This window comes from Trachypithecus francoisi, unplaced genomic scaffold, assembly GCF_009764315.1.
Source record: "Trachypithecus francoisi isolate TF-2019V2 unplaced genomic scaffold, Tfra_2.0 Lachesis_group10, whole genome shotgun sequence".
Taxonomy (NCBI): domain Eukaryota; kingdom Metazoa; phylum Chordata; class Mammalia; order Primates; family Cercopithecidae; genus Trachypithecus; species Trachypithecus francoisi.
The window spans coordinates 85261966-85324864 of NW_022681455.1; the positions used below are offsets into that span (position 1 = coordinate 85261966).

The 62899-nt window shown below is 42.1% G+C and overlaps 3 pseudogenes; 1 reads left to right on the forward strand and 2 right to left on the reverse strand.

Moving 5' to 3' along the window:
• Positions 1–7681: 7681 nt before the first annotated feature.
• LOC117088578 lies at positions 7682–8518 on the reverse strand (annotated as a pseudogene).
• A 16404-nt stretch (positions 8519–24922) lies between these two features.
• Positions 24923–34722, forward strand: LOC117088581 (annotated as a pseudogene).
• A 13861-nt stretch (positions 34723–48583) lies between these two features.
• Positions 48584–53066, reverse strand: LOC117088582 (annotated as a pseudogene).
• Positions 53067–62899: the final 9833 nt, after the last annotated feature.

Here is a 62899-nt window from a genome sequence, read left to right on the forward strand (position 1 = left end):
AAAGCTACAGTAACCAAAACAGCATGGTACTCATACCAAAACAGAGATAGAGACCAATGGAACAGAACAGAGCCCTCAGAAATAATACCACACATCTACAGCCATCTGATCTTTGACAAACCTGACAAAAACAAGAAATGGGGAAAAGATTCCCTGTTTAATAAATGGTGCTGGGAAAATTGGTTAGCCATAAGCAGAAAGCTGAAACTGGATCCTTTCCTTACTCCTTATACGAAAATTAATTCAAGATGGATTAGAGACTTAAATGTTAGACCTAAAACCATAAAAACCCTAGAAGAAAATCTAGGTAATACCATTCAGGACATAGGCATGGGCAAGGACTTCATGTCTAAAACACCAAAAGCAACGGCAACAAAAGCCAAAATTGACAAACGGTTTCTAATTAAACTAAAGAGCATCTGCACAGCAAAAGAAACTACCATCAGAGTGAACAGGCAACCTACAGAATGGGAGAAAATTTTTGCAATCTACTCATATGACAAAGGGCTAATATCCAGAACCTATAAAGAACTCAATCAAATTTACAAGAAAAAAACAAACAACCCCATCAAAAAGTGAGCAAAGGATATGAACAGACACTTCTCAAAAGGAGACATTCATACAGCCAACAAATGAAAAAATGCTCATCATCACTGGTCATCAGAGAAATGCAACTCAAAACCACAATGAGATACCATCTCACACCAGTTAGAATGGCGATCATTAAAAAATCAGGAAACAACAGGTCCTGGAGAGGATGTGGAGAAATAGGAACACTTTTACACTGTTGGTGGGACTGTAAACTAGTTCAGCCATCGTGGAAAACAGTGTGGCGATTCCTCAAGGATCTAGAACTAGAAATACCATTTGACCCAGCCATCCCATTACTGTGGATATACCCAAAGGATTGTAAATCATGCTGCTATAAAGGCACATGCACACGTATGTTTATTGCGGCACTATTCACGATAGCAAAGACTTGGAATCAACCCAAATGTCTATCAGTGACAGACTGGATTAAGAAAATGTGGCACATATACACCGTGGAATACTATGTAGCCATAAAAAAGGATGAGTTCGTGTCCTTTGTAGGGACATGGATGCAGCTGGAAACCATCATTCTCAGCAAACTACTGCAAGAAGAGAAAACCAAATATTGCATGTTCTCACTCATAGGTGGGAATTGAATAATGAGATCACTTGGACACAAGAAGGGGATCATCACACACCAGGTCCTATTGTGGGGAGGGGGTAGGGGCGAGGGATAGCATTAGGAGATATACCTAGTGTAAATGACAAGTTAATGGGTGCAGTACACCAACATGGCACATGTATACATATGTAACAAACCTGCACGTTGTGCACATGTACCCTAAATCTTAAAGTACAATAAAGAAAAAAAAAAAAAGAAAATTATGTTTCTATTTCCACTTTTCCAACTGGTATGTTTGAGTTACCTTTCAGTTGTTTTATGCTTATTTGGGTTTTCTGTTCACTGAGTTATGTCCTCAGATCCTTGGCCCGCTGACGGGCTTTCTCCCACCCTGGAGTTTCCTAGCATGGACACTTTTGCCAGGTGTGGGGTTGCTGCAGCTGTTTCTCTCCCTTTGAGGTTAGAAAACCCAGTTATGTTGCTTTAAGTCAAAAGAGTTGTGCTAGGGTTTCTTGCCCTATACCCTGTCTTTAAAACAGAGAAAATGCAGCTTCCCCATACCCTTTCCCTCTATGTCATGAACAGACCGAGCCCCAGGTAGCTTAGAGGAAATGTCATGCAACCCTCACCATGGAAGATTCTCATTCTGACCTGTGTGTTTTGGAGCAGCCATTTGACATCACAAAGCCTGTGTTTTCTCATTTCTACATTGAGAATGATTTTTGGGAACTCTCTGGGATAGTGCTCTTCATAAAGATTATTAACACAACAGGTGAATGCTGTTGTTCTACAGCTGATACAGTATGATGAAGATGCCTTGAAGTTATTAATGGATTAATTATTCTTTACCTCCACATCAAATTCATCATTGGAAGCCTAAAAAATTCTTCACCATGAACATGTATGTCCTCCCCATGCACAGGTCTCCAAAGGATGGGGACCTCCTGATCTGAGCCACACATTCCAGTCCTCTGGTGTTTCATGGTCTCGTCACTGACTGTGTGTTCCTTCTTTCCCCCACCCACACACACATGCCCACGTACAAATATGAGTCTATCCTGAACCTAGAGATTTGAATGAAGCCAACCCCCCAGCCAGGGACAAGGGAGAAGCTGATGCAGTCCCTGGCAGCAGCCTTCAGGGGTCAAACTATCTTCTTCTTTACCATTTTCCTGAACTTATACCAGGACTTCACCACCACTCCGTTGTTCCCAGACCAGATGTTCAGTAGGCAAGCTTCTGTTTTTTCCAAGGCACAGGGGTGACTCTGCCAGCTACTGTGTTTCAGAATAACAATGCATCTATATTAGCCTCAGTTTCCATCTCTGAAGAGAATTGTACCACGAACCTCATACAGTTTTTGTGAGGAATGAATAACATAAAACATGAAAAGTGGATCCCTAGTGCTTGGCTCGGTGGAAAGGCTGTTGGGCATGCTCTGGTTGTTCATATTTACATATTTTTTCTGTTCTTTCACCCAAGAAGCTTTTTCTCATGTCTCAGTGACTCATGTCCTTCTATAATTGGAAAAGCATATAGAAGACATACCTGTTCTTACGTTTGTAAAGGACAGTTGAGCTTCATTTTAGCTGGACTTTGTCCTTGACCCAGAGAGAATGGATATCCCTGGGTGCTGAGAAAAGTACAGTCAGATATATCTAAAGAGGTGGGAGTTAGGGCTAATGTATTCATCACGTATATATTAAGCACCTTTTCAGACACTTGGCATAATTCAATGAAGAAAGCAGATGACAGTTCCTCGGCCTCAATTTATTTTATGGAGTCAGTCACTGACAGTAGACTTCATAAGCAGGTCATTTTGACAGAATGTGAGACGTGATGCCCTTATGCCCTCCTGTAGGTATGTATGGATACACGTCTCAGCTTCTGATCAGAAAGAAACACCGCAGGACCAAGTATAACCATTTAAATATTTGAATAAATTTGTTTCAAAGTAACATCCCTTCATGATAAAAACTCTCAACAAATTAGGTATAGAATAAATTCACCTGAACCAATTAAAGGCCATGTATTACAAATAAACAGCTAATAATATATTAAATGACACAAAGTTGCAAGCTTTTTCTATAAGACCTGGAACAAACAAGAATACTCACTTTCATCAATCTTATTCAATACAATCCTCTATATCCAAGCCAGAGAAATTAGAGAACAAAATCAAAGGCATACAGATTAGAAAGGAATTTAACTTCTCACTGTTTGCAGACCACATAATTTTATATATGAAACCTTTAGAACTCTACTAAAAAACTGCTAGATCTAATGTAGAAATGTAGTAAACTTGTGAGAGATAAAATCAACATATAAAAGTCAATAGGGTTTTTACACACTAACAAGAAACTATGTAAAAGTATTTGAAAAACAAATCAAGAAAACAATTCTATCTATAATACATATAAAAAGTATATGCAGAAATAAATTGAATCAAAAAGGTAAAATCTGTATGTTAAAAGCTAAAAAAAGCTTTAAAAATTGAGGTCAAAAATTAAATAAAAACAAATGGAAAGATGTCCCTTATTCATGAATTTCTAGAATCAATATTGTTTTAATGTCTATATTACACAAGATAATCTACAGATTTAATATAATTCTTATCAAGATACCAGTGACATACTTTACAGACATAAGATAAAAATTCTATAATTTATATGATGCAAAAAAGGCCTTGAAGAGTCAGGGCAATATCAGCTAAAAAAGAAAAATGTGCAAACATTACATTACTTGACAACAAAACATGGTACAAAGCTATAGTAACCAAAACAGCATGGTATGGGCATAAAAGCAGACACATAGGTTAATGGAGCAAAATAAAAAACTCAGAAATTCATGCATTTACAGCTAATTGATTTTAGATGAAGGTAACAAAAATATACAATAAAGAATGACAGTCTCTTCAATAAATAATGTTGGGAAAGCCGGGTATTCACACAGAGAACAATAAAATAACACCTTCATTTTACACCATATATAAAAATTAACTCATAATTTATTAAAAACTTACATGTAAGACCTGACACTCTGAAACTGCCATTAAAAAAAAAAACATAGGGTAGAAGTCTCATGACATTGGTCTGAGCAATGAGATTTTGAATTTAACCTCAAAATTCCAGGAAGCAAACCTAAAAATAAACAAATAAGATTACTTCTAGGTAACTAGGTCAGGCATGATGGCTCACACCTGTAATCTCAGCACTTTGGGAGGAGGAGGCAGGTGGATCACCTGAGTTCAGAAGTTTGAGACCAGCCTGGCCAACATGGCAAAACTCTGTCTCTACTAAAAAAAATACAAAAATTAACCAGGCATGGTGGTGCATGCCTGTAATCCCAGCTATTGGGGAGGCTAAGGCAGGAGAGTCGCTTGAACCTGGGAGGCAGAGGTTGCAGTGAGCCAAGATTGCGCCACTGCACTCCAGTCTGGACAACAGAGTGAGACTCCATCTCAAAAAATAAATAAATAAATAAATAGAGAGAGAAAGACACACAAATATAAAAAATACTGAAGAATAATTAGCATAGGTAATTGTAGAGAAGTACTAAAAGTATGACAGAAAAGAAATGTATTTAAAAATATCCACTTCTGAGTTGTTTGTAGATGTAGACACCTGACAAAGAGTTGCTCCTACATTACACAAACAAAAAAGCTAGAAAAACTGCAAATGAATGAATGGCTTGTTCTGAACCGTTTAGAGACCTGAAGTCACAGGGAAGACAACAAATCCAACAACAGGGAATGCAGAAGCCTGCAGGTAATGGAGGCCCCAGGCTTTAATGTGCACCTGAAAGACCATGTACACTGGTAAAATTAAACCAAAACTTTTGAAGTAGTACCTGGTGGCTGTCTGTAGGTGGGTGAAGGAGAAGGTGAAACCCTGGAGTCTACAGACATAAGGTTTACACCTTTATTAGAGTGTTTCTAGCAACCCTACAAGGCCTGTCAGGGAGGACGGGGTAGAATCCTGAGAATGCTTCCCCAACAGTGCTGATGGGGAGGGACCACTATCCCACCCACTGCTACAATTCTGGAGACATAGCTTTCCTGTCTCTCCCATAGAATACAAGGCCCAATGTGCAGAGTAAGAGCATCTAAACATGAGCCAGAGGGAACCATGAAAAAACTCACAGCAACTGATGGTGGAGAAACAAGGCCAACATCCACATCTCTGCACAGATGCATCTCCCATAAAGAAACTGAAGCCTAGCCAGGAGCAGGGCTTATGCTTATAATTCCAGCACTCTGAGAGGCCGAGGCAGGCAGATTAATTGAGCCCAGGAGTTCAAGACCAGCAACATGGTGAAACCTTGTCTCTACAAAAAATACAAAAAATAACTGGGCATGGTGGCACATGTCTGTAGTTGCAGCTACTTGGGGGGCTGAGGCGTCAGGATTGCTTAAGCCCAGAAGGTGGAGACTGCAGTAAGCAGAGATTACGCCACTGCACTCCAGCCTGGGCGACAAAGTGAGACCCTGTCTCAAAACAACAAAAACAACAAATAAACTAAACTGTTAATTTACAGGGCACTGTTGCAGACCTACTTCCACTGGGATCTAAAACCATGGACTAGGAGCCTCTCTACTATGGGGGGAGAAACAGAAATGCACCCTTGTCCCTGCATTGCATCTACGGGAGGGGCAGGAACATCTTTAAATGTCAGTCACCACACACCGCAGTTGACAGTGCTGTCTGAGGCTTCCTCAGAACATCAGAGATATCCTCACTCCTTCACCTCCTGTCACCAAGTTAAAAAAACATGGAGTTGGCCGGGCACAGTGGCTCATACCTGTAATCCCAGCACTTTGGTTGGCCTAGGCAGGTGAATCACCTGAGGTCAGGAGTTCAAGACCAGCCTGGCCAACGTGGTGAAACTCCATCTCTACCAAAAATACAAAAATTAGCCGGGCGTGGTGGTGGGTGCCTGTAATCCCAGCTACTCAGGAGGCTGAGGCAGGAGAATCGCTTGAACCTGGGAGGTGGAGGTTGCAGTGAGCCGAGATTATGCCGTTGCACTCCAGCCTGGATAACAAGAGCAAGACTCCATCTCAAAAAAAAAAAAAAAAGAAAAAGAAAGCAGTAAAAATCAGAGTAAAATACAGCTGTGCACGAGACCATCTCTGATAAAAGGCACCAAGGGAAGGCATAGCAAACCTGGGAGATATCAGCAAAGTATCCTGAAAAGGATTTCAATTCCCTGGTGCTCAGAAGGTTATTGCTGCCATAACAAATTTCAATCCCAACCTACTTCTCATCTACATGACCACAGACGCCTACACTAAGATCTATCTGAGGGAAAACTGCTCATCAATAACCTAAAAACTGTTTATACTGTTTCATACAACATATACTACTGCTTTTAACAAAAATTACAAGCCAAGCCATACTATTTTGTTTTAATGTGAGATCTTTATTTGTGTGAGAAGCAAATAAAAAACTGTAAAGGACAGAAGAAAATAAGCCATCAGGTAAAGGGGTCAGAAGAAATTAGGCATCACAAAACTAGGCATATTGGAAATATGTTTAAATTTGTAAGCAAATGGGGGAAAGGGGGTAACAAAATAATCAGAAAATTATAAACTAAACAAGCAAATTTGTAAAAGAGTCAAATAGAAATGGAATAATTTGAATATATATTAATATACAATGTATGAGTTAAATATTAAATTAGACTGAGTTGATGACAAGAGGATTAATGAACTGGATTAGTGAATTGGACTATTGAAAAGAATGAATGTAGCCAAATACAGTAAGAGAAACAAAATAGTAGCAATCTGAATGCAATTATACATGTATAAGTACAGAATGAGAAGGAACAAAGCAAAATTATTTTACTTAAGTCCATACAAATAATAAATCACACTAATAAAATAATTATTTTCAAATTTTGAAAATTAAAAATCAGACATAAACTCATAAATGCAGAAGTGTGCTGTGTCTAAAAGAAAGCAATAAATAAGGATATTTAACAAAATAACAGGCAAACTGCATAACACCAAATAGAATGAAGACAATTAAAAGCCATGAGAAGGAGAGAGAACCTACAAGGTGAGAGTAAAATCTCCACAGCCTCTGCAGACCCAGAAAACTGAGAAATAAATATTAAGAGTTCTGAAAAAAAGTTATTGTTCAACCTATAATTGGATACATAGCTAGCATATTTTTAATAAATAAGGGTAAACTAAATTACCTTAAAAAGTAAAAAAGAGAGAGAGAGAGAAAGAAAGGGAGAGAGATTGTATTTACCAACAGGAGCTTCTTGAGTGTACACTTCAAGAAGATAGAAAAGTTGTCTTATAGAAAAATTAGGGAATCAAAATTAAAGATAAAGAACCTGTAGACACAGGAGACTGTAGGGGTGGACATTGAATTCAAGAAACCACTAAGTCTTTGGCAGCATAGGTTTCAAAAGAATTTAGATAGATTAAAAGTGTCATTAAATTATATATCAAATCATCTATTTCTTGTATAATTTAACTAATGTCAAAATAATCTATTTTTCAGACTATTTTTATAATTAATTTATTAAAAATTTATATTTATATTGCACATTATGCAAAATTTTGATTATTCTTTTATCAGAACTAGTAAGTGTGAAAGGGCTGACAGTGGAATAGAAACTGCCTGCAAGCCTCTGGACACTCACAATGACTGAGTCATAAGCCAATAATAGAGATGAGGAGGATGAGATAATCAGGTCCACCCACTACGTGACCACAAAGCAACTCACCAGCAGCAGGATGGTCTGGGTGGCCCTTTTCTCTGGGGAGGTTCTTGGAGAGAGGTTGGTTCTATGAAGGTATTGGGATGGTCTCTGGTGCCTGGACAAGAGAATTACCATGTATGCACTTGAGAGCAGCATGATTGCTACAAAGAAGACATTCATAAACAGTGGCAGCATGAAAGACAGGCTCTTGATAATGTATCTTATGGAAGAAAGTGAGCTGTATTTACTGATACTTAGCATAACCATGTTGGACCCATTAGAAGAAACCACAGTGGAGGAGAGCAGGTTACTACTGAGAGACAAACTGAGAACCCATAGGAAGAAGGAGTGAAAGATGTAACCTGTGAACTTCTGTTCACTCCTTGCAGACCAGGAGGTGCCAGGGCTGACGGCGACGGCCTGGCTCATGCTCAGGAGGCAGGTGGTGCAGATGGAGAGGCTCCCCATCACCCTGTGCATGTAGAAGAATGCCTTCCACTTGAAGTCTCTCTGAAAATACAGTGACTCAAACAGGTCTGGAGATGCCAAGAAGATCACAATGAGGAGCAACACTAAGTGGACAAGGGCCAGGTAACAGGTGATGAGGTCAGTGGGCTTACGCCTCTGATCCTGAAGGAGGGAGAAGATTCAGAAGAATAGGAGGAAGTTGTTGGCTGTGAGTCCAACACCAGCTTGAAAAAGAAGGGCAATTGTTAGTCGTACCTTAACTGGAACATGGTCATGTTAATGATGAAGAGGAATTATATTTTATGTATCTGAAAAAAAGCAATAGACCTCTTATCATCAATGTGAGTTATTGTATAGTCAAAACTATAAGCAACCTTATCATTTTAATTTTACCCATTTATCTTGATTAACCCTGACTATCTCATATAAAATTTTTAAATGCAGCCTGAGTATTATATTTTACAACAAATAATTCATATATATATCAAATATCAACACATCTACAATCACACCTATGTATGGTGCACATTATCTATACTCATATAGTACCTGTGGCTCACTCCTCAAAAAGCATTTCTTTCTGTATTTTTTGTTTAATTTTAACCACCCATAATAACATGCATATAAAATAAATCATGGATGCTTTTACCACTGAAATGAGGTAAACTTTATGCTAATGGAAAAAGAATCACCAAAAATTTTTTTGAAAAAAGTTGCATTGAATTGATCCAATATCCCATCACTCTAATGCTTTTCTTATTGCCTCCCTCTTTCATATTTAAGTACCCTTCTAATTACATAGGGCTTCTGCTAATGATGAAATAATCTATCATGAAGTCAGATGCTTATTAACCTTGACACCATCGGTACTTAATTTTCCTTTGTCTTATTAGCTAAGATATTCACAGGATCTGGGGTTTAGGATGTGAACATTGCTGTACTAACTGTATCTTTTCAAAATGGTTCTGGTTTTCTTGAAGCTTAGTTTTAACATGGTACTCCTTATCTAAACCCTCATCATCTCAGAAAGGAATTACTAAAACCCTGCTTTCAATTTTCAAGAGAACGAACAAAACATTTCTCAAGTTTATGGCATCCATAATTTCACATTAAAATGCTTATGTGAAGATCTTTTACTTGAGCCTTCACTTAATACAGGAATACCCTCCCATGCCTTCAAAAACACTTTGCTCTTCAATAATAAAGGCAATTTTCTTCATATGTTAATTGAAAGATCTCTGTATCAAAGTAATTTTCTGAAATTTTACTGAATAATTTAAAAATTGTTCTCATGTTATTTGCTCTGGATGCTGGCATTATTATTTTATTAAATCAATTCAATACTGGCATAGAACAATTCAGCTGTTTAATACTGAAACAAAATCTATAGGCACTCTATTTTTCTTCTGAGATGTAAAAGTGTTCAATTGTTTTCAAAGTCACTTAAAACTACACTAGTCCCTAAGTGTAAATATGTAAGGCAATGCAGATTATGTGATAGTTTGTGTTTTTGGCTCATACTCAGAAAATAATGGCTGAGGTAGGCATTGCTCTAAGACCACTTAGAAAGCTGCAGCAAATAATTTTTACTTTTTATCCAAGCACTTAATCTATTAAAGGGACGTATTTATTTCGACTTACAGATCCAACCAATTGATAGTTCTCAACAATATACATTTGCACACTCAGCTCAGTTGGAATCTGTTGCCATATTGCACTCAGGAGAAACACCAGAAGAATATTGACAGAAAGTCTTAATGATCTTCACATTATAAGGTTTGCAATCCAGTACAAGTAAAGCAAAATTTGGGTATGAATCACTAACATATATGGAATTATTTAATAACTATGTACCAGAATCTTTTTATTATTATTCTTCAGGAATTGTAGGTTATCTAACAAAGAGAGAGAATAAATGTAATAGAAAAAGTACCATAACTAATAATTTTAATATTTTCTCTTTTTACCCCAAAGACATCCATCTCACCATTTTTCATTCATGCCCCCACTCTGTAAATGACTCTCACACTCTTATGTGACCTTCACTCAATGGGACTCTAGGTCATTGGTGCTGAGCCTGGACACTGAGGAGGGCTATGGTTCTTGTGGATTGAGATCAACAGATAAAGTACAAGAGTATTAAATATGAATTTCACATAAGTAAAAATAGTGAGTATATATATATGTGATATATAATAATAGTTATGCATAGAAATGCTACATGCAAATGTTTAACTATTTTATAGTTATATTAAAAAGTTATTTGTTTTCTTTCTGAATATTAAACTTAACTGTATGCTCTGTATTTTTTTTTGCTGAGTCTGGCAATTCCAACATAAAATAATCATGAGACCTGAAAACATGGTGTACCACTGAGAGAAATTAAATAGAAGAAAACAATCCATGAGGTCATATAGGTTGATCTGAGTGTAAGAATTGGGTCCTATTTGATACAGCACACACTTAGATATCCAAATGCAAATCTCAGCACTCACTATGAGATCTGGCAACCAGCTTGCCTTTGGGTTGAGGGTGAAGCCCCTGAGCACTCTCAGAAGACAGGTAATACAGATAAAGTTCATCTTCATTATTCTCACTTTCATCTCAGGATATTCTTAATACTGTAAGCCCCAAAGGATATGCACAATCATGGATGTCAGGGAAAACATCCATCCTTTCAATGGACCAGTAACCAAAGGTTGATTATAAAGTCAATGGGCTTGATCAGACATCAGAAAAAAAGATTGTCATGAGAGAAAGAAGTTATTCACAAACCTGTCACTATTTTGCATTACAGAATATGCTATTTTGGACAAGATAAAGTTTTATTAAATCGACTTTTTCATTATTATAATAATATTTACTATTTAGAATTGTATTTTTTATATGTTTTAATAGTTTTTTTACATTCTTCCTGACATACATTTTTGCATACAAATCCATATCAGAAAATAAATAACACCTTGTTTTATTTTTACCAGTTTAATAATCAAAAACATCATATTCTCATCAATTTCACCATATTCTATGAACAGTGTCCTACAACATATTACTAGCCATCAACTATGATTATAAAGAATGAAGAAATTATGAGAATTGTACATGACCTAGTTGGTAGGGCAGTAGGTCTTTTTATTCACTGGCAATAGTTGGTAAACTGACAAACACAGCTGGCAACATCAGAAAAGGGAGTCACCTTGTCCAGCTAAAACAATTTTATAAAATCATTTGTGTAACATACAAATGACAAAAGAATAATTTTGGCAAGTTCCGGATACCACTGAGAAATGAAACTGGAATGCATCTACTATTCTAATGTAATTTAACTTAGCAAGAGTGCAGATGGTAGCACAGGGCGCACTAAATGCAGATATTCATGATCTCAAGACATTTTATTTTCACCTCGTCTGAGAAAAAAACATGGGAAAAGAAAGTGTCACTGCAGAGGTAGGAAACAAACAAACAAAAAAAAAACCCACCCTGGCGGGGCATGATCACTAATTCTGAACTTTAACTTTTTGGAAATCATAAAATTACGTGTGGCAGTGCATTTGTTTCTGATTACCAAACTCTAAAATTTTGAGCAAAATATAGGACTTTTTTTCCTACATGCTTTGAAGGTATTTTACCATCATATCCCTGTGTATCAGAGTAACAGAAAAATTATACTCATATTAACTGTGTCAAATATTGTATTAAGAAGGAAATAGAGGGCATGCCTTTTTGCTCAGGTACCCTAATCAGGAACAATTAGGATCGATTAAGACTCATCTTTTCAGACATCTTCCCTCTTCTACATGAGTACAGGGGCTTCTAACATCAACACATTTAAGAAAAACTTAAAATTCTCTTATGGTACAGATATAGAAAAGTTTGCTACTGATCAAATTTCTTAAGGCTTTCATGCCTTTGTGAGTAAAAAGTGGACAGTTTCTGTCATTGTCGTTTTATTTCTTCTGTTTGCAACAGTGTCTTGGTTTCATTCTCTTTCATTTTAAAGATACACAGACACTAAAAGGCATTAACCTTATTAAATACAGAAAAGGTTAACTTGTGAATTTCAACAATTGAGTTAAAAATTACTTGTCACTTTTTGTGACTATATGTCTAATAGGGTTAACTGCAATTTAAACTTTTCAGAAGAATAAAAAGAGATACTAAATTCAGAAGATTTTCTAGTAAGAGAATGCTAAATTATTCACTTCCCAAATTATTATTCTCTCCTAACGAAACAATCTTATACAAGTGAATACACACATCTTATATGTTTTAGATCATTTAGAAAATCTAAATATCAAACTAAATTTAAAGAAATATTTGAAATTGTACTGGATATTACCAGCCTCTATTCATGTAAGTTGGTCACTCACACTATTGAGTTTTAATATATAACAAAAAAATGATGGTGCCAGATAGTTTGTGTTATCAAGAAAAAAATCCTTCTAGTAGCAATTACTGTAATCCAATAAAACATAATGTTTTTTATGGTCATCTGCTAAATTATTGGTATTGTGAAATGTTGAAAATATTTTATGTTATGACATTATTTAAATAGTGCTAAAGTATTAAAATATATTGAAGTATCTCTAAACTTTAAAAAAGATATATGATTAAATTATTCTAAATTAGTTCCACTTGTTGTGTGTTGAAAGATAGAATTCTTCATAAGTACATAAAATACTTTGTCATGCTAATTTATGGTAATCAAAAATAGTCTAGTAAAGTTTCAATTCAAATATGATACTATAAAATCACAAATTTTGTTACATGAGTATGTAAATTTGTGTGTTCATAATATTAATAACATTTATATTTTACCTGGAAATTCTTACTAATTCAGTGAGAAGTAAAAATAAAATTATGAGAGAATCACAGACACAATGAAGAACATCCTACCTCTTCCCACCATTCACCTGAGTCTTGAGCACTCACTAGAGTGAAGGAGAAACAAACACTCAGCAGCTGAGTCTTGGAGTGATTCTGTGCACGTGGACTGTGGTCGCTGAGACACGGTTCTGAGAAAGAAATGCTGCCAGTTCTTTCCCTTCAGGCCCATAACTGTGTTCTCTCAGCAGCTGCAACTGAAACGTTCTGAGCAAGGACCTATCCTAATTGAGAAAAACACTGTGATTAGCCAGATTGAGGCTGAAGCTGAGCTTCAATTATCTGTGTACCTTCTGGTCTCAGAGTAAGAGGAAAGACAGCAAATCACAAAGGGGACATTTACTTACTGGAAGTGGGGAAGTGGAAGAAATTGGAGAGGCTGTGTGGTCAGAGGTGGAGCAGTGGAAGATATGGAAAGAGTCAGCCTTCTGCATTTGTAGAAATCACAGGGAGTTATTGAGACAGTACAGACTAGGACATTGCCTTTAAAAGAATTTTATTTGGCTCTGCAAGGCACACGGAAGTTGCTGGCATCATGAGACAAAAGTTAGGTTATTTTAAGAAAAGTTAAGAAAAATACAAAAACACAACAAAACAAAGATGTCTACTAAAATGATGTTGGCCTACAAGAAGAATAACTCCATTGTTTAAAATGTTTTTATGTACATAGGTCAAGTTAGATATAAATATTATGATCTTCTAAATGTTTTCCTTTAACTCTTGACTTATAAAGTCTATTGTCAAAAGTACCAGAAAAATAATTACAGAGATTTAGAAAACACTGGTTATGTTTTATTTATTGCAATTTCTGTTGTATCATTAACTAAAACTAGAAATATCCTAAATTCCCAACAAAAAAAGACAGATTAATTGTGGCAGAGTTACAAAATAGAAAACTCTTCAGCCAGAAAAAGCATTCTGAAGAATGTTTATTAATGTAGAAAAGAAATTCAGAATATGTAAAATGAAAAAAGCGAACAAAAACAGTGATATAGTATTTTGTCATATTTGAATAAAAATTACATTCACATGTATGTAGAAAAAGAAAGGTGATATGCTGAGATGTTAACTGTAATTTTTTTGAGTTATAGAAATAGACTATAGTAAGCATATTAAAATATAGATGTTAAAATATATTCCATATTTTTATTTGCATTTTCCAACTTTTTCTGTGCATGTATTGCTTTGTAATAAGAAATTACCATAAAATCTATTTTAATTCAACATTAAGAACCTTGTTTGAAAATAAGGAAACATTGCACCTATTAAGATAATAATCATTTCCTTTCAAAATGTAAATAAAAATTTGGTGGTTTCATCCTTGGCATTCCAAGAGAAAGGACCATCCATAATGCACGAGTTTGTTTCCCTGATCCTCAATAGAATGGCCCAAAGTAGCAGTCAGGGAACCACTAAAAATGAGTAACTTTCTTAGTTCCCGCCAAAGATGTACCTTCTTTTTTTTTTTTCTTTTTTTTTAGATGGAGTCTCACTCTGTTGCCCAGGCAGGAGTGCAGTGGTGTGATCTCAGCTCACTGTAACCTCTGCCTCCCAGGTTCAAGTGATTCTCTTATCTCAGCTTCCTGAGTAACTGGGATTACAGGCGCCCATCACCACACCTGGCTAATTTTTATGTTTTTAGTAGAGACAGGGCTTCACAATGTTGGCCAGGCTGGTCTCGAACTCCCGACCACAGGTCATCCGCCCTCCTCGGCCTCCCAAAGTGCTGAGATAGCAGGCAGAGCCACTGTGCCTGGCCAGCACTCCTAAATAGTGCTTTCGACTTGGCATTAGCACTTCCTCTGAGGCTGGAGGGGATGTCTTCCATGGATAACCACCAGGTACATCCATTCTTCCTCACTGATCCAGCCCTGCCTTCCTTCCTCTGCCTCTTCCCACGGACTGACTTCATTCCTCTCTGGCTTAATTTGGGGCATACATGCTTGTGACCATTGCTCTGATGCGTAGGCTTGGGTAAGGCTGATACCAAAAAATATTTAACCTCCACAATTATGCATCATTCTCGCCATAACTATCTCCAAATTCAAGGGCCAGACATGCATTTTTGAAACATCTCAGCAGCTCTCTCCTGCCACTTTTTGTGCTTCTTAAGAGTCAACACGGCTTTTCTTTTGTGAAGTGGAAGTGGAGAGTCCAGCCCTTGTTATGGCAATGAAATTTCCAGGAAGGAATAAATCATAGGAATTTAAGGTTGTGGGGTGACATTGTCCTGGGGTGCAACTTCAGCGCAAGAGGCACATGTGATAGCCTGCACTCTTCACAAATATTCATGCTGGGAAAGATAAAGAAGAAAGAAGTAACATCCCAGATCAAAGAAGACCAGGGTGGCAGAACCACCCAATGTCATGTGTGAGCCTGGGATGGATCCTTTGCCAGGAGAAAAATAAATATGGCATAGAGAGAAATATCACATAAAGAGAAACATAGCATAGAGAGAAATATAGCATAAAGAAAAATATAACATAGAGATATAGCATAAAAAGAAATGTAGCATCAAGAAAAGTATAGCATAGAGAGGAATGCAGCATAAAGAGAAATTCAGCATGTTGGAACCTCTGGCAACATTTCAAATGTGGTAGGCTGCCATGTGATTAAGGCATTAAATCAAATTTTGTGAATTCGAAAGTTGTAGTACAGTTATCGTAAGATATTGATTTTCTTTTGAGAAAATAACATTGAAGTATTGGCTGGGGAGAGACAGAGAGAGGGAGACAGACAGGAATAGAGAGAGCGTGAGAGAGAGAAAGAGTGAGACACAGAGAGAGAAAGAGGGACACACACACAGATTGGAAGAGTAAATATGGCAAAATGTATAATGTTGGTGAATCTAATAAAGGTCCTTTGTATATTTTGTAACTATCCTTGTAACTATTCCATAAGTTTGGAATTACTTCAAAACAAATTATCGTTTGTTTTGTTTGAAAGAAGCATGTGTCAGGCCGGGCGCGGTGGCTCAAGCCTGTAATCCCAGCACTTTGGGAGGCCGAGACGGGCGGATCACGAGGTCAGGAGATCGAGACCATCCTGGCTAACACGGTGAAACCCCGTCTCTACTAAAAAATACAAAAAACTAGCTGGGCGAGGTGGCGGGCGCCTGTAGTCCCAGCTACTCGGGAGGCTGAGGCAGGAGAATGGCATAAACCCGGGAGGCGGAGCTTGCAGTGAGCTGAGATCCGGCCACTGCACTCCAGCCTGGGCCACAGAGCGAGACTCCGTCTCAAAAAAAAAAAAAAAAAAAAAGAAAGAAGCATGTGTCACTTCATAAAGCACTGACACCTGCTGTAAACAGCATGAATTGCTGATGAGGCAGATCAGATTCTTATTTGTTGTGCAGTCAATCAAAGAACCAGGCATACCTGCATGGTTGGAGATGGAGGACAGATGGACTGATATATTCCAGCTACAGGCAGGAGGTGTCTCCTAAGAACAGAACCTGCCACTTTACTATGCTCCCAGATTAAATTAGACACTTCTCCACATATATTAGAGGCATGTATGTGTATATATGATTCTTCTCATCATGTATTATGATTTTACTTTTACTTTGCCATCCCCTGAATTATTTTCCTCTTTTCTCTAGAGTAATATATTTCAAATGCGTCCTATAAATTGCCTTTCTGAAATAACAGTTGTTGCGATGTTAAACAATATTGTGGTTATGACAAAGACATTTTCAAATTAAGATTTTATGACACTGACTGATGCACTGCCTTCTGCACTGAGGAAGCAACTCAGATTCCGATTTTAATACCTGAATACCTACCATTGTGAGGGACAAGATGGCCTTAACACAGTGCAGTGACTACTGAGAGTTTGGAGCTACTGAAAAGTTGTTGCATGATTTACTTGGCCTTTAGTTTCAGAGCATGGAAAATTATTTTGGAAGTTTGTTTTGATTTTAGAAAAGATTTTAATGACTTTTCCCTAGAACAAGTTTCTTTAGATCTAAGACAAATTGACTTTACTTAGAAACATACAGCTATAACAAATGCTATGGGAAAATGGTGTAAAAAATGGTTGATCATTTACAGAAGTTACATGGTTCATGTCTGTGCACCCAAGACATAATGTGACCAGTATGCATCATATTTAAAATCTGTCTTTATGTGGCACCCCTCTTAGAACATGACATTTCTATTTATTGTCTCATGTTGTTACCATGTGTGAGTCAATTCGGCAGTTTCTGTTACCTGGTGCTTTCAATTTAAATGAGCAACTGTAATAACAGCTTTTCTTTTCTTTTTATTTTATTTTTTTGTGAGACGGAGTCTCACTCCATTGCCCAGGCTGGAGTGCAATGGTACAATCTCGGCTCACTACAACCTCCGCCTCCCAGATTCAACCAATTCTCCTGCCTCAGCCTCCTAAGTAGCTGAGATTACAGGCATGCATCACCATGCCTGGCTAATTTTTGTATTTTTAGTAGAGACAAGGTTTCGCCATGTTGGTCAGGCTTGTCTTGAATGCCTCACGTTAGGTGATCCACCCACCTCAGCCTCCCAAATTACTGGGATTACAGGCATGAGCCACCTGGCCCGACAATAATAGCTATTTTTTTTTAATAGAACCCATAATGTACTCAGCCCTGTGCATGATGTTTGAGATTCTCTTTATGTACAGCTTTTGAGGTATAAGATGTCCAAGGTCATAGAGTTTGTCAATGGAAGGACAACTTTTAAAACCCAGGTTTGTTTTTTTTTTTCTGGTTTCCCTCTAGCACCCTGCCTTGCTCAGTGATTCAACAGGAATACTGTAACTTTCAGTTTACAATGCAGCCTTTAGTCTACACAAGCACATTTTGGGCAATGGCATATTTGTGTTGATACCATAAGTCTTTGAGTATTTCCCTTGCTTTATATATTCTTCTGCAACATAAAGCTGAACCTGGAACTTAATTTTAATCTTGGAGTACCAAGAAAAAAACATAAAACTGTTACAAATCTACCTGCATGTAATTGACTATTAGAGAAAATCAAAATGTCCACTTATTACACAGATTTTAAAATCTGTCTTTATTAGTTCATTTTCATACTGCTATAAAGAACTGTCAGAGACTGGGTAATTTTTAAAGAGGTTTAATTGACTCACAGTTCAGCATGGTTGGGAAGGCCTCAGGAAACTTATGGTCATGGCAGAAGATGAAGGCGAATCAAGGCACCTTCTTTACAAGGCAGCAGAAAGGAGAAGTGCTGAATGAAGTGGGGACGGCCTTTTATAAAATCATCAGATCTCGTGAGAAGTAACTCACTATCACAAGAACAGCATGAGGGAAACCGCCCACATGGTTCAATTACCTCCACATGTCTCTCCCTTGGCATGTGGGGATTGTGGGGATTATAGGGATTAGAATTCAAGATGAGATTTGGGTGGGGACATAGAGCCAACCATATCACCATCCATAATATTAAAATCACTAATACTAAACTGTGTTCTTATCACACACTGTATGAGTTGTCAGATTTTGGAATATCTTGCTAGACGTTTTCTCAGTTTTTAACCTATGTGCACATTTTGTTGAATACCATCCAACCAGGTGCTTTGTGCATGGCATATGTAGCTTAATATCATATTTTCTTATTTTTAAGAAATAATCTTAAATGCTAAGCAAGGTTAAAAAAGAATAAACACATTTCAAGTTGAATTAGGAATACGAGTATACCTTTATTTACAAGTGTTACCATGCTTTAATTGAGGCAAATTATGACATGCCAAAAAGAACAAACAAAAAAAGTATAAACAGGAAAATTCATCAAAGAACTGACTGTGCATTTGGACTAAATCAAGCTTAGCTGGTGGGAACAGGGGCTAATGACTCTTCACTCTCTACTCAGGCCCCTTTCCTCAATTCTGTTCCATTATTACAGATTGTATACTGCTAGTTATTCTAAATACATGTGATGCTTGCCTTGAATGGATTGAGTTCCTGACAGCAGACAGTTAAGAGCACACTACCATCACTCTACTAGAACAGTTTGAAGTGGTAAATTCTCAGTGTTGGCTTTACATAGAAAGGGCATCAAAGACTCAGAAGACCGTGTCATTTCTAACACATAAATGTGGTTTTTTCTAAAGAGGTCCCTCCCCGTTATTCCTTTCTCATGGCTTCAAACATTAGTTATACCATCCCCAATCCTAACATCTCCCCTGTATGTGAAACTCCTATATCCCACTGACTATGTAACATCTCTTTCCGAATATCTAACAGCTTCTCAGACTTCTGGTCTCCCTCACTTTGATCTTGCAAGCATGCTTCACCCACCGTATTTCTCTATAGCAAACAGGTTTGTCCTTTTCTTCCTCAGACCAAAATCCTTGAAGTCAACCTTGACTCTTTTCATCCTACAGCTTACCCATCAGAATATCCCATGAGTTCCACATTCAAGATATGTGCATACAACAGCCGTGTATCACCATCTTTCTCTGCTTTTATTAGAGCAGTAGCTTTCTTGCTGGTATTTCTATAACATTTTCCCCTTGTCCCTGTTGCCTAGAGTGTATTCTCAACACAGCCAGCATAATCCTTTAAAGACATAAGACAGATCATATCACTCCTTGGTTCTGAACACCTCAAATGATTCCATTTCACTTTGTGTAAAAGCCCAAATCCTTACATTCATTCATAAGACAATACAAGATCTAGTCCCCAACTCCACACACTTCACCTCTGTCTTCTGTCTCCCCTTCATTCACAACGCTGAAGCTATGGCCCTTCATGGGGTACCTTGAATTTGCTGAGCACATAATGCCTCAGGGCCTGTGCAGGTTCTGACTTCCCTTTCTGGAACACTCTTCCTCAACTTATCTGCATAGCTGGCCTCTCAGTTTTTCCAGGTCTCTCCTCCAATGTCATGGTATTAATGAGGTCTTTGCTGGGCACCATATATAGAATACTAGAATGGCCACTCCTACCCTGGCACTCATTGTTCTCTTCATCCGCTCTATTTTACTTCAGAGCATTTACTAGCATCACACGTACGTTGGCTTGTTTGTTCCTGTCTTCTTCCCAAACACACCAGAATATAAAGTCCCTGAGGGCAAGACTTTGTTTTGCTCACTACTGTATTCCCAGAACCTAGAAGAGAGCCTGCGCATAGCTGGCACTCAGTACATACTTAATGATGAATAAATGAACCACTGAAGATTGAAGGTCCCCTATCCTTTTGTGACTGCTTGAAAGTATAATTAGCATCTGAAGGGGTGGCCTGCCCCTCCACACCTGTGGGTGTTTCTTGTTAGGTGGAACATGAGACTTGAGAAAAGAAACGAGACACAGAGACAAAGTATAGAGAAAGAAAAAGTGGGCCCATGGGACCAGCGCTCAGCTTACAGAGGACCGGTGCCGGCACCGGTCTCTGAGTTCCCTCAGTATTTATTGATCGTTATCTTTTTGGAAAAGGGGAAGTGGCAGGACAATAGGATCATAGTAGGGAGAAGGTCAGCAGAAAGACACATGAATAAAGATCTCTGTGACACGAATAAGTTTAAGGAAAAGTGCTGTGCCTTGATATGCATATGTAAACATCTCCATAAACCTTGTTAGTGCATAAAGAGCAGCATTGCAGCTAGCACTTCCCACCTTCAACCCTAAGGCGGTTTTCTCCTATCTCAGTAAATAGAACATACAATCGAGTTTTACACGGAGACGGAGATGTTGCCCAGGGAGGGGCAGGAGACAGATGCTTTTCTCTATCTCAACTGCCCAGAGGCCTTCTTTCCTCTTACACTAATCCTCCTCAGCACAGACCTTTCACCGGGTGTCAGGCGGGGGGATGGTCAAGTCTTTCCCTTCCCACGAGGCCATATTTCAGACTATCACATGGGGAGAAACCTTGGACAATACCTAGCTTTCCTAGGCAGAGGTCACTGCAACCTTCCGCAGTGTATGTGTCCCTGGGTACTTGAGATTAAGAGAATGGTGATGACTTTTAACCAGCAAGCTGCTTTCAGGCACTTGTTTAACAAAGCACATCCTGCACAGTCCCAAATCCATTAAACTTTGAGTCACCACAGCACATGTCTCTTGCAAGGACAGGGTTGGGGGCAGGGTTACAGATTAACAGCATCTCAAATACAGAACAAAACGGAGTCTCTTATGTCTGCTTCTTTCTATACAGACACAGTAACAGTCTGATCTTTCTTTTCCCCATGGCATCCTTGGAACTATTAATAACACTCAAATTATATTAATAACACTCAAATTATATTAATAACACTCAAATTATATTAAAACCCAATAAAAGACATAAAAGTTTTCTATCAGAAAACAGCACTCAGTAAAGACTCATTCATCAATGTCATGCTTCACTCCTCCATACATATGTACTTTATTAATTGAAAACCCTGGCCGAGCGCAGTAGCTCACACCGGTAATCCCAGCACTTTGGGAGGCTGAGGTGGGTGGATCATGAGACCAGTCTGACCAACATGGTGAAACCCCATCTGTACTAAAAATACAAAAATTAGCCAGGCGTGGTGGTGCGTGCCTGTAATCCCAGCTACACAGGAGGCTGAGGCAGGAGAATCGTTTGAACCCAACAGGAGGAGGTTACAGTGAACTGAGTTTACACCATTGCACTCCAGTCTGGGCGACAGAGCAAGACTCCATATCAAAAAAAAAAAAAAAAAAAAAAAATTAAGGACAAATTTGAAAACCCTGTAAATTCAGAATTTGCAAAGTTGCATATATTTTAAAATATATGGCCGGGCGCGGTGGCTCAAGCCTGTAATCCCAGCACTTTGGGAGGCCGAGACGGGCGGATCACAAGGTCAGGAGATCGAGACCATCCTGGCGAACACAGTGAAACCCCGTCTCTACTAAAAAATACAAAAAACTAGCCGGGCGAGGTGGTGGGCGCCTGTAGTCCCAGCTACTCGGGAGGCTGAGGCAGGAGAATGGCGTGAACCCGGGAGGCGGAGCTTGCAGTGAGCTGAGATCCGGCCACTGCACTCCAGCCTGGGCGGCAGAGCGAGACTCCGCCTCAAAAAAAAAAAAAAAATATATATATATATATATATAAATTAAATATACACATTTAAAATTTGTTATTTCCATATTTTTAAATTTTTATATTGTCTCATATATATCAAGTAGATAAGTTAGGGATGGCTTGAAAAAAATAAAGTTATGAGGACTCTAAATCATTCCTCCTTTAGATCACAAAGCTTGGTAAGAGTCAGCTTTTTACAGCCTAAGTCCCAGCCACTGTGGAAGCCTCTTTTGAGGAAGGAGAACTCCAGCGAAGGATCAGCCACCTCTCATTGCTGTTATACACTAGCGTCCCAAAAATAACGTATCTCTAACTGATCACACAAGTTTAATAACCAACACATATTTGATAGATTTAATTATGTATGTATTTTCATTCTCATTCCCAGAAATGGCAGTCTTAATTCCGACAGTGTCAGTGTTAAAAATCAGCACTTGTTCTTTTGTCTGAAACTGACAAGTTTCATTTCACCCATGACAGCCTACTGTTGTCACACAGAAAATACGATTTGAACTTGGATCATTGATATGAAAAGCAAATGTCACTGCTTGGAGGGGCCAAGTATATAACATCCTGTTAGGCAGAAATCACTGTAATAATGTCTCCTTTTTATTAGAGTAGAGAGCGTCGTCAGGAAATAATATTACCACCCTTCATCTTCAAAGGCCCCCAACATTGATACATACATCACTGAACACACCCTTCCCAGCGGTATTGTAGCATTTACCTTCAGTTTGACTGAACTGTATGAAAATTATGGTTTGCAGGGACTTATTTAAAGTTATATTGTTAGCCAGAATGTATGTATAATAGAAACATATTTATAAAATTGTGTAATAATTCATAGTACAGCTTGAAACATTTGGTGTCAGGCTAAAATCAGTTAGTTTTAGACTGAGTATAACTGGCAGACATCTAAAGTGCATGTTGGTGTACACATAGGGACAAATGGTATAGGAAATGGGTGTATGGGAGCTTTTAAAAATCAAAAGGAAACAAAACTAAATTCGCACTGTTAGGAGAACTTACAAATAGGAAATGTTCATAATTACACGGAGAGTTTCGGAGAAGAAAAATTTGTTTACAAACTAAAAGCCCTTTCATATCTTTTTCAAAACAGGTCAGCATTTGATTTGCTGGGTGAGGGAGCTCCATTTGTGAAATCCTAAGCCTAAGCAGGACTGCTGAGCAAGCATGGGGACACACTGGCATCTCTGCAGGTGATGAAGTGCTCCAGGCCTTGAACTGAATGAGTAGGACTGGGTGTTCCTGCTGGGCTTACCAGTTGACCCAGGCTTGCCATGGTATCCAGGATCCATAGAACACATCACCTGCTCCCGCCCACACCTGGACCTGCCTTCTCTGCAATGGACTGGAAGACAGGGGCTGGTCTCCACACAGTTCAGCCATGGAGCGTCTTGTCTAGCATTTGCTGCCAGATCCCAAGGCATCTCAAACAGAAAAATGCTGGGTATAAAGAAAGGGACACAGCAAAAACTCTCAACTTTAAAAATTTAATTTAAAAGTATCAGTTAAAGAGGAAAACAGTTCAAAAAGTGCTTTTTAACCAGTTTATTTTAATTCAAAAAAAATGGAAATATATATTAATTTCCAAGTTTTAGCTGTAGAGCTAAAACTCTTGTTTTTGAGTCTAGTTCTACAGGCAACAGAGACTTTTTTTGGGGGGGGGCAAAAAACAACTCTTAATGATCATCTAAAACTTCAAGGTTTTGGTTACTACAGAATAAGGCAAGAACTTAAGACCCATGAAAGCTATCTTTGTGCATGATCCTTCTACTCCAAAAACAAAACAAAACAAAACAAAACAAAAACTCACACTATTTACAGTCGTCTTGCTTATAGCCATTGCACTCCAGTCTGGGCGACAGAGCAAGACTCCATATCAAAAAAAAAAAAAAAAAAAAATTAAGGACAAATTTGAAAACCCTGTAAATTCAGAATTTGCAAAGTTGCATATATTTTAAAATATATGGCCGGGCGCGGTGGCTCAATAATTTGGCAGTGATTTTCATTTTTTGCTATTGTTCTATAGTCACACTAACTCCTTTAAAATATTTCATTCGTTTTTAGAATATTTCATTATACTACATAATTATAATGACAAACGACAGTACCATAAATAAGTTTGGCATAAAAACAGCTGGCTCAGGAGGAATGCACAGCATACCTGTTGGAAAATTCAACCTTGCAAGATGAGACACCAGGAGAGAAGCCCCAGTGGTGAGTGCTGTCCCACCAGGTGCCTCAGGCAGGGGCACAAGCCACCTGAGCCTGCAAGGTAATTAAGTGGAGCTTGCATTTTTAAAAAAATCTTCCACTACTCTGTATTTATCTATTCTAAATGATTTATAATTCAGCACAAACTTGCTCATTGGGAAACTAGCTATGGCTATACGAGGCAAGAAAAGTAGAGTCTAATAGCAAGAAAGAAGTCTTCCAACATTTTGAAGACTGATCCAGAGACTAGTTGACGAAGACTCACCAGACTTCATCACTGGAGGGAACATAACAGGCATAATCTTATTCCCTGTGATGCCATGAATGAAGAGAAGGACTGGAGCCCCCAGAGACCTCCTGTCTCTCCCAGCCCAGAACCCCTTTCTCTGAAAGGACTGGTGAAATAGTTTTATTCTACACAAATTGATATCTCTCTGGGGAAATGATATGAGACATGCTTCAACTAATGTCCAGTGCCCCTGCCACCCACAGATGCTACCAGAAGGTAATGGGCATGTGCAGTGTACTCAGTGCGGGAAAGCCTCTTTAGGAAGGGCTGTGTCTACAACTCAAGTGAGAGTGTGTCCTACCAGAGCTATTCAGAGGCCACTGCTAGACAGAACAGTATGGGGCACCCAGGTAAACAGGAAGGAAAGGAGAAAAGCAAATGTGAGTTTACTCAACACGGAACATACTCTCTCAGAAGCATAGGCACAAAGTTATACCACTACTTTCCTAGAAATGCTTTCTAGCATGCTGGTGTTCATTTTATAAATGACACATGCTTTTTCTCATTTTTCTCTCAGTACATCACTTATATGCAGCATTTCTTATCTCTGTGAGAGTAAAAAGATGCTCTTTGATGGAGAGAAATCTGCATTTGAACCATTGATTATGCAATAGTGCATAATCACTCTCCTAATCCCAAAAATAACGTGGTTTAATGAGACCACGAGATGGGAGAGTGGGTTTCTTATGAAGCCCTTTCCTGTCCTTTCTTCCTTACTGGTGCAGCTGTCTTTCTATTACAAAAGTTTTAAGCAACAGAGACTCACTTTGCAAGCCAACCAGTAACTGTTAGGGCATGGGCATGTGACCCAATCACGGCCAATGAGACATACAGGAAATTGTCTGTCAGGGCATTTTTAGGATAAACTCTTCTTCTGGATAAATCTTCACCCCACTGTTGCTGCACTGGACATTGTCATTGGGAATCCAGTATCAAAGCTCTCAGGCACCAGGTATAAGCTAAGAAAATCCTTATAAAATTGGCCCCAGAAGCTTGACATTGTTGAGCCATTAAAACAACACTGGACTCCTTGATGTTGAAAAAAACAAACTTCTATTATCTTGGACACTGCAGGTCAAATATTCTGTTACTTGTGGCAAGAAAATCCTAATTCCATAAGCAAAAATAAAGAAGAAATGGAGCACAAATGCTTTCCTAAAACTTAGGATTTCTATGAACCACAGACTTTCAGAAAATATACACTTAGCAATATAGGCCTATACATGGAAGTACAGAAGCCGTATAACACACCTCACACCATTTTCCCCAAGAAAATGTTTGGAGCAATTGTAATATGTAGAATTGATCCTAAAAATGCAATTTATAAGGAAATACTAAAATGCAGTCTAGCTCTTTTCAATGGCTGCAGTGAAGGGGCATAATCTCGGCTCACTGTAGATTCAACCTCCCTGGCTCAAGTGATTCTCCCAGCTCAGCCTCCTGAGTAGCTGGAACTACAGGCATGGACCACCACACCTGACTAATTTTTATATTTTTAGTAGAGATGGGGTTTCACCATGTTGCCCAGGCTGGTCTCAAACTCCTAGGCTCAAGCGATCCACCAGCCTCGGCCTCAAAAAGTGCTGAAATTATAGGTGTGAGCCACTATGCCTGGCCAAATCATTTTAATATACTGTACTACTTAATGAAATCTAAATATTCAGAAGTCCAGCCTAAACATTTATAAAAATGTTGCAACTGCACTCTCATGCTAATAATGTAAATCATATTCACTGCAGATTTGATTAACGCCCGGAAGATGAGGGTTGTAATCCCGCAGGTGTCCGTCTGCTTTCCTGACTTTCCTTAGTGGCCTCTCTCTCAATATCTCTCAGAGTAGCTGGTCTTGGCATTTCACAGAAAGTCATTCAATCTCTCTCTAAAATTCTTTCAAAATTGGCCGGGCGCGGTGGCTCAAGCCTGTAATCCCAGCACTCTGGGAGGCCGAGACGGGCGAATCACAAGGTCAGGAGATCGAGACCATCCTGGCTCACCCGGTGAAATCCCGTCTCTACTAAAAAAATATAAAAAACTAGCCGGGCGAGGTGGTGGGCGCTTGTAGTCCCAGCTACTCAGGAGGCTGAGGCAGGAGAATGGCGTAAACCCGGGAGGCGGAGCTTGCAGTGAGCTGAGATCGGGCCACTGCGCTCCAGCCTGGGCGACAGAGCGAGACTCCGTCTCAAAAAAAAAAGAAACAAAAATTTTCACAAAGTTATCCAACTCATCTTTTAATGTTTTCCTTGAAGAAGATGAAATTGCCACCATCAGTCATGGTGGCTTACACTTATAATCCCAGCATTTTGAGAGGCCAAGGCTGAAGGATCACTTGAGGCCAGGAGTTCAAGACCAGGCTGGGCAATGTAGAGGGATCATCTTTCTAGTATAATATTATTAAATTTTTTAAATGCAACTATTTCACATATTTAGACACCTTTGTCACTATTGCTCTGTGGAAAGGCCTGTCTTGGTTTAGCAGAACTCCACAGGATGCCCTTTTATTTGATAAAGTGGGAAATACTGGGATCTGGTAGCTCATTCATCTAACTGCTAAAATAATACCACTCATGCGACACTTGGATTATTAACTTTTCAAAGAATTTGAAAGCCAAAAAAAATCCATTTAACACTAAAGTTGAAAGTAATTTAAACTGTTTCACATTAAGAAAGCCTGTCAAGGCAGGGTGCAATGGCTCACGCCTATAATCCCAGCACTTTGGGAGACCTAGACGGGTGGATTACCTGAGGTCAGGAGTTTGAGACCTGCCTGGCCAACATGGTGAAACCCTGTCTATGTTAAAAATACAAAAATTAGCTGGTTGTGGTGACACACACCTTCAGTCTCAGCTACTCTGAAGGCTGAGGCAGGAGAACTGTTTGAACCCGGGAGCGGAGGTTGCAGTGAGCTGAGACCATGCCACTGCACTCCAGCCTGGGGGCGGAGGGGAGAAGAGAGAAAGAGAAAGGGAGAGGAAGGAGGGAAGGAGGGAAGGCGGGAAGGAGGGAAGGAAGGTCACAATCCTGTTGTGCTGTAGGTGTTCATGTTCCAGCTTTTTGCCAAAAAACAAAGACATCCTTTCTGCATTACAAACTATTCCCTGACCATGTCACAATCTCTGTTGCATGCATTAAAGCTTTTCGGGTGATGATAGAAAAGGGTGTGTTTTGTTTTATTATTATGGCCTTCAAAAGAGTAGCAAGTTATTCTGCTGTACTTCCAAAAACTGTAGCTGGGAAGAACAATAGAGCAGAAAATTATTTTCAAGGACTCAGAAAACAAATGTATGGTACGTACTACACGTTGTCTGTTAAAATAGCCAACCATGGTGAAATCCCTTTGTGGGGAAAAGTAGGAATTTTTACCAATGCAAACGTAATGCTACTTCTCTGGGTATAACCACAGTAACAATGGCACAGAAAAAATATGTCAGAACCAGAGGAAAAATGGGGTTATATGCTCTGAAAATCAAAGCCTCCTATGCATTCTTACTCTGAGAGTGCCTAGAAATAAGAAGGTGAGTTTCATCGATAGCAGCACGAAATGTAGAGTGGGAAAAGCAGGAGGAAAGTTCTAGTAGTGCCCCAAGCTCAGTGGCCCACACTGGTAACCCTAGAACTTTGGGAGGCCAAGGTAGGTGGATTTCAGGAGTTCAAGAGTTTGAGACAAGCCTGGGCAACATGATGAAACCCTGCCTTACCAAAAAAAAAAAAAAGGAGAGAAGAAAAAAGAAAAGAAAGAAAAGAAAGAAAAAAAAAAAAAAGAAACTTCTAGTAGCCACAGAAGTCAGTTGCTTTGACGATGGGATATGATGTCAGAATTTCAGGAGTAACAGAAACAGCAGGAAAGCAGGCAGACAGATGGCAGAGATGTTTGCTGGAACCCTCAAGCCCTAAGAAAGAGTCTTGAATATGTTAACATCACTTTTGAACACTTTAGTGACCACAGCTCTCAGTCTGTGAGGAAAAGTCCTGCAGGCCATTGAGACTGGTGTGACAGACTGTCCTGCTCTGGGAAATGTGGAAGGGCTAAAATGGAAAAGCCTAGGTAGGGATGGTTTGGCTTCCCTGGGCCACATTGGAAGAATTGTCTTGGGCCACACATGAAATACACTAACACTAATGATAGCTGATGAGCTTAAAAAATGCAAACAATCTCATAATGTTTTAAGAAAGTTTACACATTTGTATTGGGCTGCACTTAAAGCTGTCCTGGGTCACCTGCAGCCTGCCGGCCGAGGGTTGCACAAGCTTGGCCTAGGGTTTCTTGATGACATGAAAACTGTGATAGAGCATTCAAGCCCAAAGCACTGTTTTTTCACAATAGTTTTGGAGAGTAACCAATTCGCATTTTCTGCATGGTTGTTCAGGTATCACAAGAAAAGAACCCCTGCGAAGGCGCCAGCTTCTGGGACAACAGCATAAGTCATGCCTTCAACTTCCAGTCCTCTGCAATGAACAAGGAGAAAACAATCATGCTTCCTGTGGCCACCATGATACCTTTATCACAGCCCATGGGCCACGGAGTGACTCGGGCCCTGTCTGGCTCTTTCTTAAAATGTGCATTTTCACAGCACATGGGGGCAGTTGCCAGTGACGCTTGCTACTTCCCAAGGGAGCACTGATGCATTTCTAATACCAGAATGAAAACCAATACGAGACCATGGAGAGAAGTGACTTCTCAAATGCTAGTGCCTTGCAGATATTGTGGCTTAATCTGTTTTTTTAAGAGACAGAGTCCTGCTCTGTCACCCAGGCTGGAGTGCAGTGGCGCAACTTTGTCTCCTGCAGTCTTAACCTCCTGGGCTCAAGCACTAATTCTCCCACCTCAGCCTCCTGAGTAGCTGGGACCGCAGGCAAGTGTCACCACACCTGGCTAATTTTTGAAACCATTATTTGTAGAGATGGAGTCTTGCTAACATAGCAAGGCTGTTCTTGAACTCCCAGCCTCAAGCGATCCACCCACCTTGGTCTCCCAAATCGTCAGGATTACAGTCATGAGTCATGGCACCCAGCCATAGACTAAATCACTGTCCTAGTTGTGACCTCAGGACACCTCAGATTTGCCATGTCAGAGTTTGCATGGTCATCTGGTTTAATGATGATTAAACTGCTGTTGAAGATGCTTCATAGCAGTTCTTAAATTACCATGATGAGACATTAGCAATCGAGGCCCTCAAAGAGTTGCCCCAAATAAGTATAAGACAACAGAGCCTCTCACCAAAAAGATTCCCTCAGACTCATTTAAATACAGAAGGTGGTCGGGTGCAGTGGCTCATGCCTGCAATCCTAGCATTTTGGGAGGTGAAAGTGGGAAAACTGAGCCCAAGAGTTGAAGACCAGCCTGGGCAAAGTAGTGAGACTCTGTCTCTACAAAATGTTCTAAAATTGCCCAGGGAAGGTGGTGCATGCTTGTAGTCCTAGCTACTCAGGAGGCAGAGGTGGGAGGATCCTTTAAGCCTGGGAGATGGAACACAGGAGGCTGAGGTAGGAGGATCCTTTAAGCCTGGGAGATGGAGGCTGCAGTGAGCTGTGATTGTGCCCCTGTGCTCCCACCTGGGTGACAGAACAGAAGTGCCAGCCTAATGTCAGTCCTTAAAGGACAGGGCCAACTCAGGTATTTCTACATCACCATGAAGAACTCACGGGGGTGGTGGGAGGAAGTAGATACTCAAGTCATCTTTTTCAGAAGTTATCACCTGTTTGTTCCAGAAAAGATTAAAATGAGGCATCCCTCTCCTGTTTTCTTCTCCCCCAAACTCCTCCACAGTTTTTTTTTTTTTTTAAGATTCCAGAGCAAAAACAATAGCAGAGTTGTCATGGTCACAAATAACTGATGGCCACAAATGCATGATTATCAACATAAGATCATTTATATTTTAAAGTGGGGTGTACCAAATTAGTAAAACATGCATACACAAGTCAACAGAGGTTGCTGTAGAGATGGTCAGCTATACTGCACCCAGTTTTATTGTTTGTCATTGCTTGGAAGTACATTCACTGTAATTCTCATCTTCCCAGAGTGCTAAAACATGCATGCACACACACAGGCTAGACAACAGTCGAGTGTCATGTTCCTATAACATTTAGGTGATGCTCTTATTTCATCTGTGCTCTTGGAACCATGAAAACTCAGAGCTGCAGGAACTCTCTGTTCAGAGTATTATTCAACTCATTACTTTTATAGCTGTAGAGAATGAGGTCAAGGCCAGAATGGAGGCTAGGAGGAGGGTCCTTCCTGTTAGGAAGCAGGCAACAGAGCAGGAGGTGAGCATTGCGTAAGCCGGCATTACCTCCTGAGCTCTGCCTCCTGTCAGATCGGTGGTGGCATTAGATTCTCATAGGAGCACCAACTCTATTGTGAACTGTGCAGGTTCTTCTTATGAGAATCTAATGGCTGATGATCTGTCACTGTCTCCCATCACCCCCAGATAGGACAGTCTAGTTGCAGGAAAACAAGCTCAGGGCTCTCACTGATTTTACTTTATGTTGAGTTGTACAATTATTTCATTACTTATTACAATGTGTTAATAATAATGAAAATAAAGCACATAATAAATGTAATGTGCTTGAATCATCCTGAAACCATCCTCCCCAGTCCCCGTCCATGGAAAAATTATCTTTCATAAAACTGGTCCCTGGTGCCAAAAAGGTTGGGGACTGCTGATCTAGAATAACTAACTGATTTCTAGAGTTTACCCTACCCACATAACTCACTCCTTTGAATGATAGCAATACATTTCCTTTCTTCACTTTTAATTTACTTTATTTTTTGAGACAGGGTCTTAGTTACCCAGAATGGAGTGCAGTGGCACCATCTTAGCTTATGGCAGCCTAGAACCTACTGGGCTCAAGCAATCCTCCTGGCTCAGCCTCCCAAGTAGCTGGGACCACAGATGCATGCCATCATGCCTAGCTAAAATTTTTTTTTTGTGGTAGAGATGAGCTCTCGCTATGTTGCCCAGGCTGATCTCCAACTCCTGGGCTCAAGCGATCCACCTGCCCCACCCAAAGTCCTGGGGTTCCAGACATGAGCCACCAGGCCTGGCTCACATTTCCTTTTCTTTTTTTTTAAAGCTTATGAATATGAATATAATCATATTCATTAGAACTGAAAAGTGAAATGTAGTTTTCTTTTCTGTAAACAGATAAAATTGCTTTTAGGTATATGTTTGAAGAAAGGGTGTGGCTCTGGAGAGAAGATCTAGCTAAAGGTACCCCTACTTCCTACAAGAACTTGGGCAATATGTCCAGCCTCCTGAGCAGCTGCTCTATCATCTGTGACATAAGAGTGATCAATACCACATCCCAGAGCGTTATCACAGAGGACAAATGAGAATCTACCTGAAAGCCCTTTGTAATTTCTGAAGTCCCATATACATTATTGCTTTGATGAGATTAGAGCAGTGTACATTTTAAAATAATTATTAAAGTATTTTGGTGACTTATGCTTGTAATCTCAGCACTTTGGGAGACCAAGGTGGGAGGATGGCTTAAGCCCAAGAGTTCCAGACCAGCCTGGGCAACATGGTTAGACCCTGTTTCTACAAAAAATACAAAAATTAGCCAGGCATAGTGGTGGATGCCTGTAGTCCAGCTACTCAGGAGGCTGAGATGGATGGGTCACCTGATCCTGGGAGACTGAAGCTGCAGTGAACCATGCTCATGCCACTGCACTCCAATCTGGACCACAGAGTGAGACCCTGTTACCAAAAAAAAAAAAGAGTCAAAGTCAAAGGGAAAGGAAGGGAAGGGAAGGGAAGGGAAGGGAAGAGAAGGGAAGGGAAGGGAAGGAAAGGAAAGGAAAGGAAGGAAAAGAAGGGAAAGGAAGGGGAAAAATGAGGTTAAAGCTGGAGAGAGGGGCAGGAAAGGCAGTAGTGTTACCAAAATAACACAAAATTTGCTGGCTTCAGAACAATTTCCTTTTGGGAAGAGAACAATCCTCTCTACCTCTGCCCCATTACCAGCTGGGCACAGAGAAGCCTACTGCCTGGGAAAGAGAGAAGCAGAAAATAACCTCAGCCAGATTAGTGCTATAGAAAACCAAGACCAAAATGTTGTCAGGTTCTAGGGTAAGAAGAAGCAAGATTCCAGAGCTCTTCAGAAGTTAGGACGTAGATTTTCTATGGCAATGGGAGAAAAACTGGATGGTCCCTTGAAACCCTGGTTTCAAACGTTGTTCATTTTTAACCATACCAAAAAGCTATATTTACACTTAAGTTTTCTTCTATGGTGTTGTTACATATTGTTTTTACCATTTCCTAGAGTAACTAACACAGGCAGTGATCAGATCAGTGGGGTGGCTGGTGAATGCATGTGGACCATGACCAGCCACGCATTGCATTCTATGGAAACTTTAACTGAAGATCCAGAAATAGTGAGGGGTTACATGCCATTTCTGTAAAGGTCACCCATGTGCTACTCATTTTCCCTGCTTTTCTACTCCCCCTTCTTGTTTTCATCCACCTTTCTCTCTTTATAATTTCTGTATCTCTCTCCCCATCACCTTATTACACTGAAAGAATGAGCAATTTTTAAAAGGTGCAAGAAGAAAAAGTTTAAAAACATATAAATATGCATGCTGACATCCATTTTTGTCCAGTTAAAGGAAACTTTTTTTTTTTTTTGTAAGATGGAGTCTCGCTCTCTTGCCCAGGCTGGAGTGCAGTGGCACGGCCTCGGCTCACTACAAGCTCTACCTCCCCAGTTCATGCCATTCTCCTGCCTCAGCCTCCTGAGTAGCTGGGACTACAGGCGCCCACCACCACGCCCGGCTAAGTTTTCGTAGTTTTAGTAGAGACGGGGTTTCACCGTGTTAGCCAGGATTATCTCGATCTCTGACCTGTGATCCACCCGCCTCAGCTTCCCAAAGCGCTGGGATTACAGGCGTGAGCCACTGTACCCGGCCCAGTTAAGGAAACTTTTTAAATGATGAGGTTTATGTTGGCACACACCCAAAGAAACAAACAACAACAACTATGAAAAACTTATAAGGATTTCACATGATGGATTATCTTTTTTTTGGATTTAAAGAATTATACAAATCCAATAGTGTTAAAAGTAATAAGTGTATGTATGTGGATTTTTTACAATCCATGTTCCTGTCGCTTAGTACCTAGGATTAGAAACTTATCAAGGCGGCTTACCAATTCGCCTTTCCCGCAGTTCCTGTAGCGGTGCCTGGGCCACAGGCCTGGCACTTCTGGCTGCTAAGAGTGTGCGCAGGGTGTGCAGGGTGGTCCCATCTCCTGCGGCCTGGAGGCTGTGGCTGCAGCATGGCTGGGCACAAAAGGAGACAAAGCTTTTGTTGATTTCCTAAGTGATGAAATTAAGAAGGAAAGGAAAATCCAGAAGCATAAGACCCTTCCTAAGATGTTTGGAGGTTGGGAGCTGGAATTGCATGGGACAGAAGCTAAAGTAACGTGGAAAGTTGCCAGGGAAAAGATTACTGTCACTTTCAACATTAACACGGCATTCCATCAACATTTGACGATGAAAAGGAACTCTCGCAAGGACAGGAGGTTGAAGAACAGGAGCCTCAATTGACATCCACTCCCAATTTTGTGGTTGAAGTTATAGAGAATGATGGCAAGAAGGCCCTTGTGCTGGACTATTACTATCCAGAGGATGAGGTTGGACAAGAAGAGAAGGCTGAGAGTGACATTTTTTCTATCAGAGAAGTTAGCTTTCAGTCCACTGGCGAGTCTGAATGGAAGGACGCTAATAATACACTCAACACAGATTTCCTGGACTGAGCCTTATATGACCATCTAGTGGATTTCCTTGTGGACCAGGGGGTGGACAACACTTTTGCAGATGAGTTGGTGGAGCTCAGCACAGTCCTGGAGCAACAGGAGTACATTACTTTTCTTGAAGACCTCAAAAGTTTTGCGAAGAACCAGGAAAGTAGACAAACACTGAAAGCTGTAGTATTATGGCAGGTGTTAGCCAGTGAACCAATCCTACTCTGAAGCCAGACACATGTACTTTGAAATGATTATCCTAATATCATGGGGAAAAAATGGCAAATTTAAATAATTTCTTTTGCACTGTCATTTATTATCATTTGTTTTTTTCTGTAAAAATCCATTATTTCTAGATTTTGGTATAACATAATAGAAAATAAAATTGGTTTATCTCCTCCCCCAAAAAAGTTAAGGCAAAAGTTTGAATAATTACTGAGTCAACTAAGCTTCTATCTCAAGAAATGAGAAAAAGAAGAGTAAAGTACATGTGTAAAAGTTGGGGGAAAGCACTTCTGCTTGCGGCCAAGGTGGAGCAACAAGGACAAGACTTACCTCCTGCTTGAAACAATAGAGCCAGATAAAATACATGCAATGACAGTTTTCAAAACAGTGAACATCAGAAAATGAAGGGCAGTGGATACAAATGAGGTGAGCCTGTTAGCAGTGGCTACTCCGTCCAGGTCTGCAGCAACCTCAATTCTTGCCTCCTCAGAATAAAGAATTTGACTGATGAGCATAAGGCAGAGAAAGAAACCGAGACAAGTTTGAGATTAGGAGTGAAAGAAAATAAAGTACACTTGTAAGAAAGCCAGCTGGGCAACTTGAGAGATCAAATGCACCATTCACCCTTTCACTTGGGCTTTTAGACATTGTCATGCTTCTGGGGGATTGTGTCTCTTCTCCCCTGATTCTGCCATTTTCCATTACTCTGCATGTATACTCTGCCCATTTGCCCAACTCCTGAGATCTTATTGGGAAGCTGCAGATCACTGTCTTCACGTGTTTCTATCTATCAAGAGACTGCCTTTCCCGTGGGCCCACTGAGACCCATTAATTTTTACTTTATTTTTATTTTATTTGTTTTTGTTTTGAGACAGAGTCTTGCTCTGTCACCCAGGCTGGAGTGCAGTGGCGCGATTTCGGCTCAGTGCAACCTCCGTCTCCCAGGTTCAAGAGATTCTCCTGCCTCAGCGTCCTGAGTAGCTGAGATTATAGGTGTGCACAACCAGACCCAGCTAATTTTTGTATATTTAGTATGGATGGGGTTTCGCCATGTTGGCCAGGCTGGTCTCGAACTCCTGACCTGAGGTGATCTGCCTGTCTCGGCCTCCCAGAGTGCTGGGATTACAGGAGTGAGCCACCACATCTAGCCCAATTGCTATGATGTAACAATGGCCTGACCATCACCTGATGGTCACCTGACATTCCTGGGGGTGGGGAGTCTCTCTCATGTCTGCCTGACTACTTATTGCTCATGTCTGCCTGACTACCTACTATAACAAGTCCTAGGAATTTCCAGGTTCCGTGCCTTAACCTATTTTCCAGCCCACTGCTCAGGGAGGAGAACCCAGGCAGAGCCTGGCAGACTCCCCAAACTGAGGAGACAGAGCTGAGAGTCCAGAGAGACCAGCACAGCTAGAGTTCCTAAGACAGAGAATCAGAGACGAGACAGCTGCTGACAGAGAACCCTAGAGACTGGCAGAGGGTCCTCCCAGCATCTTCAGCAGAGTATCAATCACTGCATGTGTATGAAGACACTACTTGAGGCTGGGGCAAGAGCCATCCGAAAGGATTGTAGGAAACGGTGCTGAGCACTCACTCACACAGGGTGGGTAACAGTGGCTGATCTCGCCAGCCAAATTAGAAATGCTCATAATTCACAGGTCATTGGATACAGAACTCAACAAATCATGAAAACAAGATCTGAAAGGATCAAACTGTTGCTAAGAAAATAAAATGTGTCACACAACCAAAGCAATCTGCAGGTTCAGTGTAATCCCTATCAAATACCAGTGATGGCTGGGTGCAGTGGCTCAGGCCTGTAATCCCAGCACTTTGGGAGGCCGAGGAGGAATGATCTCTTGATCCCAAGAGTTCAAGACCACCCGGGGCAATATAGTAAGACATTATGTCTATGAAAAAATCAAAAAAATAGTTGGGTGTGGTGGTGCACAACTGTGGTCCCAGCTACTTGAGAGGCACTTACAGGAAGATCACTTGAGCCAGGGAGATTGAGGCTGCAGTGAGCCATGATCATGACACTGCACTCCAACCTGGGCAACAGAGTTAGACTGTGTCTCAAAAAACAAAAAATACCAAGGAGGCCAGGTGGCTCATGCCTGTAATCCCAGCATTTTGGGAGGTTGAAGTGGGTGGATCACTTGAGGCCAGGAGTTTGAGACCAGCCCGGCCATCATGGTTAAACCCCATCTCTACTAAAAATACAAAAGTTATCTGGGTGTTGTGGTGCACATCTGTAGTCCCAGCTTGTCAGAGGCTGAGGCACAAGAATCACTTCGACCCAGGGGGCAGAGATTGCAGTGAGGCGAGATTGTGCCACCGTGTTCCAGCCTGTGCAACAGAGTGAGACTCTGTCTTTAAAAAGAAAAAAATATGGCCGAGGGTGGTGGCTTATGCCTGTAATCCCAGCACTTTGGGAGACTGAGGCGAGTTGATGGTGAGGTCAGGAGATCAAGATCATCCTGGTTAACACGGTGAAACCCAGTCTCTACTAAAAATACAAAAATAAATTAGCTGGCCGTGGTGGCACTTGCCTGTAATCCCAGCTACTTGAGAGGCTGAGGCAGGAGAATTGCTGGGACCCGTGAGGTGCAAGTTGCAGTGAGCTGAGATGGCGCCACTGAACTCTACTCTGGGCAACAGAGCGAGACTCCGTCCTCAAAAATAAATAAATAAATAAAATAACAGAAATAGAAAAAACAATCCTAAAATTTATATGGAATCACAAAAGATCCAGAATATCCAGTCTGTCCCTGGATCTAAGGAACAAGACAATAAAAAAAGAGACTCCTAAAATCCAAGAAATCTTGAGCAAAAAGAAGAAAGCTGGAGGTATCACATTAAACCACATCAAAATTTATCATAAATCTATAGTAACCCAAGCAGCATGGTACTGGCATAAAAACAGACACATAGGCAAATGCAATACAGAATAGAGAGCCAACAAATGCATCCATGTATTTACAGCCAACTGATTTTCTACAAAGGTGCCAGAAACACACAACAGGGAAAGGACAGTTGCTTCAAAAAAATGGTCTTGGGGAAACTGGATATTCACATAAAGAAGAATGAAATCAGACCTTTGTCTCACATGAGACACAAAAGTCAAATCAAAATAGATTAAAGGCTTACATGAATGTCCTGAAACTACGAAACTACTAGAAGAAAACATAGGCAATAAGTTTCATGACACTGTTCTGGACACTGAATTTTTGAATAGGATCTCAAAGGCAGAAGCAATGAAAACAAAAATAAAATGGGATGACGTGAAACTAAAAAGCTTCTGCACAGCAATGGAAATAATCCACAGAATGAAGAGACAACCTACAGAATGAGAGAAAATATTTGCAATCCATGCATCTCTGAGGAGTTAATATTCCAAATATGTAGGGAACTCGACTCAATAGCAAATCCAATTCAAAAATGGGGCCATGGTGGTTCTTGCCTGTAATCCCAGCACTTTGGAAGGTAGAGGCAGGAGAATTGCTTGAACCCAGGAGTTCTAGACCAGTCTGGGCAACATGGAGAAATCCTGTCTCTACAAAACAATACAAAAAATTAGCTAGGCATAGTGGTTCATGCCTGTAGTCCCAGCTACTTGGGAGGCTGCCGTGGAAGGACCACTTGAGCTCAGGGGGTCGAGACTTCAGTGAGCCATGATGTAATCATGTCACTGGCATTCCAGCCTGGGTGACAGAGTGAAACTTTATCTCAAAAAGTGGGGGGCAAAGAACCAAATAGACTTTGCTCAGAAGAAGACATATAAATGGCCAATATGTCTATGAGAAAAATGCTCAACATCACTAATCATCAGCGAAATACAAATCAAAACTGCAATGAGATATCACCTCGCACCTGATGGAATGGCTATTATTGGAAAGGCAAAAGACAACAAGTGTTGGTGAAGACATGTTGAAAAGGCAACCCTTGCAGGCTGTTGGTGGGAATGTAAACTAGAGTAGCCATTATGGAGGCTACATATGGAAGAACGCATATGGAGGTTCCTAAAAAAGTTAACAAAAAAACCACCACATGATCCAGCAATCCCACTACTGGGTATGTATCTAAATGATATAAAATCAATATGTTGAAGCAATATCTGCACTCCCATGTTTATTACAGCACTATTCACAATAGCCAAGAAATAGAGAAACAAATGCATCCCAGAACAAAAGCTCCAGGTTACCTACAGGAATACAAAAATATCCACCAATCAATAAAGTAAAATGCACAATGTGTGAGATCCAATCCAAAGTTACCAGAAATGTCTTTGCAGGGAAAAAGGACCTAGAATAAGGAGCATAATCAATCAATCAAAACTGACAAGGATGTTAGAATTAGCAATGAAGGATATTAACACTGTCATTATAACTTTATGTGTGATACTGTGATAGAAGAAGTATATATTTGGTCTTTGTTCCTGGTTCCTGGCACAAAACTCTTGTAATTTCCTGAATGATGAGGTGAGAGGATGATCCTGTTATTCATAATATGCCTCTTTCAATCATCCCTGAGTTTATGCTAATAAGATGACGCTCAGTGGGCCCCTAGATATCTTCAGATGAGGGCTGTTTGCTAGCCCCACCCTGGGCCTCTGGAAAGGGGTGAGGGTTTGGAGATTGAGGTAATCATCAATTTCCAGCCAATGTCTTAATCAGTCATGCCTACATAATGAAAATCTATAAAAACCCCTGAATGAAGGGCTTGGAGGGCTTCTGGGCTGGTAAACACAGCAGTGTGCTAGGAGGGTGCCCCTTCCGTATCTAGTCCTATACATCTCTTCCATTTAGCTGTCCCTGAGTTGTATCCTTTATAATAAATCAGTAATGCTAAATAAAGTGTCTTCCTGAGTTCTGTGAGCCATTCTAACAAATTACAAAACCTGAGGAAGGGGTTGTGGGAACCCCTGATTTATAGCCTATCGGTCAGAATTATGGGAGGTCTGGGGTTTTCAACTGGTGTCTCAAGTGGAGGCAGTTTTGTGTGACCAAGTCCTTAACTTGTGGGGTCTGACACCAATGCCAGGTAGTTAGTGTCCAAATTGAATTGAACTGTTGGATGCCCAGTTGGTGTCTGGAGAGTTGGAGAACTGGTTGTTGATGTGGAAAAAACCCACACATTTGATGTCAGAAGTGTTCTAATGAGAAACAGTTCAGAGTATGCCATATATTAAAAAAGTTAAATAGAGACTTTGAGGATATAAAAAATACATTGAATGGAATTAATAGCACATTAGACATTGCAGAAGCAAATATTAGTCAACTTGAAGACATAGCAATAGAAATGATTGAAAACAAAACCCAAGGAGAAAAAAAACTCCACAAAAATGAAAACAGCATCAATGAGCCATGGGACTTCAAGCAGCCTAATTTGTGAATAATTTGTATCCATGAAGGAAAACAGAGGAGAGAGTCAGAAAAAAAAAAAAAAAAACACATGTGAAGAAATACTCACCAAAATTTTTCCATGTTTGGTGAACACCAGAAACCTACAGAGCCAGAAGGCTCGAAGGACCCCAAGCACATGAAGAAAATTACACCAAGGCATACCGTAATCGAATTGCTCAAAACCAGTGCTAAAGATAAAATTTTAAAAGCAGACAGTGGGAAAAATGGAACATGCTATGTACACAGAACAAAGAGAAGGATGACATCATATTTCTCACCTGAAACAATGCAAACAAGAAGACTGGGAAGCAACATCTTCAAAGTATTAAAAAGAAATAAAAAACTGTCAACCTACAATTCTATACCCATGACAATATCTTTCAAAAAATAAGGTGAGTCTGGGCATGATGGCTCACACCTATAATCCTAGTGCTTTGGGAGGCTGAGGTGAAAGGATTGTTTGAACCCAGGAGTTCAAGCCTGTAGTGAGCTATGATTGTGCCATTGAACTCCAGTCTGGGTGACAGAGAGAGGCTCTATCTCTTAAAACCAAACAAACGAAAAAGATGAAAGAAAGACATTTTCAGACATACAAAAACAGTAAGAATCACCAGTAGATCTGTACTACAAGATATGTTCAAGGACATCTGTCAGACAGAAAGAAAATGATACCAGATAGAATCAGGAATGAAAAGCGCTGGAAATGGTAACTGCATGAGTAAATACATATTATTATTTTTCTTATTATTTGAGTCTTTTTAAAAGCTAATTGACTGCTTAGGCCAGGTGAAGCGGTTCACGCCTATAATTCCAGCACTTTGGGAGGCTGAGGCAGTCAGATCACTTGAGCCCAGGAGGTTGAGACCAGCCTGGGCAACATGGCAAAACCCTGTCTCCCCCTAAAACACAAAAATTAGCCAAGCATGGTGCCATGTATCTGTAGTCCCAGCTACTCAGTAGGCTGAGGTGGGGGGATCACCTGAGCATAGAGAGGTCAAGGCTCAGTGAGCCACAATCACACCACAACACTCCAGCCTGGGTGACAGACTGATACTCTCTCTCAGAAAAAAAAAAAAAAAAAAAAAGATAGCTATTTAAATAAAAATCACAATGAATTTTCAGGTTTGTAACACATGAAAAAGTAAAATGCATGATACAATAGCATAAAGGCTGAGCAAAGATCAATGGAAGCACACTAAAGGTCTTATACTATATGCAAAGTGGGATATATCACTTGAAGGTAGACTATGATAACTTAAAGGTAAATACTATAAACACTAAAACAATCAATAAAATAAAACCAACAGTTGGCTGGGTGTGGTGGCTCGTGCCTGTAATATCAGCACATTGGGACGCTGAGGTGAGAGAAATGCCCAGGCTAGTGAGACCAGCCCTGGCAACATGGCGAGACACCATCTCTACAAAAACTTCAAAAAAATTAGCTGGGCATGGTAATAAATGCCTGTAGTTCCAGCTACTTGGGGGGATGAGGTGGAAGGATCACTTGAGCCCAGGAGGTCAAGGCTGCGGTGAGCCATGATTGCACCACTGGACTCCAGCCTGGGAAACAGAGCAGGACCCCATCTCTAAAAATTAAAAAAAAACTGTGTCAGACCTCTGGAAAACAGTTGATACGGTTTAGACTTGGGTCCTCACTCAACTCTCATGTCGAATTGTAATCCCCGATGTTGGAGGAGGGGCCTGGTAGAAGGTCGTTGGATCATGGGGGCAGATTTCTTCCTTGCTGTTCTCCTGATAGTGAGTTCTCATGAGATCTGGTTGTTTAGAAGTGTGTGGACATGTAAGACGTGCCATGTAAGATGTGCCTGCTTCCCCTTCACTTTCCTCCATGATTGTAGGTTTCCTAAGGCCATCCCAGCCATGCTTTCTGTACAGCCTGCAAAACTATGAGCGAATTAAATCTCTTTCCTTTATGAATTACCCAGACTCAGGTATTTCTCTACATCAGTGTGAGAACAGACTAACACACTGGTTAAAAGTTTACAGGAACTGATTGCCCAATCAAGAAAAAGTCATCTTCAAACTGGGAGTATTGTGGCATTTTCACTTGATCTTCCCCCACTGTCTGCCTGGCACAATGGCAGTCTTGGTCTGCCTCAAAGCAGCCACCTAGTTTCCAGTCCCCTCCCTCGAACTGCAGGGAGCAGAGATTTAATTCACAAATTGCTGTGTACCTGCTTTCTTTCTCTTGTTTTGTTTTGTTTTTTAAGACAGAGTTCCACTCTTGTTGCCCAGGCTGGAGTGCAATGGCATGACCTTGGTTCACTGCAAACTCTGCCTCCCAGGTTCAAGCGATTCTCCTGCCTCATCCTCCCCAGTAGCTGGGATTACAGGTGCCCGCCACCACGCCAGGCTAATTTTTTGTATTTTTAGTTGAGACGAAGTTTCTCCATGTTGGTCAGCCTAGTCTTGAACTCCTGACCTCTACTGATCCACCCACCTCAGCCTCCCATAGTGCTGGGATTATAGGCATGAGCCACCACACCTGACCAGTGTACATGCTTTCTATTTGTCCACCTGTTCTATGTTCCTTTATTCTCACCTTCTTCTGGATTAGTATTCTTCATTCTCCTCTCCCCATTTGTCTGAAACATACTTTTTCTGTTCTTTAGTTTGCTATCAAACTATTAATTTATCAAAATATTGGTCTAGGCCAGGCACAGTGTCCCACACCTATAATCCCAGCACTTTGGGAGGTTGAGGTGGGTGATCACTTAAGGCCAGGAGTTTGACACCAGTCTGGCCAACATGGTGAAGTCCCATCTCTACTAAAAATACAAAAATTAGCCAGGTGTCGTAGCACACACCTGTAATCCCAGCTACTTGGAAGGCTGAGCTGGGAGAATCACTTGAACCCAGGAGGCAGAGGTTGCAGTGAGTCGAGATCGTGCCACTACACTCCAGCCTGAGCAATAAAGCAAGACTGTCTCAAATTAAAAAAAGAGCTGGGCACAGTGGCTCACACCTGTAATCCCAGCACTTTGGGAGGCCAAGGCAGGTGAATAATGAGGTCAGGAGTTTGAGACCAGCCTGGCCAACATGGAGAAACCCCATCTCTACTAAAAGTACAAAAAATTAGCTGGACATAGTGGTGGGCACCTGTAATCCCAGCTATTTGGGAGACTGAGGCAGGAGAATCGCTTGAACCAGGAGGCAGAGGTTGCAGTGAGCCGAGATTGTGCCACAACACTCCAGCCTAGGGGACAGAGTGAGACTGTCCCCCAGGGAAAAAAAAAAAAAAGAAAAAGAAGGAAGGAAAGAAGGAAAAAAAGAAAAAGAAGGAAGGAAAGAAGAAAAGAAAGAAAGAGAAAGAAAAAGAGAGAGAGAGAGAGGAAAGAAAGAGAAAAAATAAAGAGAAATGAAAAAACCAAAATATTAGTCTAATGTAAAAATATTTTAGAGGATGCATAGTGTGACTAGGTGCTGTGGCTCACACCTGTAATCCTAGCACTATGGGAGGCCAAGGTGGGAGCATCACTTGAGTCCAGGAGGTCAAGACCAGCCTGGGCAAAATGGTGAAACCCTACCTCTACAAAAGTACAAAAAATTAGCTGACTGTTGTAGCATGTACCTGTAGTCTCAGCTACTCATGAGGCCGAGGTGGGAGGATTGCTTGAGCCTTGGGAGGTCAAGGCTGCAGTGAGCCATGATAGCACCACTGTACTCCAGCCTGGGTGACCGAGCCAGACCCTGCCTTAAAAAAAAAAAAAAAAAAAAAAAAAAAAGATGCATAGTGTGTTTGTCTGTTCTGCATTGCTATAAGGGAATACCTAAGGCTGGGTAATTTATAAAGAACAAAGGTTTATTTTGGCTCACAGTTCTTCAGGCCATACGGAAGCATAGTGCCTTCCAATCATAGCCAGAGGTGAAAGGGAACCAGCAGGTCACATGGGGAGAGAGGAAACAAGAGAGAAAGGAGGAAGTGCCAGGCTCTTTTAAACAACTAGCTCTCCTGTAAACTCATTACCACTCATTACTCGGGGGAGGGCACCAAGCCATTCATGAAGAATCCACACCCAAGACCTAAACACCTTCCACCAGGCCTCACCTCCAACATTAGAGGTCACATTTCAACATGAGATTTTTGTTTTCAGGCATCTTCTTACTTTGTTTGCTCAGGCAGTGGCATGATAACAGTTCACTGCAGCCTTGACCTTATGGGCTCAGGTAATCCTCCCACCTCAGCCTCCAGAGTAGCTGGGACCACAGGCATGTGCCACCACACCCAGCTAATTTTTGTATTTTTTTCTTGTAAAGATGGGGTTTTTCCATTATGCCTAAGTTAGTCTCAAAACTCCTGGGCTCAAGAAATTCACTCACCTCAGCCTCCGAAGATGTCAACATGAGATTTGGAGAGAACAAATATCCAACCCATATCACACACCTTAATACACTTCAACCTGTATTTCAATTCACAGATTCCCTCTTCAGCTATGTCTAATGCGTTGTTAAACTCAACCACTGACTTCTTAAATGTTGTCTATTTCAGGTCTATCATCACTTCCACTTGTTTGGGCAGCAAGTCACCCAGGTGCTGAGGCAAGAGACCGAGGGCACAAGCTGTTCCAGTATAATAAAGAAAATATATAGAATAAGAATAGTTATACTAGAAATAGAATATAGGTATGATTATATATAAATATTATTAATCATTAGTTTGTAGCATTACTCTTTTTTTCAATATTACAATAATCTCTGTTCTATAATTATAATCTAGGAAAAACCAGGCCATACAGAATAGGAGCTGAAGGGACATGATGAGAAGTGACCAGAAGGCCAGAGTGTGAACCCTCTGCCATACCCGGACAGGGCCACTAGAGAGCTCCTTGCTCTAGCAGTAACACCAGTGCCTGGGAAAGCACCTGTTACTTAGCAGACCTTGGTCTAGCGGTAGCACCAGTGCCTGGGAAGGCACCCGTTACTTATAGCAGACTGGGAAAGGGAGTCTCCCTTTCCCTGGGGGAGTTAGAGAAGACTCTGCTCCATCACCTGTTGTGGAAGGCCTGGTGCACCGGCAGCCATCCAGAGGCCTAAACGTCTCCCCGTGATGCTATGCTTCAGCAGGCACGTTCCTGGTCTGCTTCCATGTTCCGCCCTGTACACCTGGCTCCACCTTCTAGATAGCAATGGCAGAATTAGTGAAAGTACTAAAGTCCTTGAAATGCACAGAAGTTGGAGAAATAGGAACACTTTTACACTGTTGGTGGGATTGTAAACTAGTTCAACCATTATGGAAAACAGTATGGCGATTCCTCAAGGATCTAGAACTAGATGTACCATATGACCCAGCCATCCCACTACTGGGTATATACCCAAAGGATTATAAATTACTCTACTACAAAGACACATGCACACGTATGTTTATTGCGGCACTATTCACAATAGCAAAGACTTGGAATCAACCCAAATGTCCATCTGTGACAGACTGGATTAAGAAAATGTGGCACATATACACCATGGAATACTATGCAGCCATAAAAAAGGATGAGTTTGCGTCCTTTGTAGGGACATGGATGCAGCTGGAAACCATCATTCTTAGCAAACTATCACAAGAAGAGAAAACCAAACACCGCATGTTCTCACTCATAGGTGGGAACTGAACAATGAGATCACTTGGACTCGGGAAGGGGAACATCACACATTGGGGCCTATCATGGGGAGGGGGGAGGAGGGAGGGATTGCATTGGGGAGTTATACATGATATAAACGTCATGCACATGTACCCTAGAACTTAAAGTATAATAATAAAAAAACAAAATTCCAAAAAAAAAAGAAAAAAAAAAGAAATGCACAGAAGAAATAATGACGTAAGCTGTCCCTCTCTCTCTCCACCTCTGCTACCAAATAGGGAAGGGCCCCCTGTCCAGTGGATACATGAGTCGTGTGACCTTACCTATCATTGGAGATGACTCACATTCCTTACCCTACCCCCTTGCCTTGTATCCAGTCAATAACAGTGCAGCTAGGCATTCGCGGCCACTACTGGTCTCCATGTCTTGGTGGTCGTGGTCCCCCGGGGCCCAGCTGTCTTTTCTTCTATCTCTTTGCCTTGTGTCTTTATTTCTATGATCTTTTGTCTCCGCACACAAGGAGAAAAAACCCACAGGCCCTGTAGGGCTGGTCCCTATACAGTTGGTTCTTTTTCAACTCATTCTCTTTTTTCTTTTTCTGTTTTTTTAATTTTGATTTTTATTTATTATTATTTTTTTGAGACAGCAACTCACTGTTGCTGCCCAGGCTGGAGTGCAGTGACACAATCTCAGCTCACTGCAATCTCCACCTCCCAGATTCATTTGATTCTCCTGCCTCAGTCTACCAAGTAGTGGTGATTACAGGCATCTGCCACCACACTGGCTAATTTTTGTATGTTTAATAGTGATGGGTTTCACCATGTTGGCCAGTTTTTCTCGAACTCCTGACCTCAAGTGATCTGCCTGTCTCTGTCTCCAAATTACAGGTGTGAGCCACTGAGTCCAGCCTCGTTTTTAAAAGCTTTAAATTTCTTGTTCACTTTTAATTATTTTTATCTCCATGACCATAGTAAGCTTGTCTCACACTGGTGTGTGATCTTTCTAAAATGAGGAGTCTGTGTAACTGTGTCTGTTGTCTCTTATTTCTCCTGAGTTTCACGCATGTCTTGATTCAAGACATCTTTGGTTAGGTAGGGACGTAATTTTAAATGAATTTACTTTAGGTGGGCTTGGTCTAGGACTGATTATCAGTAAGGAGGCATTCCTGTACTTACAGCCCATTCTTACTCAGCTGTTTATGCCTGCTTCCTCATCTGCAAAATGGGGTAATGATAATGCTTCTGTTGTATGTCTCTTCATGAGTCTTTAATGATAGCTTCTGAGTGCCTGGATCCAGTCATACCTGAAAGTAGTATTTCCATTCCTACTTTTGCTTGTCAGTTTAAGCTGGGCTCCTCACAGCAACTGCCTTGATTCCTGCCTAAGCCAGCAGAGTGACTGGGAGATTTGTGGGTGGTGATGCTGGGGTTGAGTGACCCTCACAGTGAGTCTGGCCAGACCCAGTGCATAGGAAGCAAGCTAGGGGGAGTGTTGAGGCTGTGGTCCTTCAGCTGCCACCAATTAGGATTCCCCCCACCATCAGTGTGAAGGGTTGGATGGCTCCTTTATGTCCAGATTCCTGTGGTAGGTGTTCCATCTTGTTTGGGGTGAGGCTGGAGGGACGCTGCCTGGTGGGGGAGCTGGGGTCATGATGGGAGAGGGGGTTGACTGCAGGGGCCACACAGACACAGCACATTTGTCCTGTCTGCCAAGTGCAGGTATCATCTCCACAGGAGGTCTCAGGGGGATAAAATCTTTTCAAAGGATACTACTGGGGGTCTGTGAGGTGGTCTGGAGACTAGCATCCTTTTTTTTTTTTTTTAGCTGGGGTCTTGCTCTGTGGCCTAGGCTGGAGTGCAGTGGCATGATCATAGCTCACTGCAACCTCAATCTCCTGGGCCCAAGTGATCCTCCTGCCTTGGCCTCCCAAATTGTTGAGGTAACAGGTGGCACCTGGCCTGAGATCAGCCTTTTTATGTCCCCAAATCACACATTTGCCTACATGGATGCATCTGTTCCATGTGCTCTATTTCCACATTAGCTGTGGTGCAGCTCATGTCCGAAGAGTGGTTAGCAGTCCTGGGTCCAGACAAGCCAAACACCACCTCCAGGAACTGACTTCAGTGCAGCGCATGGCATATACTGACCTCCTGACAGAACCTGAGCCATTCCATGACCTCTGTCGCTCAGTGTCCCCATCCAAAACTGGAGGCGACAATGTGTGCATGAGATTGTTGTGAGGATTATGTATCAACATTTGTAAAATGCTTTGGAAAAAAACCGGGTAAACCGTTGGTGCTTGGAATAGTGCCTGGCACACATAGGGTGTTTTAAAAGCACTTAGAACAGCAGCAACTGGCCCACTGCTGGTGTTCACTAAGCACTCAGAGCTGCACCCATCACACAGCTGGCCTTCAATAAGCACACAGAGCACAGGCACAAAACTGGTGCTTACTTAAGTACATGGAGAAGAAAACTACTCTGCTGAGTGAGGGGCAGACTAGTGCTTTATATATACACACACACAGCAGAAGGTACAGGGTCTCAATAAGAAAATATGCTCTGTTCAGGTGAACCCTCCATGCAGAACACTTGGGGTAGAGGAGAGGGAAGGGCAAAAACGTAAATAAAGACGAGGAAAGAGGGTTACTACTGGAAGGGCAAATACAGGCGGGGAGCACACTGCGGGTGGGAGACAGGACCTGTTCTTCTCTGGGAGATAGCAATGCAGCACGGAGGAGAACAGTAGTCATGACTAAGCCTGCAATGCTTGGTGGGAGCACCTAACATAAATAAGAGAAGAGGGGTGGACCCAAGAAGACATGACTGCAGAGAGGGCTTCCTTTTCTGTGGCAGGACCTAGGGCTCTCAATTAACATCCATGAACTCAGAGCTGGGAAGAAAGCTGCAGGCAGGGGAGACTGGGGTGCCAGATGAGTTGGGCTGGCACAGTAGGCTTCACATCATGTCCTGGTGTTGACAGAAGGGAAGAAAGGCTGCCTTGGACCGCAGGGAGAGGACAGGAGTCAGTGTGGATTGTGTGGGTGGGTGCGAGGTGGGGCGGCGGTGTCAAAAGGGAAGAAGGGGAGGAGGGAGGATGGAAGTCACACCTCGATCTGATTCTCATGCACAAGTGAGATGCTGTTGTCATAAAAGTAGTGCCACTGGCCACTGTCCTTGTTGCAGTCAAATGTTGTGTCTGAAAGGGAGAGACAGTTATCCTCACCCTCCCTTCCTGCCCCTAGGACGTGTCCAGATTCACTCTATCATTCTTTCCACCATGATAACCTCACCACTGGCTCACATCCCTAGTCACCCACTGAGAAGGTACTGACTTCCCCCAAGCCCAGATACCCCAGAGCAAGCCCCTGCCTACAGCCTGGCTCATCCAGCGTCCATCATGAATGCCCCCATAATGGTTGGAAGCTGCGAAGAGGTCATCCCTGTACAGCTCCGGATTCAAGTTATTCTGTGGTTTGATGACAAACTCAGAGAAGTCCAGGTCCCTGTGGGTGGGGAGAGGGTTAATCCTGGTGCACCCCCTCCTTTCCCTGCCTTCACCCAGCCATCCTCCCCATGGCCCTTGACCGGATAGAAAACTCCACGAGGGTGTCCAGCTTCTCTCAGGAGAAGTTGGTGTAGGGAAAGCATTTCAGGTGGACAACAGAACACAGGCAGCATCCACAGGTCCAGCTTCTTGGTGGCCAGCTGGTGCTGCTTGCAGGAGGGGCAGTGCCTACAGACAGAGCCCAAGTCAGCAGACATACTTTTTCCGAGCACCTACTGTGTGCTGTTTGTACTGCCTGATTCTCATGTACCATTTCAAGCCCACAGAGACACTGCCCTTACCATTAGCCCATCTGGTATTCTAGTTTGCTCTGTTCTTGTTAAAATCCTTTCACTCACTCATCAATTGCTTACTAATTATCTTTTGTATATGCTTTCATACCACGTTTTGTATTTCTGTTTGATTTCTGATCCATGAGATGCTAGTCTTATTTTAGAGCCCACCTCTATCCCTTCATATTTTAGTCATTTATTCATTCACGAGGCATTTAACACTTTGGTACTGTTTTGTATTTCTGTTCCATTTCTGCTCCACGGAGACACTGCTCTTATTTCTGAGACTGGCCACATGGCCTTGGTTCTCTCTTTTTGTTCATTCTGCAAGTGTCTACTGAGCATCTACTAAATACCCAACACTATTATAAACAGGGAGAAGCAACACACAGTGAACTGAAGTCTTCACCCTCAAGGAGTTAACTCTAATAAAGATGACAAATAACACAAAAGGGGATAGAAGACATCACATCACGTGGCATTCCTGAGCTAGAAAGAAAGTAATGCTTGACTAGGAAGAAAAGAGCACAGAGAGGGGGTGGAGAGGGGACAGTGGGGAAGGGTGGGTTTTTTTGTTTGTTTTTTTTAGACAGAGTCTTGCTCTGTCGCCCAGGCTGGAGAGCAGTGGCATGATCTCAGCACACTGCAACCTCTGCCTCCCAGGTTCAAATGATTCTCCTGCCTCAGCCTCCCGAGTAGCTGAGATTACAGGTGCCTGCCATCACACCCAGGTAATTTTTTGTATTTTTAGTAGAAACGACAGGGTTTTGCCATGTTGGCCATGCTGGTCTTGAACTCCTGACCTCAGGTGATCCACCCACCTCGGCCTCCCAAAGTGCTGGGATTACAGGCATGAGCCAACATGCCTGGCCGGGAAGGTTGATTTTTAACAGGGTAGTCAGAGGAGGGCTGTCTGATGAGGTCATGTTTGGTCGGAGACCTGAGCATAATAAGGAGTGAAGTCCAGCAGATCACTGGGGAAAGAACATTCCTGGAGAAGAAACAACCCAGGCCGAGGCACTGAGGTAGGAGTCTGCTCAGGGTATTGGTGGCCAGGGTGGCAGGAAGGTTTCAGTGTGGAGGAGAGCGGACGGAAGTATATTTAGAAAGGTAAATATAGTGGTACAACCCAACAAAGCCCTTACAGGCCCCGCTCTGGCCCCTTCTCAGGGGTTTTCTTTCTTCAGGGTCTCCACAGTGGTGAAGAGCTGAATGCACTCCTACAGCCGCACAGAAGCCTCCTTCGTCATGTACCCAACATAGTCATGCTTTACACGGCCCTAGGTTGGGTGAGCAGAGGCCAGCTGTGAAGACTGACGTAGAGGCTGACTGTGAGGAATGGGGGAGAAATGTGGAGTCAGAAGGTGGGGACACACGACACGTAGAGTGGGTCAAAGCATAGACTTTGAAGTTAGGAACCTCAGGCCCTGGAGCTCTCAGCAGGTGTTCAGGTCCCAGGGCCAGGCTGGACCTGGATCTCTTGACTCTGTTCCCGCTGGAGGAGTTTGTGGCGAATGTGCAAAAGCACTCTAGATTTTAGGCACAATGAAAAATTGTCAGCAAAAAGACAAATAACCAAGACTCTTCCAGGAGACAACGAAAGACAGGATGAAGTTGTCTATGTTTTGAGTGTCTTGTTCACCTCTGTATCACCAGCACTCAAGAGAGATAGTAGCAAAGTCAGAGGTCTAGACAAAGAAAAATCCCTACAAGTCATTCCATGGCCACATTAAGTCTGAACTACCTTTTGCACATTGCAGGGGAGGTGTCGAATAAGCAGCTAAACATCCAAGTCTGAGTTCAGACCCCACTGGGCCCCGCCCCTGGGAAGAGGACACTTATGAAAGCTGATACATCAGAATGTTATACAGGCCCTCTGAAGAGAACTGGTCCCAGGGCACCGACCCTAGGAGCAGGTGCCAGAAAAGCATCAGGCCATAGTAGGAGTTGTTGCAGTCCCACAGGTAGACAGTCCCATAGTAGGAGTTGGTGCGCTCCCACAGGTAGACAGGAACCACGATGTCTCCTGTTGATCCCTTGATGGCCTCAATCTGACCTGACACATCATAGCTGTGGGGGGTGGACAGCAGGAACATTTGATCACCAACCCCCACCTTCCCCGAGACTCCCTGACTGCCCGGTTGCTCCACCCACTCATCCCCCTCAGCCTCAAGTTATTTTTTAACAGAGTTGAAGAGTTACTAAATGTCTTATGCTTTACAATCTGTTGGATAATTTGTACAGCACTCTGTTTACATGCTATTTCATAAAGTCCTTTGGTGTTATCAGTGCGCTGAGGAGGTTCACTTTTAGTGACAAAGGAATTTAAAAGCATTTTCTTTTTGGAAACCACTGTTTGGTTTACAAAGAACTTTCCTATTCACAGAGCACTTTCTATTTTAGTTTTTAGTTATCCAAAGATTTAAACATTTTCCTGAACGCTCCTATATTTAGAAAGTGTCTTAAGTGTTCCATATTTCAAAAATCATTTTTTGTTTTTGAGGCCCACAATAAAGGATGGAGCTCAGCTCAGAATCTGGTACCTAGGAGAGGCCTCATAAGTGCTGAATGAGAAGTAAAAGAAACAGCAGCCTCCGTCCTGTGATGAGGAAGAAAACACCCAAAGACACCCTGTACAAGGGTCTGTGGCTCCGCCCCATTCAAAACTTCAAGCCCTCTCCCCTTCTAAGGCACGTGGCTAAAGCTCTGTGCAGCGTAGGTGCCCAGTGAACAAGGCAGAGGAGAGAAGAGAGAAGATGGTTAAGGCAGGCCCATATAAAAGGAAGTGGACCAAGTTCCTGAGGGACTCCATCTCCCCTCCATCCCCTCACTCACAGGAAAATATCATCACAGTCCAAGATGCTGCTCAGAGGCTTATCCAGCTGGTAGAGCTTATAGAAGCGATGACTGAAGACCTCAGCCATGATCATCTGGGAATGAAAAACAGAGAGGGAGCTAGTCAGTCTGCAAGGCCTCCCCAGGCCCTTCCACCCACTTTCCCCTGAATCCCACCCAGCCTCCATCTGCAGTCTCACCCTCTCTGGCGAGATACCCATGTGTTTGGACACAGCCACACACAGATCTGAGATCTCGCCTTTCTTGGGGACCACAAACCAGTCCAGAGGGATAAACAGTAACCAGAAAAGACCAAAAGGCCGTGTGGTGAGTTAATGCCAGAAGACTTGAGGAATGACAGATAATCAAACTCTGACTATGTATCCTCCATTATGTCCCCATGTCCCCACTGCCCCAATACCTGCTCTGGCGTGTGGTGGGGATCACTTAAAATGGAGCATTTACAGAGTTAAAAGCTGAAGAGACCTATCCTGGGAGAAAGGGGGAGATTAGATACGTCTTTGCATTTCTTTTGATACAGATTCAATATTTTAAGAGCCCGTACCCTAAACATGACCTCACAGTTTTTATGATAATAAAAATTTAAACTCACAGTACTGGATGATGTGGCTTCAAGAGTGGTCAGCAACCTTACAATTTTTCCAAAGAGCCCCATCTCATTATAACACATGGCATCATTCCAAAACAAAATAAAAGAAAAAAATTGTTTACTATGTCAACTTTGGCATACATATGCCAAATTGTTTTTTGATAAGACCTAAGTATTAGGTAGAAACTTGAGAAAAATAATTTTCTCAATTGCAAATTCTTACTATGAGAATTTTTTAAGCTCATGGATGTATATTTAAACAATCTGAGTATTTCCAAAATAACTTGCCTGGCTTTTAAACATTTCTTCTTAAGAGGTCAACTTGTTTATCTACTAAGTACCTCCTTTCTTCTCTCAAATTATTTCATTCAACCTATTTGTCACATATGTAAAAATAGATATAATGTACAATCAACTACCTGCAATGCTACTACCATACAGCTTTGAGTTTAGGAGGTATATCATTTCAGAAAATGTTAGGTGATTGCAGTCATGAGTTAGCTTGCAGTTTGAATCATCAGGAAGAACACCAAGATTGTAGCTATCAAAACATTAGTATGGTTTACCTATTAATATTTCTTACATTCAAGCCCCAAATGAAGGCAAACAACTATCTAGACTTGGGACATGTCTCTTAATGAGAATCTTCCCAAATGCATGCTGTAGGTTCTTTTGACTATCCTATCCCTGAACTTCTAGTTCAGTGAAATACTGGGGAATTGATTGCATTGACCTAGAGAAGTCACAGTTCTCCATGCCTTCATTTGACTGTGTTCACATTACACGGTTTTTTCAAACTAATTACTACCTTTTACCTGGAATAGTTCTCCATTACCATCATATGTTCCACGTGGCCCTATTCTTAACTTCTGATTCATACTCCTAATTAAGACTGAGACCTTTTTCAGAGTTAACTATGAGTATGCTCAATATTAGAAATATGTTATTTTCTACTTCTGGCCAAAATTCAAACTTCAATATTAGTTGTAAAATTAGCATAAGAAAGTTCACTCCTTTGAGAATGATTGCTATGTGCAAAGTCCCCACAAAATCCCACATTTGCCTTTACACTGGCTCTATCTTTTTTTTTTTTTGAGATGGAGTCTCGCTCTGTTGCCCAGGCTGGAGTGCACTGGTGCTATCTGGGCTCACTGCAACCTCCGTCTCCCTGGTTCAAGTGCTTCTCCTACCTCAGCCTCCCGAGTAGCTGGAATTACAGGTGCATGCCTCCACGATGGCTAATTTTTGTATTTTAGTAGAAATAAAGTTTCACCATGTTGGCTAGTCTGGTCTCAAACTCCTGACCTTAGGTGATCTGCCCACCTCGACCTCCCAAAGTGCTGGGATTACAGGCATGAGCCACTGCACCCAGCCTTAGTTCTACCACTTTTGACGTAATCTTAATTTGTTAGGAAACATTCCACATAAACGATTTCATCCTCATAAAAATATTCCATAGTTTCTTCCCATAGACAGATTAAATTCACAAAATGCCGTGTTGCTGTGTTCTGTTACTGATTACACAAAGGAGGCAAGCACTCAACTTTCCAGCTCTAAAGCATTCACATTAATGCATTTTGCTACTGACAGGTCTAGCTTGGAATAGATTCTTAGGCTGAAGGAGTGATTATTGAAGACCAGATTTCTTAAGACAGGTAATGAAAAAGAAAGTTGTTATTTGCTTAGCTGAATTATTCTTTTTCATCATGAGTGCTTTACATAATTAAACAGCATGGGCTTGAAGTTACTTTACACTAAGCGAGACTCGTGTTTTCTCTTTTAATTGGTTAATATGATAAATTAGAAGAAGAAATAAAAAATGTTAAAAATCAGGCAAAATAAATTTGTAACAATAATAAGAATATGTTTTGAAAGACATGAATAGCCTGAACATTTTATTAAATTACAGTTTCTCATAATGAGAAACTGAACTGAAAGATACAGATCATTTGTTTCCATTAATAGTTTGTTCTTCTTAGAGAGCCCTGGGATCACACCTTAAAGCAGGGTATTAGTATTCACATTTTAAATAATATCTTGGGCTGTTGCTAATAAGCCACATTTCAAATAAACATATCAGTTACTGAGAGTCCATGTTGCTAATAAGCCACATTTAAAATAAAGGTATCAGTTACTGAGAGTTTAACAAAAACAGATTCCTTTTTCTTTTTCACTCTATAATCACTCATGCTTCTATCCATATTTATAGACTGCCCACAGGCTCAATGTTGTCCCTAAGCCTGTTTTGTTTGGTCCACATTATGTCTACAATTTTGGAGTTATTTTTCTCTCCAACAAGTAACAGGCAATCTCCAGTTTATCATGGTCCCTCACCTCCCTCAAGATTAATCTAAATCTCATTTGACTAGTTTCTGTAATATGTAAAAAATGAAGAGAAGGGCTAGAATAGCAAGTGAGAGGGTGTGGCAATCTTCATATGATGTTTCCAAAGCTGAGAAAGGCATGTGCCTTTATTTTAGTCACAGGAGAACAGGGAGTGAGCCACTTGACCTGAATGGGAACTGAACAGAATGAGAATCGATCTAGTACCTAACAATATAGATTGGTGTACTAGTGAAGTAGTCAGTGGTTGTTGGGTTTAGGAATAAGTGAGTAAGGAATAGAAAGCATGAATGGAAAAATAGCATATGCAAAAGTCCTGGGGTGATAGAGAAATGCTGAGATTGGCATAACTAAAAAAATAAGAAGAAGAAAAAGACTGTAGCCTGTATGCAGAGACTGCAGGGGAATCTGGTGAGAAAAAACGCTGGAGCAATGGGTAGGAGAGTAAGATGGAATAATTACAGCATAAGTAAAACTTGCCTCCTAAGTATTGTTGCAGGGGCCATTGAAAATAATATGCTAAGAATAGATAAGGCTCAAGGACAGTATCTCTAGCTAGTTGCACTTTCAATGAACTCCAGTAGTCAAGGACAGTATCTCTAGTTGAACTTTTAATGAACTCTATCTAGTAGGCACCAAGAAGGCAGACAAAATAAGAGCTTAGAGACAAGGAACTAAGCAGAAGGTTACATCTGGGTGCAGAAAGTTTGTTTTGCATTGTGTTATTTTTGCTGACGTGGGGTTTATGGAGTATAAATAAAGTGAGGCGGAGGCTCTAGGCGCGGCCGCCATGTTCTCTGTTTGTCTTTGTCTTTTGTGTCTGTTCATTCTCCACCACCCCCGGCACGGGCCCCAAGATATTGTTAGTAAATAAATATTTATATCAACCCAGCATTTATATTTGCATTTTAAAATCATTATGGAAAGTTTCCAAGGGTACAACAGTAGACAGAATAGTACTTATAATGAATCTCTGTGTACCCTTCACCCAGCTGTAACATAATTTTGCTTCATCCAGATTCATCTTCTTTTTCCCCTCATATTGTTTTGAAGAAAAACCTTAGAAATCCTGTGATCTCATCTATAAGATATTTGTCTTTACGGTAACTTCCTACTGTTGTGGAAAAAAAAGTTTAAAACTAAATGTAAAGGTGGAGTGTGGTGGTTCTCACTAGCGATCTGGAAAAGCATGAGGATTTCCAAATGGGCTTTTCCTCTACAGCTCAGCACCCCCGATTCTCTCATTGGTCCAGGTAAAAGGAGGAAAGGTTCCTTTCCCTCTAGACAACACTGGCAGCAGCTTCCACTGCTACTCACCTAAGGACCTCAGATCTTTGTTTCAGACAGAGTTTTACCTGCTATGAATGGAGATGTACTTCTTGTAATGAAAGGAGAATCCTTGGGTCTTCAGCTCTGTGCCCCTTGGTTTCCTGGATTTAATTCCAAACTCTGTGCTTTCACATACCAGTAATTTTGTTTACAGTTTTCTGCCTAGGATGGTCTAATCTTTTTTTTTAAAAAAAACAAAATTAATACAGAATAGAAACAGAAATAGTAATGAGTCAGTTTACACTTTAAGAAATGTTTACTTTCCACTTAAAAAACGACATTAATTTTACATGGTCCTGTTTGTTCATTTAGCGGAGACTTACTATAGACTGGAGCTTGGTAAGTACTTTAGCTTAAAATCCAAAGGCTGTTTTAAGAATGAACACACTGGCCGGGCACGGTGGCTCAGGCCTGTAATCCCAGTACTTTGGGAGGCCGAGGTGGGTGGATCACCTGAGGTCAGGAGTTCAAGACCAACCTGACCAATATGGTGAAACCCCATCTCTAGTAAAATTACAAAAATTCGCCAAGTGTGGTGGCGTGCACCTGTAGTCCTAGCTACTTGGGAATGTGAGGCAGGAGAATCGCTTGAACACCTGGAGGTGGAGGTTGCAGTGAACCGAGATCCTGTCAATGTACTCCAGCCTGGGTGACAGAGCAAGACTCAGTCTCAAAAAAAACAAAAACAAAACAAAACAAAAGAATGAACAGACTAAGTCATGTAAGTGATGAAGGCTGGAAGTCACAAGAGAGCATTCAAGTTTTAAATAATATTCTGGGCCTTTCCAAAGTATGAATTGTACCTATAAAAAAAAGATAAGCTTAGGTACCATAATTCTTATTAAGAAAAAAAAATTTTCCCGCTATGAGACAAATAAAACTACATGGTATAATCAAGTACTGCAAATCACTTAAATAGGCACCAAAAGTCCTGGCATTTTTGGTTGATAAAATTTCTTCCTAAAAAGGTCTTTTACTTTGCCCAAAATGTTATTATTTTAATTTCATAAGTAGATTAGTAGTTTCAACATACATCAAATTAGACAAGACCTTTTGAAAAATTGCATATTAATTAGAGACAGAGTAGTTGTCCTAAGAATAATTTTAAATCACAAGATAATTTTAAATTATAAAACAGAGTTTTCTAGTTCTTATTTGAATACCAAAAAGGAAAAAGACCATAAAATGCACTAATTAATTAATTGGAAAATATTGTTTTTAAGCCATAAAATAATTCATTTTTTAGGAATTTTGCAAGATAAGCTTGAGAGAAATTAACTTTCAAAAAATTTCTTTGAAATATGCCATCTAGTATGTTAGCCACTAGCCTTATGTAGCTATTTGAATTTAAATTTATTAACATTAATAAAATAAAAAACTCAAGACCTCAGTCTCAATAGACACATGCGGCTAGTGGTTATCATACTGGACAGTACATATACAGAGTATTTTTATCATCACACAACATTCTGTTGAATAACGTTGCTTTAGAAGACACAGCTGGTGGTGGTGGGTGTCAATTCCCGTTTCCTGAATGGGGAAGTGCCTGGTCTGCTGCCTGGTCAGAGAGGGGCAACGTGGGGGGCAAGGCCACCATCTCTCCAGCCACAGCTGGGATAGGGGACCTCCTTTCTTCTCCCCTCACTTTTCCCATCCCTTTCTTAAAAACCGCACCTCATTACTTGCCCCCTTTGCCATCAGTTCCCACCAAGGAAAAGAAGAATTGCTGGAAACTCGCCCCCCACAGAGCCCAGGTCCTGCCGCCCAGCCCTCCCACAGCCACTCCCAGTAGCTAATCCTTTCTCCGTTACTCTCTCCTAGAATTCTGGCTAATGGGATGAGCCTCCAACCGCCTCTTGAAAAAGTAAACATCCTTTTGTGAGACCCCTCCCGACCCCGACCTCCACATCAACATATCTCGTCATGCATCTGGCCCTTTCTCAGCGTCTATCCAGCCCTCTTGCTTCAAACCAGTTTACCCCAGGCCCCCAGACACTTAGGACCAACCCCTCCAGGTTCATGGCCCCGCTGGCCTCCCCCAGTATCGCGGCTACTTCCCTAACTCCACCTCCAGCCCCCTTTGCCCTTCCCTCTGTCTGCCCCTGTTTTCTTTCCCTTCCACTCTCCCCAGCTGTGGGCTAAGCTGAAGACAGGGGCAGAGAGACTGGAGAGATGGTAGGCGTGCCTGAGATATTGGGGTGCTCCCCTGGATGGTACCCTGGGGGGGTCTTGGAAGTGAAAATTTGAATTGTTAGGTTTTGGGGTTCCTGGAGGGGGCAAGATAGCAGGTAGTGGCTGCAGAGCTGTCATGGTACAATTTTGGGGCATTCTATACTACACTTCAGGGAAAAGTAAGGACCTGAAGTTTTAAGAAGCTGTGGGGAGACCCCAGATCTGACCCATGCTCCCATCGGCCCCCTCCCAGGTTTCCTGTGGCCAGGCAGAAACCAGCGAGCCCAATGCTGAGGACAGGATGTCCAAAGATTGCTACTTAGACTCCTATGCAGGCCGACCCGTCCTCGAGATCACGGCGGAGGGGGGTGGGGGGGCAAGGCATCTGGGGAGACTCACCCGAACAGCGTCCGGGCGGGCCTGAGGCTGGGATGTGGCGCGGCTTCCCCCCAGACCCCCCGCCTGTGCTTTCGACATCCTGGTCAGCCCTTTGTCAAGACTCCTGGCATCCGGAGACAGTCCTGGCGACCCCGCGGAGAGGTCAGGCTGGAGCCTCGGAGCCCCGCCCCCCAAGCACTGCCACGGAGGGCTCCGGTTTGCCAGGCCTCAGGTCGTGGTTCCTATGACAACCGTGGGAACCACTGTGACGCGAGCACCCGCTCGCCGCGAGCACCCGCTGGCCACTCGCGCATGCGCATTGGCTTCTCAGCCCCGCGCTCCGCTGCCAGCAGTCAGGCTGCTTCCCCTTTAAAGGATGGCGGCCGCTCGGCACCAGGGGCTCTCCCGCTGCAGCCTTGGCAGCGGCTGCATCCGGGGTCCTGTTGAGGGCCGCGTGGGAGAGGCGGCCGCGGGCAGCGTCCCACGATCCAACGGCAACCACCAGGAGTCCCGACTTCAGAGTAGCCTGGAGTCGATTTCCACCAGGGGAGGGGGAGCTTCCGTGCGCCTGCTGAGGTCATCTCATGACCCCCCGTCCGATCCGATTCTGGACCCCTACGGGGGAGAATGGATTGGCTGAGCACATCACATCGACTGAGGCAGGCAGGGCCTGGCTGCAGCCCAGAATGATCCCATGGGCCTCAAGGCGTGGAGTCAGCGGAAAGTTCACTGAGCCCTGAGCCCTCTGCCTCCCTCCTTTCAAAGAGCGGTGACCTGCCGTGCTTCTCAAGGGCCTGGGGCTCCTTCAAGCTGATCCCGCTTTCCAGGACACCTGTCAACAGGTCCAGGGCCGAATCCGAGGTGGAGCCAATGCGTGGCACTGGCCTACCCTGGCACAGATGGTGTAAGCGTGTGTCCCTGCGGGCACACGGGCCGACTGCCAGAGAAACAACGGTGTCCTGGCATGTGCCCGGTGGAAGGGGGGCACAGGTGACCTTTCCATGAATGCCAGGGAAAATCCAAGAACGTCTGGGATCTAGCAGCCGGACAAAAGTCTCAGCGGGTCAGTCCACCCAGGAGCAGAGGGGGTCTCATTCTCAGGAACGAGACTGGGTGTGCAGAGGAAATGCCACAGCACCTCTTCCAGAAGACAAGGACCTGTCTTTCCAAGGAGGAGGGAGGCAGAGGGCTCAGAAGCGTCAGTGAACTTTCAGTGGACAGCACGCCTTCAGGCCTGTGGGATGATTGTGGGCTGCAGCGAGACCCTGCCTGCCTCAGTCGATGTGCTCAGCCCATCCATTCTCCCCCGTAAGGGTCCAGAATCTTTTTTTTTTTTTCTTTTTTTTTTTTATTATACTTTAAGTTCTAGGGTACATGTGCATAATGTGCAGGTTTGTTACCTATGTATACTTATGCCATGTTGGTGTGCTGCACCCATCAACTCGTCAGCACCCATCAATTCATCATTTATATCATGTATAACTCCCCAGTGCAATCCCTCCCTCCTCCCCCCTCCCCATGATAGGCCCCAGTGTGTGATGTTCCCCTTCCCCAGTCCAAGTGATCTCATTGTTCAGTTCCCACCTGTGAGTGAGAACATGCGGTGTTTGGTTTTCTCTTCTTGTGATAGTTTGCTAAGAATGATGGTTTCCAGCTGCATCCATGTCCCTACAAAGGACGCAAACTCATCCTTTTGGATGGCTGCATGGTATTCCATGGTGTATATATGCCACATTTTCTTAATCCAGTCTGTCACAGATGGACGTTTGGGTTGATTCCAAGTCTTTGCTATTGTAAATAGTGCCGCAATAAACATACGTGTGCATGTGTCTTTGTAGTAGAGTAATTTATAATCCTTTGGCTATATACCCAGTAGTGGGATGGCTGGGTCCTATGGTACATCTAGTTCTAGATCCTTGAGGAATCGCCATACTGTTTTCCATAATGGTTGAACTAGTTTACAATCCCACCAACAGTGTAAAAGTGTTCCTATTTCTCCACATCCTCTCCAACACCTGTTCTTTCCTGACTTCTTAATGATTGCCATTCTGACTGGTGTGAGATGGCTGAAACTGGATCCTTTCCTTACCCCTTATACGAAGATTAATTCAAGATGGATTAGAGACTGAAATGTTAGACCTAATACCATAAAAACCCTAGAAGAAAATCTAGGTAGTACCATTCAGGACATAGGCATGGCAAGGACTTCATGTCTAAAACACCAAAAGCAACGGCAGCAAAAGCCAACATGGACAAATGGGATCTCATTAAACTAAAGAGCTTTTGCACAGCAAGAGAAACTACCATCAGAGTGAACAGGCAACCTACAGAATGGGAGAAAATTTTTGCAACCTACTCATCTGACCAAGGGCTAATATCCAGAATCTACAAAGAACTCAAACAAATATACAAGAAAAAAACAAACAACCCCATCAAAAAGTGGGCAAAGGATATGAACAGACATTTCTCAAAGGAAGACATCCATACAGCCAACACACACGTGAAAAAATGCTCATCATCACTCGCCATCAGAGAAATGCAAATCAAAACCACAATGAGATACCATCTCACACCAGTCAGAATGGCAATCATTAAGAAGGCAGGGTCCAGAATCTGATCTGAAGCGGAGTCCTGAGACCCCAGCAGGCGCCCTGAAGCTCCCCCTCCCCCGGACGAAATCGGCTCCAACCCAAGCAGTTTTGGAGAGGAAAACAATCATGACAGGGATCTCCAGGAAGTGTCTCCCCGATGGACTGGGAGGGGACACATGACCCAGGCACAGACGCGGAGGGAGGCTCACCAAAGAGAGGCCGACATTCAAGAAATCGCTTTTTGGCAAAAAGGCGTTTTTCTCCAAACACACACGCGCACACACACACACACACACACACACACACACAAACACACACACCCCAACCGAAAGACAGAGTGCAAAGAACTGACAGAGAGTCAGAGACAGAGAGAGAATCGAAAATGGGACACACACAAACACATAGACACACAGAGAGTCATAGAGCAGTGGCAGAGAAACAAACAGCCCCAGGCAGCCGCTGAGGCTACGGGGTTCGGCTCTGGACCCAGAACGACCCTCGATTGAGAGATCAGCCCACGGGTCTGCAGGCCGACCCGTCCTCGAGATCACGGCGGCGGGGGGTGGGGGGGGCAAGGCTTCTGGGGAGACTCACCCGAACAGCGTCCGGGCGGGCCTGAGGCTGGGATGCGGCGCTGCTTCCCCCCCCCGACCCCCCGCCTGTGCTTTCGACCTCCTGGTCAGCCCTTTGCCAGGACTCCTGGCATCCGGAGACAGTCCTGTCGACCCCGCGGAGAGAGGTCAGGCTGGAGCCTCGGAGCCCCGCCCCCCAAGCACTGCCACGGAGGGCTCCGGTTTGCCAGGCCTCAGGTCGTGGTTCCTATGACAACCGTGGGAACCACTGTGACGCGAGCACCCGCTCGCGGCGAGCACCCGCTGGCCACTCGCGCATGCGCATTGGCTTCTCAGTCCCGCGCTCCGCTGCCAGCAGTCAGGCTGCGTCCCCTTTAAAGGATGGCGGCCGCTCGGCACCAGGGGCTCTCCCGCTGCAGCCTTGGCAGCGGCTGCATCCGGGGTCCTGTTGAGGGCCGCGTGGGAGAGGCGGCCGCGGGCAGCGTCCCACCATCCAACGGCAACCACCAGGAGT